The following is a 72,089-nucleotide window of genomic DNA, read 5'->3' as shown; positions in this document are numbered from 1 at the left end:
AATATTTCATAATTGATACATGTCAGTTAAACATAACTAATATCTGAGGGGGAGGTTATTGTAACTGATTGTTGATACCATCTCTAAAACAGTGCACTTTTTATGAAAAATATATGAAAAAAAGATCATGTAACAAATTAAAAATACCTAATTGAAATCATTAACTGTGTCAGTCATACTGACCCAAAATTTATATACGTTTGGGTCAATTTATACAATTGTAGAAAACATTGAATTTGTTTTCAATTCCGAATACAAAGAACACTGTTCCTTTGAATTGTGCCTACCAGAATGAGGAGATGCACATGGACTTGTATATTTACTTATGGTTCCCAAATACAGGACTGAAGCTTGATTAGCTAGTTCAAAAGTGTGCCTAAGATCAAGATGGTGCTTGAGGCCCCATGGGACACTTTCACAAGAGCTTGCACCAACACAAGTGGTCTATTAATCATCTCTTCACAGATAGCCCACTTTTCTGTGTATCCTGACATCCTCTAAATTTTTACATTTTCATTAATTTTTTTCCCTTTAACAAAAGTGGAAGTAACTAAGAAAATATCTTCAGGTGCCTCAATACCAATCTATCTATTCCCAAGAGAGCCTCTCAGAATACATTTCCTACAAATGATAACTTAGTGCTTTCATTACTGTTTCCTAACAAATGGGAACACATTTTCAGGAATAGAAATGGGAAGGAAATATAACTAACAGATTTTGCAGAGCAGTCACGTGTGATAAAAACACCGCTGCTGGGCTGACTCATGTTGAGACTTCGACCCACACCTCTCCTTTCTATGGGGATCTTCTCACTGCCCTTGTGGACTGTTTCCTTCTTTCTTTTTCCTTGCATAGGACAGATACACATCGTTAGGAAGAAATGTGTTATAGTAATTGAAATGCAAACTTTGGGGGGCTCCTAGGTGGCTTAGTTGGTTAAGCTTCCAACTCTGGTTCAGGTCATGATCTCATGGTTTGTGAGTTCAAGCCCCACGTCCAGTTCTGTGATGACAGCTAAGACCTTGGAGTCTGCCCTGGATTTTGAGTCACCCTCTCTCTTTCTGCTCCTCCCTCACTCATTTTCTCTCTCTCTCTCTTTCTCTCATTCTCAAAAATAAAAATTAAGAAAAAAACATTAATTAAAAAGAAAAAAAAAGAATTACCAACTTCAGATTTACTCCAGATTCCAATTATGTCTCTGCTATTTGGTGCTGTGTGATTTGGGGCAACGTAATTACCTTCCCTGAGCTTTGGTTTACTTGTCTGTAGAAATACCTGTGTCATGGATCTGTTGAGTTAATAATACATTTGTATGTCACCCAGGTCTGTGTCTAGAACATGATAGAGACTTAATATGCAGTAGCTGTAATGTGATAATTACCTATTTTACCTTTGGAATTGTGTAGTCTGACTTATTAGAGTATGGGACAGAGATTTAAAAACAGGTTTCATTTTGTTTGTGTAAATTTTCCTTCCACCAATTGCACATTAATGACATAGATCTCCAAGTCATTTATTTATCTGAAGGACAGTTACATTTATCTTAACTCACCTAAACTGATTTTCATGTTAAAATCAGTTCCACCAGGCAACTCAGTTGCATTTCCAAGGTGACTTTAAATATTTTACATAGTTTGCTGTAAACATACTTCTTTCATTTATGAAAAAATTTGGGATGGTGTTCATAGTAATATGAAAAACTTTTAAATTATTAACTGTGTTGTGATCATCAAAAGAAAACTATGGAAAATACTAATGCCAAATTATAATTGCAAGACTGGTGGCTAACAGATGGGTGTGCACAACATTTGCTACCTTATAAAGCCTGAGTTATCACTCTTTTATGAAAGGACAAGACTGATTTCTGGAATGCACTTTGGCATTTATTACATCTAAAGTCAATTTTAAATCCAACTTCTGAATTTCCCTCCTCTGCCCCTCATAGTTTGTGAAGCCATCTTACCTGCCCACGTGACACGCTAGCCACAACTCTTAAAAGCCAAACAAACACCCACTGCTATTCATAGAATTGCCCAGAACGTACAGCTTTTTTGTGTGGGAAATTTCTACTTGCTGTGCCACATTACTCCATTTTAGACCTTTGGCCCTGTCACTATGACTTTCAACTTACTTCTAGCCCTTTGGATATGTTGCTTGTATTTGCAGTGCCCAGCATTGGAACCTTATGCCTGCCAATAGCTTTTGGCTTTCTGTTCCACTTTGGCTCAGGGCACCCAGAATGTATCAGTTCTGATGTACCCAGCATTCTGTAGTGTATCATACACAAGTTATCTGTGTCTGTATTAGTGTAGCTGGGATGAATAATAAGCAGGCCTACAGCTTTAAAAACAAGCAATTGCTGGGCGCTTAGGTGGCTCAGTTGGTTAGGGATCCAACTCTTGATTTCAGCTCAGGGCCTGATCTCATAGTTAGTGAGTTCAAGCCCCATGTCAGGCTCTGCGCTGGCAGTGTGATGCTTGCTTGGGATTCTCTCTCTCTCTGCACCTAACCTGCTCACTAGCTCACTCGCTCTCTCTCTCTCTGTCTCAAAATAATGTTTAAAAAACATTTTAAGTAAATAAAATAAAAATAAGCAATTGCAATATGGCAGTCATAGACACCCTTTCTGTCACCTAGACCACCAGACAGTGCCTTTGTGGTATCTCATTTTAACCTTTATGGTTTCTTTTTTTTTTTAATGTTTATTTAGTTTTAAGAGATGGATAGCGGAGGGGCAGAAAGAGAGAGAGACACAGAATCTGAAAGAGGTTGTCAGCACAGAGCCCAATGTAGGGCTTGAACCCACAAACCATGAGATCATGACCTGAGCCAAAGTCAGATGCTTAACTGACTGAGCCACCCAGGTACCCCTAACCTTTACAGTTTCTTAACAAGGTTGCTTTTATTGTCATTCTGGCCTACATGGTATTATGTAAGGCATTTCTTATTTAAAAGGCAAATGTGTATCTAAAACTCTATGGTTAAATTCTTTATACTTTTAGATTTGTTAGTCTTCAACACAGATTGCCAATTCAAACTGCTCAAAACAGGTTAGTCTTTTATATTATTGACAATGAAAACTGATGAATCTCCAAAGCCACTTCTACCTGGCTTCAGAAGGCATTTTAAACTTTCATATAATTCACTTTAAGCACAATAGTTAGATGGGAAGTAATCTTTTAATGTCTCATGAAAGCCTAGGAAGTTCTTTCCAGGACAGTCTCCCCAAAACTGTCTCCTTTGGAGATTGACGTGCAGTAGGAGTATTATTTATGTGTACAGCTCTCATATGATCTGTGCTGGGGATGTAATTCACATGCAAAGTAGGTGTAAAGAGGAACATTTTAACTAAGGGAGCAAGCAACAAGATGCCATAAAGTAATGCAAAAGCAAGACATCTGCCTTGACAACAGATCTGTGGAAGAGATTCTGAAGTTTCTATGGTCTATGAGCTTATGTAACATGATTACTTAAAAAAAATTTTGGTATGCATTAGACCAGAAGAGTTTAAAGAGTGTATTTTCAATTAACTACTTTGGCCATGTAAACAAACTACTAAAGTAATTAGTAACTTTAATTTGTTTATTCCCCCATTTCATCTATAATGAATTAAGATAGCTTACAAAGATCTATATACAATTAAGTCAATTTTGAAAAAAAATATAAAAATTACCCTAAATGCATACTTAGACATCTATATAATTTCAATACATAATTTATATATTCCTAGAATTAAATCATCAACTTGTCTCTAAGGGAGCTAGGTGTTAGAAAACGTAATTCATTATAAGATCCACAATGGTCATGAATAAAAGCAAACTGGTAGCTCAGGAGGCACTAAATGCTAACAGTTTTCCTTTATGAGTACATGGAGGGAACATAGAATGATGTAATGGACAAGATCAGCATCATCAAGGATCACAAAGCTCTTACTTAATATTTCCCTTTATGTAGTGCAGTGGAATGATACAAAAGAGCTGGGTAAAAGCTCTTATCTACAGGATGTATATCACAAAGTCCAGGTATTAACAGTTTTCTATTGGTTTGACTTATTTCAGGAGTATATTTAAGCATATCTAGGAGAATATATGCACTGTGTATCTTTCCAGTAATCCTTTACAAATATTATTTTCTTGGCTGAGCTTTTGAAATGTATTGAACAGCCTTAAGTCGAAGATCATCCACTCTGACGTTTACCTGAGTTACTGGTGCCCTATTGCCAGTCAAATGGAGCATTAAAAGCTTTATCAGCTGAGTGGAAGATAGGATTGATTCTCTTATAAGGACTGAGATGCCAGAAGACAGCTGCCTGAACAAAAGGTCAACCATGTCCTTTTCTGTGGGATGTCAAAAGTAAAACTCTAGAGAAAGCAATAGCAAGATTCCCATCAGAAAATGATTTTCATTTCATGGTAAAAACACACAAATGGGCCCTTATTAAAGGATTCAGTGTCCAAACTGGCATCATTGTGTATAGATTTATTATACCCAGTTTCATAGGCCATAAGAAATTTATAGTAAGGTTTACATTTGGTAAAATTCTAAGTAGTCTTTTTCATTTTACATGTCACCTTCATAACAAGACATCAGCACTGTTCAACCCTGACTACCAGGAACATACCTATAGTTGATCAAAGGTTGGTTTGCTGCCTCTTTGCAGTCAGGAAAAGCTCACACCATGGGGGACTGTGTGATATCTCAGTAGGAAGATTTAGGATTTTGTCTTACAGGAGGTGATTTTGAGGAGGGCTCAAGGAAGTGAGACTTCTTTCTACATTGAATGCTGTGAAGGGCAAGGATGATTTTATGACTGGGTATCTGTGTAATTCTTATCTAGAAGGTGAAAGGAGGCTCATGCTGCAGTAGGAAAGATATAGCACAGGGTGGTCAGGTTTTTCTCTTGATCTATCATGAATCACAGACTTGACCTTCTCTGACATTGGTTAACTTAGGAATTGTTGGTGTTTGTGGACCCCAAGGCCTCACTGTGAGTGCCAGGCCAGCTCCTACCTGCAAGACCTGACAGTTCCAGGAGACTTTCATCTGTCATCATTTTCTCTCACAGTCCAGGAATTTTTGTTTACCAATAGACCCTGTCAAACTGGGCCTCTAAAAGGGGACTACTTTTGTAGGACAAGATGCTGATAAAATTTTAAAGTTGTTAGCAACCATTTACAGAAAATGAGGGGAGAAACATTTTCCTTGATTTACTTGATGCTTGAAAAGTCCATGCATAAAGGGGCACCTGCGTAGCTCAGTTGGTTAAGTGTTAGGCTTGATTTGGTTCAGTCATGATCTTGCAGTTTTGTGGGTTTGAGCCCCATGTCAGGCTCTGCACTGGCAGTGTGGGTCCTGCTTGGGATTTTGCCTCTCTCCCTCTTTCTTTGCCCCTCCCTAACTTCCACTATCTCTGTCTCTCTAGTAAACTTGGGGGGGGGGGGAATCCATGGATAGTAGGGCATGTAAATTTTGAAACCCATCATACTTTTCTCAGCCATCTTGTCTTATAAGTTGGATCAAAGGTGAATTATTTTTATCCAGCCCAAGATAGCCATTCAGTTTTTATTTAATATTTGGATAATATCTAAATCAGAGAAGAAAGTAATAGTCCTCTTTTCATTACTGATAAAACAATATCTCCAGCACCATGTTCAGTTCCTTATGACACTGTATTTTAGGAATAAAATAAGACAGCAATTTTGAAATAACCAGTGTTCCATCATTTTGAAAAGACTTGAGACGTATTCTATTCTTTTCCAAAAGCCAGAATCAGTATCATTAGTTTTATGTAATAGGGAACAAAGATTTCTGTTCAGCAGTAGTAAGAAGTGCCTCTTAATTAAGAGCTATCCAGACATGGAATGGGTTGCTTAATTATAAGTGAAATTTCCAACTTTGGAAGTGTTAGAAACAGAAGCTGATGAGCACTGCATAAGCAGACATAACTGAAACTTCTGACATGAGAGTTTGGACTACATGGTTGGTCAAGACCCTGTCTAATTCTGAAGGCGAAAGCAATGAACTTGAGAATGGAGTTAGAAAGTCAGTAGGTTACCATAATCTAGGGCAAGTTAAAGGGCATAATATTAGCCAGATTCTCCAAAGAACCTAATCCTAGTGGTGGGAAAAAAGAAAGGCTAAGAGTTGGAGGAAATTGTGGCTCCCTAGTTCCTAAAATTAGGCCATTGAGAGGTGTCCTCTACTGAGCACATAATTAAGTGAGCATGACCACTGGGCAGGAACTCTGCCCACCCTCAGTCTTTTAATATTTCAGATGTAGGCAATAAAAGTAACATTTATCAGTTACCTAACCATGGCCATTGCGCAATGTGGAACACTATGCAAAGAAAACATAGAAATGTTCATTTAATATCCCCACAGTTCTATGTGGAAGTTGCTATTATTATCTCTATGCTTTATAAATGGTATAACATGCTCACAGTTGCACAGCTGCTATGTGGCAGAGCCCAGTTTTTAACCCTGGTTGTCTGAGTCCATGGGTCATTCTCATGCTCTTCATCCTAGGTCATACTGCTCCTAGGTAGAGGAAAGATGAGGTTCTCACAACTCACATAAAAAAAATCATTATTTTCCATAAAGAGAAAGGGTGTAGGGGCCACAGCTGTTGACAGTATCCTTATCAGCACCATTAAATGGTTAATTTTCCAAGCCTAAAGAAAGGCCACAATCAGATTAAGCCATAATTGAGAATCTTTAGCATTTCTAGAAAAGATAATTATACATGCAGACTTAAATATCTTTAAGTGTTTCTTTAATTTGGAGCATTATGTTTTGATGTTACCTGGTGAACTGTGTGGGAGTGGATTTTATATGTTCAATTGTCTAAAAACCCAATGATCTCAAAACAAATATTAAGGAAGTTGTAGTAGCAGCAGCAGTTGGAGGAGGAGGACAATGATGATGAGGAGTCATAGTAGTAAAAGCAGTAGTAGTAGTAGTAGTAGTAGTAGTAGTAGTAGTAGTAGTAGAAGTAGTAACAGAAATGAGTAGCAAACATCCCTGAAGTACTTATGTGCAAAAAAAACTTGTTCGTGTTATTTTCATTAAAAGCTCAGCATAGTTTCATAAAGTTGGTCTTACCATTTTCTTAAACAAATGTTGAAATATGGGCTCAGATAATTTAGGGGACTTGCCTGACTGACGTATCTACTGACTTGAGAGTCTCTCCTGAAACCTTTAGGTGTCCAAACATATGAACTTTTTATTTGGGCAATTTAAAAAGGGCCATAAAAGGTATACTGGAGAAAGTGCAATACAGTATTAAATTTGTTTGTTTATTTTTAGAATAGAAGCTTCAGATCCTAGGGAGTAGCTGAACTTCAGGCTTAATGATTTATTAGTAACCATAAAGTTAATGTGTATTAGATTTTCCTTTGGGAAATAGTGACTATAAACACTCATGCCAATAAAATAATAATCCAAATTTTAATATTTCCCAGTTAATCAGTCTCATGTTGGCTGAATTTAATGAAATGTATTAAATAGCAATATGTTCTACACAAAGCTATTTTAAAAATCGGTCTGTGTATTTAATTTGGTGGTTGCTACAAGTTTAGCAGAGTGGACAAAATATCTTACCATGTATTCAACAATCAGTGTCATTAAATAGTGGTTTAGCAATTTACTGCTGGTTAATGATCCTGGGCATTGTGATAGCTCTTCAGGTTTCTCAGGTAAACAGAATCTGTTTAAATTAGTGTTGCATGAGAATAGGGTTATTTAGCATGACTTAATTTAACGTAAGGTAATGAAGACCTGTAATTTCATTATTCACCTGATAAAACATAAATTGGAATAAAAATGAATGTCTGGTTGAATCCCTGCCTTCTAGGAGCTTAAAGTCTAATGGGGATGCTAAAACACTAAAGCAGGCAGTTTTACAAGAGGCAATATAAGTAATACAAACAGCAGAGGATACTAGATTTTGAAATTAACATTACAGAAACAGTATCCAGGTCTTTATTTTTGTCAACATACATGTACTGAGTGCACTTCCTGTTCAGGGAGCAGCTTCAAACTGTATTGTGCATCTGAATCACTTGAAGATCTTGTTAAAATGCAGATTCTGATTCGGTGTGTCTGGAGTGGGCTTGAAAGTTTGCAATTCTAATAAACTAGGTGATGCTGATGCTGCTGATCTGCAGATCACTCTTTGAGAGGCACGAGTATTAAATTGTTTTTAATAAAATCTTTGTTAGCATTTCCTACTAAAAACTGTGATATCCTGTTTAAACATAAACAAGGATATTTGGAGAGATTGCATTTCAGTGTATCTCTACCTTACAAATTAAAAACAAAAAACATCAAGTAACATTCTTGCCAGTCGCTCAAAAACGTTTGGCTATTCCCATCCAGAAAGACCACTTGTAAAGGCTAGAAGGCGGTGGAATATCTCCTTTCAGTCAATGTCTTGACTCCTGTCTAAAACCATCCACCTTAGGGCAGGAGGTAATCATGAGTTCCTGACATAGAAACCTGTCTTTTAGAAATTACGCTGAAACCACTGATTCATTTTGTAGCACTTGCTGAACACCTGTCTATCGATAATAACTTTTAGTCACTACCAGCTTAGGCCAAATTGGAGCCAATGACCTTTGGGTGAAAGTTTCATATTCTATTTCCAGTCTCTGGAGTCTTCAAAGACTCTTGTAGGAAGAGTTGTAATTCATGAATTTCAGCATGCTGCCTCCAGCCCAAAGCACAAAAATTGTTTCTTGAAACTCATAGTCACACATAAGCTGTTGGTTGCTCATGACGTGAATTAAGAGAGTAATGGGAAAATTTGATTTGGGTTACTTTTTTTTACTAAGTCACACTTTAATTAATTAAGACAAAACTCAAAACTTACATGGGTGATTATCTACTTTAGTTGGTGGCAATGGTTTCCTATTATTTCTAAATAAATATATAAACTAAAAAAGCCCATAGTCCATATTTTTCATAAACACTCATTTTTTAAAAGGGAACTTCCAAACATGAAATTAGCTTTCTTTTCTGAGGATAAGGAGGTTGTTGGGGAAGACTACTGGAGACCTGTATGTGAATCACTGTAGGAGACAAATTTTATTTTATTTTATTTTATGGGGTTTTTTTTGAGAGACAGAGAGTGACAGCATAAGTAGGGAGGGTGAGAGAGAGAGAGGGAGACACAGAATCCAAAGCAGGCTCCAGGCCCTGAGCTAACTGTCAGCACAGAGCCCAATGAGGGGCTCAAACCCTCGAACTGTGAAATCATGACCTGAGCCAAAGCCGGAAGCCGGATGCTTAACTAACTAAGCCACCCAGGCGCCGCTAGAAGACAAACTTTAAATGTTCTTATCTTGCCACTATAATTGTGACATGTAGTAATGAGGGAGAAATGGTAGGCTGGGCCTGTGATATTGTTTTCATTTAGTATTCATTCCTATGAGGTAATCAACTAAAGAAAGAAGGATTTGCCCTTTTATATGGGGGAAAGAGCCTGATCCAAATGGCCTCATAAAAATGAAATTGCGGAATGAAGTCATTACTCTAATTAGCATTAATGCCCCCAATGTTAACAGTATACCTTTTTTATTTTTTTTAATGACGTTCAGTACCTTCCAACCTACCGCACGGAGTAGTGGTTGTAGCCTGAGTGCCAGATTTGATTGTCTTTACAATATCAGTTTAGACAGATCTACTAATAGGGTTGTGTTATTAGATAAATGCCTCTGGTAATAGAAAAAGAATGACATTACTGAGCTGTATTGAACACCAGTAAACTATCAAGCTTATTCATTCATGAGGCTCACCTGACTATTTATTCAGAGTTCCTTTCTCATCTGCATTCATATAAACAATATCATTCTTTAGCTGTTGGAAAATGTCGAATGAAGGTTTCTATACTCTTTCTAGAAGATGTGGTTTTGTATTTAGATCAAATCCTATTTCATTGACCTCCAAAATACCGCCCAGATAGATTCTTTAGTATGGAATGTTTCGTTAAGTTCTGCAGTTTAGGCTTATTTTTGGGGGCTTGTGAAATCATTGTATTTCTGCTATTAGTATTACAGTTTTAATAATATCTGATGTGTATGTGTGTGTGTGTCTCTCTCTTACTTACATACACACACACACACACACACACTCACGCATATTCTGCCTCCCGTCTTCCAACCATCTCCAAGCTCTCTTATTCCGCTTCAAATCTATTTCCACACAGCACCAAGAATGAATAACCTTTCCTTAAGTAAAACATGATTCCCCTTTGGAAAATTTTCCCCAAATACTTTGACTTAGCTAACAAGGCCCTGTATGATTTGCTTCCTGCTTCTGTTTCCAGTTGAATCCAATGCTTCTCTTCCTTACCTATTATATTTCCAAGATGTTAACTCGATGTTAATTTATCAATCCAGACATACAGTAAGCTCTTCCTGTCCTAGTGCCCTGCTGTTCTTTGGCTTATAGTATCTGTTCCTGGCTTTTTATAAAATAAGCACATTTTCATTCTTCTGGTCTTAATTTAAACAGATACCTCCTCAAATAGACTTTTGTTTCTACCCTGCTAGAAGTAGGTTTCTCAATGACTATTTCTTACAACACTCTGTCAGTCAGGTCCTTTATTTATCTCTCTATTTGGTTAATTTTAATATCTTTTCTCCTCTGGACTCTTACATTCCCCATATATATGCACTTTATCTATATTGATTATTTGCTGGGCACATATTAAATGATCACTTAATGAGTCAAAATCTAGGCCTGGAAAGCTTTGCCAGTAAGTGATTATTTCGTAGACCATGGGGTGGCAATCCACATTCTGTGGGCCAGATCTACTCTAACACTTGTTTTTGTACTGCCCACAAGGTAAGAATGACTCCTGTATTTTAGGTACCATTAAAAAAATAAAAAAGAGCAGAGTATTTTTCACATGAAAATCTCACAAAATTCAAAGTTTTGTATCCATGAATACGGTTTTATTGGCACCCAGCCACACCCATTCATTTATTTGCTATCTGTGACTGCTTACACATGACAACAGCAAAACTAAGTAGTTATGACAGAGACCATATGCCTGAAAACCCTAGAATATTTACTCTCTCGCTCTTTACCTAGAGCAAGGAATTTGCTGACCCCTAACATAGGCAGGTTTGTATTTTAGATTTTTTAAAGATTATATTTCTTTAAATAATCTCCACACTCAATGTGGGACTCTAACTCACGACCCTGAGATCAAGAGTTGCATGCTTTCCCAACTGAGCCAGCCAGGTGCGCCAGAATTATAAACACAGAATTACCAAAATACACCTATATTGTCCTAAAACTTTTTAATAATGATTGTTTGGAAAAAAGAATGATGAGAGATCCTAAAATAGGCTACTTGAATCCTTCTTATGCTGGCTTGACTTTCAAAATAAACCCCATTTGATTGGTCTATCTTTCCTTGAAGTAAATGCAGTGGTTTTGAGGAAAAGCAGTTTCTCAGTTATTAAGGTGCCTCAGAATGAGCTGGAGTGAGCCAAGCCCAGAGATTCTGATTAGGAGGGAGGGGAGTGGGGCCTGAGAATTTGCAGTTCCTGCAAGATCCCAAATCAAGAAAGAACAAGGGTTTGCCTCTTGTTTACAGAATGTGGTGTTCTTTCAGTGTGTGAGTTCATTTACTCAGTGTTGACTAGTTGTCAGTGCTATTATAGATGCTGGGAAAACAAAGCCAAATGATAAATAGCTTCTCTTAAGAAGCCAAAATTTAGTGCTCTGCAGACATTAAATAAATACCATAAGTGTAACAGCTATAACCAGAGGTACAACCAAATTCTGATAGGGACACCAATCAGTACATGAATGTCTATGAAGACTTCTAGAAAGGAAAATGAAAATGTATAGGATTCTTTAATGTTTTAAGAAAGAAAAAGTTTATATTGCACCTTGGTCATGCCAATTTACAGCATCTCTTAAAGGAACCCTGAGTATCAGGAGCAAACTTGGAAGTTCTGTCCCATATTTCTTATTTAGAAGAGAAAAGAAGGAAGGTCATCATGAAAAAACCTCAAACCTCCAAGCAGGTGGCTAATATTAGTTCCTACCCAAACATCATTCTGTTTTTTTTGTGTTCCTCCTCTGAAACCCGAGTCTCCTTGTCCCCATGTCCATCAGCTCCCATGGGCCCATTACCATCATTGAACCCCTGCAGTAGATCACTGATTAACTTTAAAACTTTCCCTCTTGCTGCTTCTAGTCCATTCTACTTGCTGTGTACTAGCAATCCATTTTAAAAACAAAACAAACTTGAATATCTGGTCAAATCTGCAACGCTTCTCTTTGCTTTTTGAAAATTAATTCAATTCCTTAACAAAGCTTTTTAGGCTCATATGATCTCTAACCACAGGGCTCACCCTCTTGTTGGCACCAGCCACATTGCTCCCCCTTTTTAATTCTAAGAACTGTTCTTCCTTTGGAGTCAAGGATTTGCAAATTTATTTCTTCAGCCTGGAATGCTCTTCCTTCCTGTACCCCTCCAGCCTTTATTTGATACTAGTTACCTTTCCAATCTCAGTATAGACTTCAGTGCCAGGACAAAGATGTCCTCTGACTGACTCCACCCTCATTCTCACTGTCAGGAGGAAGGAATGACCTGTCCCCACTGGTAATCAATCTAGAAACAAAGATCATATTTCTGTGGTACCAGTGCGGGAGACAGTCAGTCCTCATGTTGAACATGCCATCATCTTTATCTTCAGTGCATTTAACATCATTAAAAAGCAAGCTTTAGATTTCAAACCAGACAGTCTTTGATTTGTGGAGTATTAGAAGTATTTTACAACATGAATTGTTTTGAGTCAAACTAAAAAAGAGGGAACTTATATGGCTAAATTAGCTGAAATCTTGATATTAACTTTTATAAGCAACTTGGTTGATTCTGGGAGAAAACACATGTGCATTCACACACACACTCACAAACATACATTTATCTATAAATTACCTTCCATATAGTTCAGCCATTTGACCTTCAGAGAAGTCCTTGGGACAATTTTTGGGAATAATGGAGAAATTTTATTTCTTATTGTTTAGAGAAGCTGCTTACTCCTTACATTTTCGAAAGATCTGTACTGATTCAAAAATATTTTGGCCTATGTGGAGAAAGGGAACTGGGTGCTCAATCATAATTCCATTTTGTTTCTTTTTTTTAATGTTTTTTTTTATTTATTTTTGAGAGACAGAGAGAGACAACATGAGCAGGGGAGGGTCAGAGAGAGAGGGAGATACAGACTCCGAGGCAGGCTCCAGGCTCTGAGTTAGCTGTCGGCACAGAGCCCTACGCGGGGCTCGAATCCACAATCATGAGATCATGACTTGAGCTGAAGCCGACGCTTAACCGACCGAGCCACCCAGGCGCCCTCCATTTTGTTTCTTAACTATCCTAATTTAAACTCTTCTCAGAGTTCTTAAGAATACCACTACTTGACCTTTATAGCTCTTCTTTATAATTTTGTGTTTGTTTAATTAATTGATTAATGTCTATCCATAGAAGGTAAGCTTCAAAAGGAACTTGTTTTGTTCACTATTGTGCCTTGAGATAATCCATACCTGGCACATAGAACGCTCTCAGTAATATTTGCTGAGTGATGAAACAATCGGATATATGATAACCTCTCCCTCTATCCACCACTCAGCTGTCGTTGGCTTGGTTAGTTGATGAAAATCTCACCCTGTGGTGATCTTTAAACCCTCTCCCTGACTGAGCCTCTTGTCCAACAAGTGCCTGTTACTACCCTGGACCTTTAGATTGACTCTCACCCTCACCTTCACCCACCCTTATTAGTTACGGATTTCATTATCTGCTGCTATTAATTGACTACTTATTGTCTTGTTCTTTTCAGAACTAGGCTAGGAAGTGAAGCATTATACAATCTAAACATTATCATTTTGACAAATAATTAACATACAAATGATTACTGGTATTTTTTTTTGCACCCTTAGTCTTTAAATTTTAGTGTGGACTTTATACTATAACACATCTCAAAGTAAACAGCCACATTCCAAGTTCACAATGGTCAGATGTAAGTGGCTGCCATATTAGATAATGTTACTTAGCATATTATTAGCTATTAGGTGATGACGGATGACCACATATGCATGGCTTTGGGCCAGAATGTCACCTCAAGATTTATTTTAGAATTCTGCAACTTCATGGGCAGTCACATCACAATCTTCTACCTCTTCCTCCTAATTCTACTCCTCTTCATACTCTTTATTTTCTACTTCTCCCTCTTTCTCCCTCGTCTTCTTCCTTTCTTTCCACTTCTTTTCTGAACTATTTTTAACTTTTATTTATCTCTTTTTTTTTTTCCTTGTTCATTAATGCTATACTTTTTCTACAATAAACTCTTCTTTCTGGTACTTTCATAATTTACTACAAAATGAGAAAGATGATGAAACAGGGAAAACTTTAAATATAAAGCGCCAGTAGTTCTGGTACTTTTCTTTGTGATAAGATTGATTTTCATAGGTTGTGTGCATATGGATTTAGAGAAAAATATCTGTGTTTTTATTATACAGACAAAGACATGGTTAGATACTAAAGACTCTTATTCTCTAGAGCCTTTTGAATTATTCATTGTTCTGGCTGAGAAATTTGTTCTATTTATATCTAGATTACATCTGCTAACTTTAACCATATTCTAACACTTTGGATTTATGTTTGTAAATGTCTCACACAAGATGACCACAATAAAAATGCTGACTCTTTAAAAAAATTTTGAAAAATTTAAAGCATTACATGGGCTAAAATATAAAGTTGAAGTGCTTCATCTAAGGCCTTCAACAAAGTAATCATAGTTCACATCCTGTGGGTATATACTTAAGGACTATTTAACTTACCAAATAGGGATGGATGTAAATGAAAGGCTTAGAACAAAAATAGAAATACTCTGAAACCACAGCCACCTTCCCAAAAGGGAATGCACAAAGAAATATAAAGAGAGACGAAAATGACAGTTCTCCACATTTATGTCAAGAAATCAAATGAGTCCAGGCTCTCAAGTAACTTAAACTATTGGCTACGTTTTATTATCATTCTGTTTTTAATTTAGGACTTTCTAATACAATGGCAAAGATATACAACTTGTCATTAAATCCTTTAAAAGTTTCATTGCAGAATTTTGGAGATTAGTACTTCAGAACTATGACCCAATTCTGTCACTTTACAAGTGAGAAAACTAAGGTTCAGAAGAATTTAATGCCTAATCCAAGGTCTTGTAGGGGTTTAGTCGTAGGACCTCAATTAGAACCCAGATGCTCTACTGTGTGCAGATTTCTTCCATGATGCAGAATTTGGAAAAATCCAGCAGACAAATTCTCCAAGTAGAAGTATAATTCTTTCATATTGCTTTTCTGACTTTTATTAGCAACTGAGGATTAGAAATTAGATATTTGGCTAATTTCTTCAGCCATTAACCAACAATCAAATTAAAATTAATCAGAATTTCCCTGGATATTGTATTTGTAAGACAGTGACAAAAGAAAATCTCGGAAGTCACTTATTTTCTTAGTAATCTTTATACTATCATAGTTAATAGCACCACTGAGAAAAGGAAGTTATATGACAAGCCATACATGTTGTCTGAGAAAAATAATATTGTCCTTGAAAGTTTCACTTTTCTTGCTCCATTTTTGAAAGAGTAAATTTAATCAAGATGTCTATCTCAGGAATCCACTGAGCTTTGTACAGATGCCCATTTAAAAATGCATCAATTTTTTACTGCTGCTTTTTTTTGTTAGTTTAAGAAATTTTTTTATGTTTATTTTTTGAGAGAGAGAGACACCAAGTGTGGGATCACAGTGGATTACGGTTCTAGGCTCAATCCTAGGGTTTTGGCAAACCATCCGGATCTCCTGTCAATTCTTTTTTTCTTTTTCTCTTTTTTACTTTTTTAAATAATAGTTTATTGTCAAATAAATATATTCCATATAACACCCAGTGCTTCTCCCCACAAGTGCCCCCACTCCATGACCATCACCCCCTTCCTCCGACCCCCTCCCCCTTCGACCCTCAGTTTGTTTTCAGTATTCAATAGTCTCTCATGGTTTGCGTCCCTCTCTCTCCCCAACTCTCTTTCCCCCTTCCCCTCCCTATGGTCCTCTGTTAGATTTCTCCTGTTAGACCTATGAGTGCAAACATATGGTATCTGTCCTTCGTCTAACTTATTTCGCTTAGCATGATACCCTTGAGGTCCATCCACTTTGCTACAAATGGCCAGATTTCATTCTCTCTCATTGCCATGTACACACTCCATTGTATATATATACCACATCTTCTTAATCCATTCATCAGGTGATGGACATTTAGGTAATTGTAGAAAGTGCTGCTATGAACATTGGAGTACAGGTGCTCCTATGCATCAGCACTTCTGTATCCTTTGGGCAAATCCCAGCAGTGCTATTGATGGGTCAGAGGGGAGTTTTATCACTATTTTTTTGAGGAACCTCCATACTATTTTCCAGAGCAGCTGCACCAGTTTACATTCCCACCAACAGTGTAGGAGGGTGCCCGTTTCTCCACATCCTCACCAACATCTATAGTCTCTTGATTTGTCCATTTTAGCCACTCTGACTGGTGTGAGGTGGTATCTCACTGTGGTTTTGATTTGTATTTCCCTGATGATGAGTGATGCTGAGCATTGTGTCATGTGCCTGTTGGCCATCTGGATGTCCTCTTTTGAGAAGTGTCTGTTCAAATCTTCTGCCCATTTCTTCACTGGATTATTCATATTTCAGGTATGGAGTTTGGTGAGTTCCTTGTAGATTTTGTATACTAGCCCTTTATCTGATATGCCATTTGCCACTATCTTTTCCCATTCTATCCGTTGCCTATTAGTTTTTCTGATTGTTTCCTTTGTAGTGGAAAAGCTTTTTATCTTGATGAGGTCCCAATAGTTCATTTTTGTTCTTAATTCCCCTGCCTTTGGGGATGTGTCGAGGAGGAAATTGCTGCGATTGAGGTCAAGGAGGCTGTTTCCTGCTTTCTTCTCCAGGGTTTTTATGGTTTCCTGTCTCAAATTCAGGTCCTTTATCCATTTTGAGTTTATTTTTGTGAATGATGTAAGAATGTGGTTTAATTTCATTCTTCTACATGTTGCTGTTCAGCTCTCCCAACACCACCTGTTGAAGACACTGTCGTTTTTCCATTGCATATTCAAAGATTAATTAGCCATATACTTGTGGGTCCAGTTCTGGGCTCTCTATTCTATTCCATTGGTCCATGTGTCTGTTTTTGTGCAAATACCATACTGTCTTGATGATGACAGCCCATATGATACTGTCAATGGATGCAGAAAAAGCATTTGACAAAATACAACATCTCTTCTTAATAAAAACTCTCGAGAAAGTCGGGATAGAAGGAACTTACTTAAACATCATAAAAGCCATTTATGAAAAGCCCAGAGCTAATGTTATCCTCAATGGGGAAAAACTGACAGCTTTCCCCCTGAAATCAGGGATATGACAGGGATGTCCATGCTCACCACTGCTGTTTAACATAGTGTTGGAAGTCCTAGCATCAGCAATAAGACAACAAAAGGAAATAAAAGGCATCAGAATTGATGAAGAAGAAGTCAAACTTTCACTTTTTGCAGATGACATGATACTCTATGTGGAAAACCCAATCAACTCCACCAGAAGCCTTCTAGAACTGATCAATAAATTCAGTAAAGTTGCAGGATACAAAATCAATGTACAGAAATTGGTTGCATTCTTATACACCAAAAATGAAGTAACAGAAAGAGAAATCAAGAAACTGATCCCATTCAAAATTGCACAAAAAACCATAAAATACCTAGGAGTAAACCTAACCAAGGATGTAAAAGACCTGTATGCTGAAAACTATAGAAGACTTATAAAGGAAATTGAAGAAGACACAAAGAAATGGAAAAACATTCTGTGCTCATGGATCTGAAGAATAAACATTGTGAAAATGTCATTACTACCCAAAGCAATCTACACATTCAATGCAATCCCCATCAAAGTTGCGCCAGCATTCTTCTCAAAGCTAGAACAAACTATCTTAAAATTCGTATGGAACTCCAAAAATCCCGAATAGCCAAAGTAATATTGATGAAGAAAACCAAAACGGGAGGCATTACAATCCCAGACTTTAGCCTCTACTACTGCTGTTTTTTTTTATTTACTAAGCCTTGAAGGAACTATCTCTTAAGCACTGAGCTTGCTAGACACTCTAAAAACTTCAACAATTAATTTTAATTAATAACACAATTGAAAATGATTTACACTGAGAAAGGTAGACATGTAAAATTATTACTAACTAAAAGTATGATATGTCTATTTTCTCAGTGTTGTTTTCCAAAAATCTTTGCTTTGAGATTTTGCTTATGTTCTCAAAAAGTCATCACATTTACCACATTGAGTGTTTTGACTACCTAGGAAAACACTTATATTCTTCTTTAACTTTTTTAAAATTTCACGGGGCGGGGGGGGCGCGCTGACATGAGTGGAGGGGAGAGACCAAGGGGGGGAGAGAGAAAATTCTAAGCAGTCTCCCTGTTCAGCACAGAGCCTGAGATAAGGCACACTACCCCCACACAGGGATCATGACCTGAGCTGAAATCAAGAGTCAGACGTTCAACTGACTGACCAACCCAGGTGCCCAGGAAAACACTTCTTTTGTGGTTTGATAGCATATATGGCACTTCTGAAAAATATGTTGCACGATTAAATTGACCAGGTATAGCCCAAATTTCATAATTAACCTTATAGATTGGAGTTTTAAATACTGGTAACATGTGAATATTATATGGGTTATAGTAAGCCAATTTTAGTTATCAGCATCTTAGTTTAGTTTATTAGAGTGGGGACACCTGAGTGGTTTAGTCAGCTAAGCATCCAATTTCAGCTCAGGTTATGATCTCATGGCTGGTGGGTTCAAACCCCCCACTTAGATCTTCTCTGATAGCATAGAGTCTGCTTTGGATCCTGAGTCTCCTGTCTCTCCCCCTCCCCTGCTTAGTCTCTCTCAAAAGAAAAAGAAAAATTTAATTTTAAAATTAGTTTTTTAGCATGTTAAAACCCAGTCACTTAGCAAGACCCAAAGGGAAACTGGAAATGGGACACAGCTATTGTAAAGAGGAAAAAGAAAATTGGAATTTTTATGAGCAAGAGGTGTGAAAGTAGGAGCCTAACGACAGCAAAGTGAGGCTCTGGGTAGTAAGGACTATGGATCCTCGGAGAGAAGGAGAGTGTGCTACCAAAGAGATTAACGAGAGAGGAGGACAACGAATATGAATAACGTATCTTTTTTTAGATCGTTACCAGTAGTCCACAATTCCTCTCTTTTTGAGTTGAGGCTGATTGTAAAGCGCGCTTTTCAGTCTTACATTTGAACATAAGAACAATATCGTCACATAAGTTCACCTTTTGATTATTTACATGAAACATTTGTTCTTCTTTTCCTTTTAACCTGTTACTTGGTAATAAAGTAAAACATGGATTTTTCAAGGTAGGACAAGATAAAGTGAAGATTGAGAAGCAGGATGAAAGCGTGCTGCTAGAAAATGTACATATTTGGTGGTTAATAATATTTTACATGTACTCCATCCACATGTGCAGCAAAGCAATGGAACAAGAGAAATATCATTGACCCAGGGTCACCTGAAATTGTTATTATGTCTTGGTGTTTATTCAGGTTTCTTATTCATTTAAAGCAGGGGTTTTCACTTTATTACATATGAGAAAATGAGTGAGGTGATAATATGGTAATCTAAAATGTCATTTGATAAAATGGATTGTCTAAGGCTATGCTGTCCAGTACAGTAGCCACTATTCAGATATGGCTATTGAGCACTTGAAACAAGATTTGTCCAAAGCAAGAGATGCTGTAAGTGTAAACTGTACACTGGGTTTTGAAGACTTAGTAAGAAATAAAGTAAAATATTACATTTATAACTCTTTATATTGATCATATGCTGAAATGGAAATATTTTTGATATATTGGACAAAACACAATATATTATTACAACTTTCATCTTTCTTTTTTTTCATTTTTTCATAAAGTGTGGATAACTAGAAAGATTTAAATTGCATGTGTAGCTTGTATTTGTGGTTCACATTACATTTTACAAGGCAGTGCTGCTCTAAGGGGTTTAATATTATTTAAATATAATATGCTTGTGAATAGGGCTTGCACATTTTTTGATGTTGCTAGAATTATAAATGTTCAAATACTTTACTTTGAAAGTAGATGTATATTTGACATTGAGCTATTGTGTGTAACTTCCTTCTGTTCTCTTGAGGCTTTCCTTGAATAATTTGTATGTTATTTGGCACAGGAGGGAAATGTTCTGAACTCTTCCGAATAATGCCTGAAGGGAGGAGTTACTAAAGAGAAAGGTTTCTGACTCCCTTTAAAAAAGTGAACTGCCTACCCTACCCAGTGTGTGGACATTTACATTTAGCAAAGATTTGGCTTGTGCCTGTCCACACTGGCTAACATGAATAAATGAAAATTTGGTCAGAATGGCCAGAAGGAACCTACTGAAAATTTGCAAACACATTTCAGGAAATGTTAGATTAAATCATTGGCATGATTTATGACTTCTGGAAAGAAATGGACAATTGAAGACAGTTAAAATCCAGAGTGTTTGTTATTAGGGGTTGTAATGTAAAAACCAAAGTTTATGTAATTTAAAATAAACCTGAAATTCTTAGGTGGACTCTGTTGCAAAATAATTCATTTTGGCATATGAAAACACAGAAACTTTCACATTGTTTACACCACTGTGCACATTTTGAAAGTAACATTTAACATTGAATTTTCACAAAATTCAGCAATTACTGTTCAGTGCAGGTATAGTGCCAAAATATCATTTTGGATGGTGTTTCTATCTCTGGCACATGTGAGCTTAATACTTTCCTCAGTGAGAGGAAAAGACACTATCTTTTGGGGCCAGAGAGTTTTTGCGTCTTGGTTTGAGGCTACTAACTACAGGTTACATGATGAGGAAATGATACCTTTTTGCGGGAGACTTAATTTAAGTATCAGAACTGCTTACAAAAATAACTTCAAAAACCAGTTGGAAAAAAGCACTCTAAAGTCAGACACTGAGTTTTGTTTTCTGATATGAAGTGTGATTTAAAAAAATAGAATATTGTCAAAAAAATAGAATATTGTCTATATTGAATTTGCTAACTTTGTTTTTTTATTTATAGGATTTCTACAAGACTAAGTGTAGCCATATGACTGTAATTCTTGCCATGGCTGACAAGTTATGATGGCTTTTATACTAATTTTAACTTACTAATATCCCTTGTGTAAGAAGTTAATCATGTCTTAAAACTTGAATTTAGAATCCTTTCATGATCTGTTTCTATTAATAAAAATGTAAATCTCTTATGTGGATAAAAATGATTGTTTACTTATGATCTGGCAGGTTTTCTAACATAATTAATTACAAGTAGATCTGGAACTCTAAATTTCTTATTTCTGTTAATGTCAAGAGTCAGATTTCACAAGTGCCATTAAAGAGGCCAGGTATCACCCTATTTGCTCTGTTTATAAAACTGTAAGACACAAGTGATGAGATTCCCAACCTCTTAAATTTTGTTACACATTGTTTCCACCACAAGGACAGACTCTCGGGCTCTCTGGGGATCTCAGTGATGGACTGTGTTGTATGCATGCCCCAGACTCCCTGTAGGCAATCATCTCTTCTCTACTAAACCATTATCTGAAATTGATTCTTTCTGGTTACCAAAATGGGAATAAAAGCACTGAGAATATTGGGGGGGGGGGGGAATGAGAGTCAAGACTTTAATCTTTGAGGTATCTTGAAAAGAATATTATCTTTCTAAAACTCAGCTCCACTTGGGTGCCATATGGAATGAACTATGACCATTTGATGTAATGCCTACACATGCTATCATTATACACCCAAAGGACTGACATGACAGAATTAGCCTCTGAGTAGACTACTTAAAAAGCCAAATGGACTACATAACAAGTTACATGTTTTCATTAAGAAAATTGATCTTATTTAAAAGGAGAACATGTTGGAAATAAGCAAAAGTATTTCAAAGTATTCCAGTTTGGATTATTACATTTCCTCATACATAAAATTAGTTCTTAGTACCATGCCTACTTTTTATCACAATATCAGAACTTAAAGGCATAAAGGATATAGTACATCTTAGAAAATACTATTTTGGTGTCTCTTCTTCAATAAAGACTAGGGTACAGAAAAGAGAACAATTTATAATGCATTGAAATAATCTCTATTTCTTTTGATCCCTTGATTTCACCACTAAAATCAATGTGGAAAAGACAAATAAACAAACACCTGGGAAGGGTCAGAAAAAAGACAAAAACATTATTTTTAAAAGACTTTGAAAAGATGATTTGGTCTAACAAGAAGAGAAATAATTCCATTATAGTCTTCAAGTGTACTGTATGAAAAGTTATTTAGAAAGCTATTTTTGTCTCTTCTGGATGACTTTGGAATGGGTCTGCATAAAAGTGGGTAATGGGGAGCATTTGGGTAATTCAGTAGGTTGAACATCCGATCCTCGACTTTGGTTCTGGTCTTGGTCCCAGGGTTGTGAAGCCAAGCACCACTTAGGGCTCCTTGTTGAGCGTAGAGCCTGGTTAGGATTCGCTCTGTTACTCTGCCCTCTCCCACAGTCATGCTCTCTCTCTTTCTAAAATAATAATTAAAAATATGTGTATAATGGATTAGATTTTTCAGAGGAGTCTCTAGGAAAGTTTAATTCATAGCAATGTAATCTGTTTTGGTCCCTCTTCCTTTACAAGAAATGTGTAAAGTTTCCATTGTAAATGGGCATTTATTAATTTTTTTTGTTATGAAACTAATTAGTGACATTTTATAGACTATTTTTTATTCATATTTCTAGAAAGCTTTCTATATTTATTGTGTAAGAAATAGGTACATTCACCCTGTTTCACTCTTTTAAACTATAACTGTGTTGGAAAAAATCATTATTTTAAGTCCTTAAAAAGCTGAGGAATAAATCAAAGTCAAATAATTGTCTTTTTTGCCCCATAAGACTATGTAATGTATAGATGATCATCATTATAACAGAACTAAGTGAGCAATTTTATATATCATTTGATTTTGTCATCATATTCAATAAGAAAGTACAATCATATTAAATTTACATGAAACTGCTAATACATACATCATTCTTTACAAGTACAGATGTATTCAGTGAAAAGTGGACTAGAAAAGCTCATATCTCGCCTCATTCCCCAAAATACACACCTGCATGCACACCTGCATGCACACACCTGCATGCACACCTGCATGCACACACATGCACAGTTTTGTAAGCAAGGAGAGAAAAATAAATCACCTAAACTGTCCCCGCTTTATTATTTGATAGCAATTATCACTTTCCCTTTTGAAAGTCATATATTTGTGCCTATTGGTTGTGGCTTTGAATGAAGTCTCTTGCTGTCAGTTCAGGGCAGAATGCAAATTTTATTACACTTTTTTTTTCTTCTTGAGAGGCAACATAGTATTTTGAAGAGATGAGGTTCTTAAGAAGAACAGATAATAGATTTCCCACTCGCTTCACGTACAATATTGGTAAACCGTTTAATTTCTGGGGCCTCCATTTTCTTTTAACTTTAGAGACAGAATGATTTCATACTGTTTTGTGATGAATAAATGCCTAAAGTAGCCACCATATATGGAGACCTGTTCTGGTCCAGTCACTTTATACATCCCTTTATTATCATTAATCTTTATGACAAGACCATGCAGTAAGAGTTATTCTAGTCCCTATTTGATCCAAGAGTGCATAGGTAAAATGTCCATTACAGTATCTAGCTCAGACAATTCTGGTGTGGTGATAGAGATGGTAACAATTATCATTGTAGTGGCTGTCGTGACTATAGACATCTTACAGTCCCATGATCCTACTTTAAAGAAATTTAAGGATGTAAGGACGTAACCAGTTTAGGGGACAAAGAATTCAAAGACAGGTTTATTTCAGCGTGATCTGTACCATTTAATATTACACCATATTGTTACTATAATTTGAGACTTTTAGATTTGCTAAATGCTGGCACTGTTCATAGAGGCATTCCATTCTTAATGGGGCACTATTTCCAAAGTCTATGTAAAAACAGTTTTGGTTTTTATTTTCTTCTGAAAACATGTTGGTATTTTACCTAAAAGGCACAATTTACCCTTAGTATATGGATTACTATAGCGTTCTATCACAATATTATTTTCAATGACTTAGCTACCTGACTACCTGGCTAATTGTTCAACTTAGCTTAGGTATTTCTCATTGCCTTGTTCTATGCATTGGATTTGGTATAATAGCATATCCTCTGTAATATGTAACTATATGGATTATTTCTGTGCCTCTTCTAACTTGTTTATATTATTGCTAATGAAGACCATCTTAACATTTTAACTACTGATTCATGTAGTTTTACATCTAAAATTTAATCTGTAGTCTTATTTTCATAAATCAAATTGTAGAAATAAAATATTACTGTATAATTTATAATCACATCATATGCCAATAGGTATAATTATTTAGCAATATAAATTCAACAGGACCTGTTACTTAATATTTATTTTTAGCCTGAGCTATGAATTTATTTCTAATTAATAAAAGGTTATGCTTCTACCTCAGGGAGATTTAAACCATAAAAGACAACTTGGAAGAAAAATAACACTGAAATGTGATCCATTTTCCTTAATACTGTATATATTTGAAGGCATTAAAGTTCTCAGAATACTACTTAAAAGTATATTATTTATTGGGACATGCAGGGTTATTTATTAGTTTTACTTTATGTTTATTAGATAAGCAGTTAAGTACTGAGATTCCATAGAAAGCATAGCAGTGCACTAAGAATGGTGCCAGCCCTTAGGGATGCTGAAATAGAATTATAATTCATAGACTTCGAAGAAGTAACTAGCAGTCTTTGTTTGCTCAGAAGTCAGCAAGTCCATTTAAAGGTCTGATTCATTTAAAATGCTCTAAATTAAATTAGAAAGTAACCTTTAGCAAAATGTCTATCATCCACTTTACAGACTTCTGTATAACAGTTTTACATGTATAAGAACCACTTTACATGATAATATTTTCCCTTGTATTTCTCTTACAACTGTGAATATCCATGAAAATGAGCAACAATATTAGTGTTCCAGCTGGCCTTTGGAATGTTCACTTAGTGCCAGCAGGAAGTTTACACTGCCTTTAAAACCATTGCGATGACACACTTCTTCATACATCCTTCAACTTCACAGCAACTCAGTGATGCAGGCAAGTGTAGTAGACATTGGTCATTTCTGCTGGCCCAGCACCCCGAGACCATTCCTTCCTGGGGAGCACCCTGCAATGAGAGGGGTGGTAGGTGGGGCTCCACCTCCCTGTCCCCAAAATCAAAGGAGAGCAGCCATTCTCCTGCCCTAATTTGTCCTCTCAAGGACTCTCCTATGGCTGAGGCTTAGCCAATGAGACAACCCTGCCTGAGAGTTTTACTGGAAATGAGCGAATCAGAGCTCCTGAGCAGAGATTGGGATTCATTCCAGCTGAGAGAGTGGCAGCAAGGGGCTGTGGGCTTTCAGAGTTCGGGACCAATAGAGGCAACTTGGGTGTTTTGATGGAATTCCTTTGCTTCTGCTCATTATTCCCAAGACTTTTCAGCCTCTTCCTTCAACTTAGCATCCCATATCTTCTAAGCACATCCCTGTCATGTTCGATCTTACTAGGATTGGTTTTTGGTTATTTTCAGCCCAGAACTTAGGCATAACAAGTATTGCTATTTCCAATGTATAGATGAAGAAATTGAGCCTTAGTGAGGTTAAGTAACCTCCTTGAATTGTAGTCATGTAGAAAAGCCATGACTTCTAGTGAAAGTGTGTTTCTTTCACAACACAGTGTTTTCCCAGTTGACTTCAGTGGCCTCCGCATTTTGAGACATGCTTCTTCCTCTCTGCCTCCTTGATTGCATGACTCAGTCCTATTTCCTGCTATAATACTCATCTGCTTGAGGTCAAATGCGCCTATCTTCCACACTACACTGCTGAACATCTGGAAGACAAGGATTGTTTGATATTCATCATTTTCTCTCAAACATATATTGGAGTGTCTGGGTGCAGAGTCAGTACTAAATAAAGATTTTAATGAATGAGTAGCAAATGTGTGCATAAATTATTCAATTAACTGAAAACACCAATGTGGGTTTAAAGACGATGCTAAAAGCATAACACTGATTTTATAAGACACCACTATGTTTTTTACCAATCAACATTTTAGACTATAAATATTTTTTTAATATATAAAGATGCTCACTTAGTAAGTATTTTTTCCATGCCTACTATGTGTCAGGCTGTTATTACAGAGAGAAATAAGAATTAGTCCCCTTCTTTGAGACTGATGGAAGAAACAAATACTCCATCGCTTTGATCATGGACCTATGGGAAGAAGAGCTATAGTAATCTGAAGAATGATTAATTAGGCCCACCTTCAGCAGCCTGGGAACCATTAAACTGGCATGGAGCTACCACTTTGGACAGGATGCTGTGTGCATCAAGGACAACAGCCAGAGCCCTCTGAAAGCTGGAAAAAAGCACAATGTGCTTTGCTTTCCAGAATGTTGTAAGATTTGCTTTAAAAAAGTCACCTGTACCCTTATTCAGAAATTATTTTTTAGAAAGTTATCAAATTTTAAAAATAATTTAGAAATTGCTGTGTACTATATGAGACTATACATCCAACTGCATTTTGGTTTGGCAAAAGGTGAGAATGAAGATAAATCTATATCCTTATTTAAGCGTTAAAGCCCAATTTAGGAAAAGCAATAAAGGTATATGTAAAAATGTGAAAGGATACAAAATCACACATATGTATGCATGTAAAATACATATATATGTAAGAAGCAGAATACATATTTGTCAATATATACTTTCTATTCTTTCCTAATCATTTATATAGTAGGAGAAATAGTTAACTCCATAATGTTTTGGTATCGTTTGCAGACAATTACTACGGCACTCCGAAGCCTCCAGCAGAACCAGCACCATTACTATTAAATGTGACAGACCAGATACTCCCGGGAGCCACTCCAAGCGCTGAAGGAAAACGGAAGAGGAATAAATCAGTGAGCAACATGGAGAAAGCAAGTGTAGAGCCTCCTGAGGAGGAAGAGGAAGAGAGGCCTGTGGTCAATGGAAATGGAGTCGTAACACCAGGTTAGTCGTTTACATGTATGTACATGATATTATAGTTACCTTCAGAGTGAAAATTATGGTATCAAATGGAAAGGACATAATTCTGGTATCAATTTTATTGTTTTAATTTTGACATACCAAGCAATTCAGTCGAGTTCCTCTGTTTTTGTTTTCAATTACACAATATTAATGGCATATAATGAATGGTTTCTACATCTTAGAAAATGTTACAAGTCATGAATATGATTGTGGAAACTTCTGGGGTTTTTGTTAATTAATATTAGATAAAAAAATCTATCCTTAGGAATCTTACTAGACTCACAGTTCTTTAAAAAGAGGTTGTGTCATATGATTCAGTTAACAACTTCATTGAACACAGTCCTCAATATGACCACGGCTATAGCATGTGCATATATTTTTCCCTCTGTCCTTACTCTCTAATCTGACAATGTGGAGAAATCATCTTTATACATTGACTCTGCGGAGACACTTACCCTTGAACAAAGAAAACTTGTTATCCCTTTCATATATGATCTATCATATCACATATATAATGAATATCAGGCAGATATAAAATTTGTTTGTTCAAGGTGTCGCTTTGCTGTTTTCTTGTGCTTATTATTAACAGAGTGGTAAATAGTTTATTTACAAAAATGGATTTTTTCATTATGTTATTCATAATTAAATGTTACCAAAAGTATGGCATTCTTGTAGCCTCTAAGCTTAGAGTAAGTTTCCAAAGTTTTGTTTTGGTTATTTATGTTTAATAAAAGCATATCAGTAAGCATTGAAAATTTAACAAATATGTTAAAGCTCTTAAAAAATATTAATATGTGCACCTCGCATACATACTATCCATATATTTCCTACAACTATGGTACTTTGATGTCTGTACTTTTAATTATCACTGTACTGTTTCTATAGTGACAGCATAGTATTTAAATTTCCATGCTCAATTATTTTTATCAAAGTTTTATAAGCTTGTTTTTTAACTTCCTTGTTCATAATACCTGTAAAAATATTATTTCTTGCACATAAGGAGATCTGTACTAATCAAGGTGTGAAACCTTAAAAAGTGGTTTCATCTTGATTACTCAGAGAACGACCTTCTCCATTAATATAATGGTGAAAAACGTGCTCTACCAATAACTCATTTCCGGATACAAATGATAAAAATCACTATTGTTACATAATGTAATTTGTTTACTATGGAATGATTAGGTAATTTTCAAGCAATTAGATATCTTTTCTTTTTTAATTCTGAAATATCTTTGTCAAAATATCTACTTCGCATTATGTAATAGATTTAAATTAATAGTACATAGTTTTCTTAGTTGATCTTTGATATGAGAAGTGAAATGATTTAGTCGAATGGAAGTAATAATCACAAAAGAAGCAGAAGTTGGGATCAAAGTGCAGTTAGAGTTTCTTACTGGTTAACACCTTATAGCTAAAAATATAAAATTTTTGTTCTTGTTTGGGCCTGAATCGTTCATTGGTTTCTAATGCATTTCTCCTCTGTATAGGACAAATCAAATGAAGCATTCTTGACCCACAGATTTGTAAATTCAAAACTAATTGGGGGTCATAGTGAATCTAAAACGCACCATTTCCTTCCATTTATACTCTAAACATGAGACTTTATTTTTGTTTTGTTTAGGGCCAGGCAATCTTTAAAGACCTCAAGGAAAGTGGTTTTAACTCTCTTAACCAGTTATAACCATGTGTCTGCCTGAGGACGGTAGAAAACAATTGCCCAGGCCAACTCTGGGATTTCTGGAGAGTCAGTAGACATCACAAATGCTTAAAGATGCTTACAGCGGCTCTGTAAGCCTGGCTGGGCAAGTGGCTCTTACACTGTCTTTTTCTTTCCCTTTATGGAAGTTGAGACATATGCAAATCAGGTGGCTCTTCATCCAGTGTTCAAAGATGAAGGAAACAGCCTCAAACCAGAGAATTGGTCCGCCATCCCATATTAGAAACACTTGTTTTTCTTTGTTTCTTGAATAGAAATTTTAGGGCTCCTTTTGCCTCCCTCTCATATACATTTACTCAGCTTTTCACCTTTTGAAGCTTGTCACATTTTTTTCCAGCACAGGCTCTTGATCCTTTGTTTTCTTTCCATACACATTCACCAGATACAAAGCACTTCAAACAATACTGAGAAAATTATTGCTTAAATTTTAGTTGACACCGCCTTATATCGACTGAGAGCTTTTAATACTAATTAATTTCAGATGTCAATTCAGAGCATAAATAGTATAGTTTATGAGGCACATTTGGAGAGGAAGAAAAGCTTACTGAGGTGATTCTGTTCCATTACAAAAATGACTGATAATAAATAATGTAAAATTTAACTTCTTTTGGATGCTTACCATGTGCTGGGAACTCCCTAACTTTATTCTGTGCACTAGTTCACTTAATTCTCCTTACAGATCATACAGATTGGATACTGTTTTACAGATTAAGACCCTAAGATACACTACATTTAAGTAATTTGCCCAGTAACTGGAATTTACATATAGGAAATATATATGTATATAAAAGATGTATTTATATATAAGTATAAATTATAAAACAAAAAAATATATATTATATATGTGTATATATTATATATTATATGTATGTATATATAAAGAACCCATGATCTTAGCTGCTATGCTATCTTGAATCTTATAGCACCAAATAGAGGCATAAATATGTTTCCCAGCAATATGTAGGCACATGACCACTATTTTACTTGTACCTCTTTAGAAGTGGCATTATAAGTTTCTACCTACCAAAGGATTCCTACTTCTTTCATTTTTTGAAGTTATCTATAACTGAGGTAGCTTATTGAGCTCTGTGGATATAAAAAATTCTATTTCTTATAAAACTATGTATGATTTTAAGCATCAAACTTACCAATTTTAACTCCTTATATACTTTACCAAAATGAATCATTTTGTCTATGTAAATAAAGGTTTTGGAGGAGTCCTTGATTTACTTTATTACTCATTTTCTTCATTTTTTCTCCTTTGAACTTATACTTAGAACTATACATTCAACGTATTTTCAGACCATATTTATGTAAACTTGGTGACCACATCTAAATGTAATAATTTACATGGAACTCTAACATTATCAATGAATATTTATATATTTTATGTGAACTACCTTATGCTAGGTTTCCTTTTTGGTCAAAATTACATCAGACAGATATCTGTGGCCCATATCACCTAGAAAAGCCATAGAATGATCTTTCCATGCCTCAGATCAGAAATGTTTTTCTCTCTGACATATGTCACTTTGGTGATAGAAATCAATATAGTTCTATCCTTAGAAATGTAGTTCTATGCTTGCTAATACTGAAAGTTACAGAAATGCAAATGAAATAAATAGTGGTAACTCTTCTTTAATGAATGTATAACATGGTGTAGACATGTAATATGTATATTGTCTCATCTCCTAATCATAGTATTCTTTGTTTTGTTTTTTATGTTTATTTATTATTGAGACAATTAGAAACAGAGCATGAATAGGGGAGGAGCAGACAGAGAGGAAAACACAGAATCGGAAGCAGGGTCCAGGCTCTGAGCTGTCAGCACAGAACCCGACATGGGGCTCAAACCCATGAACCATGAGATCATGACCTGAGCCAAAGTCGAACACTCAACCAACTGAGCCACCCAGGTGCCCCCATAATCATAGCATTCTTAATGAAGAATATGCAGAAATTTAGTTAAAGGTGCTTAACTAAGGTAATAGTTAATTTAGTAACAGAGTTGAGATATGGACCCAGGAACACCTGAACTTATCCTGTCTTCAACCACATTTCTCTGAACTATTAACTATGCTGACGACAAAATGACTACTGACCTCCATCAGGTAGAATCAGTCTTTCATCTCAGTGTATTTCATTACATTGTATTCTGTTATATTTGTCCTTCACGGAATTTGTGTCTGTGGTGTTAGATCTAATGCTTGCAAGGATGATATATCTTTACATCATCTTTGAGAATCTGTCTTTAAACTGATATTTAAAATTCATATCCCCAGGAAACCTTTCTTGACATTAACCTCATCTATATTTAGACATTTCTATCTTGTTAGAATTGACTTCCAGTCACATGGCTTCAAATGTAGATTTATTTACCTGCAGCGTTTGCTTTTCCGGGATGTTCCAAGGCCATAGTTCTAACTATTGCCTCTGGACTGACCCTCCAAAGAATTTATGTGGCAATTTAAATGCAACATACCACCTAAATTCTTCTCCCATAATAGAAACAAGCAAATCAACTCAGAAAGGCTTGATTTTTCAAATTCTTCTTTTCACCCAGATAACTCTGGGTTTTTTTGATGCTTCTTTTCCCCGGGCTTGCTACTTATTATTGGACATAAAATATCCTGGGCCTGTAGTTTAATCTCTTGTTTTCAAAAATCACCATCCTAAATTACTGCCATGCCACCTCATTTGTAGACCATAGTCCCCTAACTGATCCACATTCCTCCAGGCTCCATCCTTCTCACATTGCTTTTATTCCTCTATCAATGAAAGATTCTTGAACCAGCACTTGATTATGGAACTATCCTTCCCAAAACTTGGATGAGCTTCCATTTCTACTGCTCTAGACTCCCTGGACAGCCCCTCAGGCCCTTCCACATTTTACTGAAACATCTTTGTTAGCTTTGGCCCCTACTCCACCTCTTCCTCTTCTCTGATCTATAAACCACACTCATAAAACACCTTCACATGTTTAGAAGGCTTTCTCCATAGTGTAACCTCCTATTCTTTTAGTCAAAATGTAATAATAAGTTTTGATATTCCTGAGAAATCACTTGTTGACTCCCATGATGAAAAAATTGAGTCTGTCTATCTCTGAATTATCCAAGTACAATTTACACACTTCAGTCATTTGAAAGCTACTGATTAGCCTGGCATTTGTAGGTCACTCTTCATAATGTGTGTGTCTGGCATCGCCATATATATTGTAGGCATTTCAAGAACAAGGACGATTTTCGTTTTTGTTTACCTGTGTCAGTGATTGGTGTATATATATCTTTAAATATCTCAAGATCTTGTAACGCCTTATTTTTAGTCAACCAAACCTCTAGAGAATGTCAAAGCTTTACTATATCAACATGATTAGTTGTATTCCATGCTCAGTTTACACTGCTGTGTCTTCAACATGCATTTCTTCTAAGTTTGAAAGATATGACATTTTTTTAAGTTTAGTTTTGAGAGAGAGAGAGAAAGCATGAGTAGGGGAGGGGCAGAGAGGGAGGCAGAGAGAGAATCCCAAGCAGGCTCCATGCTATCAGCACAGAGCCCCACGTGAGGCTTCATTTCGAACCAGGAGATCATGACCTGAGCTGAAACCAAGGGTTGGTTGCTTAACTGACTGAGTCACCCAGGCACCCCAAATGATAGAACATTCTTGATCTTCCGCTCCCTCAAAAGTTATTTGATAACTAAAGAAAATTATGTAAAAGTATTTTAAAATATATATTCTTAGATATAAGAATTTTTCATTTTCTCTCTGAAAATACCAAAAATAGGTGGATGATGAATCAATTGTTTACCTGAAACTAATATAACACTGTATGTTAACTAAACTGGAATTAAAATGAAACAAAACAAAATAAAATAAAATAAAGTAGGTAGATAAAAAGTAGATAGTTTTGTTCAAGATTGAGCTTTTGTGAAAAAAAGAAAATCCTATAAACCACAGTAATTGGGTTAAGCTTTCTTGGATTTCTTTTATTTCATGAATTATATGCTAAACTTTTCTGGAAAGTAATTCACCATTATATTATAGCTTCCCCTCACCAGCTATTTGTAAGTCTAGTGTAAAGAATTAGAAATGCACATATATTTTAAAGGCAACTAAATCTCTCTGTTAATACACACACACACACACACACACACACACACACACACACAATGCTAGGAGGAACAGGGCCCGTGAGAGCTACCTTCACCAACAAAGGGAATACAGTATGTGTACACAGAGCCGCCTTTTCCAGGCCCCCAAGTCCACAATTAGTGCAAATGAACTGCATCTCCCAGAGAGCAAACAGAGTGTCCCTTATGTGATCACCGAGTATCCTCAGCAATGATCTCAGTTCACCATTAGGGACGCGCATCCAGGTCCTGTGCTGCTTGGCACGCTGACTGTGCATGCACCATCAGTCCTGGTTCTGTGAATGAGGTCCTGTCACTGTCAAAAGAATTATGTCCTCCGTAGTGAATCTCGCTGTTTTCCTGTGAATAATAGCCCACTCTGAAACCACCCCAACGCCGCCTATCCCCTGCTTACTTTTGTGTGGGTTCACGGAGACTGTGATGTGTGTGCCCACTCAGGTCTTTATCTTTTTTTTTCTTTTTCTTTTTGAGGAGGCTTAATTTTATGATCTTGTTCTCAAACACAGTAGTAGGGTTTATCTTCGCATTGGAGGGGCAAATTTCTGGGACTATTTTAAATTAACCTCCTAAAATTAGCTATCCCCTTTATAAATGGGGAGCATCTTTTCTTACAAGGATTATTTGAAAGTTAAAACTGCCCTAATTGTAAAATGCTCTGAGTATCTAGGTGTGATTATAAAGTAATGAGTTAATCACTTGAGAGCTCATGGTTATGAACTACAGTAGTAATTGTAACTACAGCACTGGGGGGAAACTGAAATCATGAGTGGTTTCAGGAATGTCACGTCAAGTCACGGCCAGCTCACTCTGCTGTTAAACTAAAAGCAATGCATTATTTGAACCTCTTCATGCCCTTACCCTCAAACTGATTCAGCATATTTCGGATCTCACACTCAACCTTTGTGGAGAGCAGTTTTCTACTTCTCTGAGCTGTGTAGGATGTGACGAGTAAGAGAGAGATTTGATAGACGAACAGGGAGTGCAGAGCGAGAGCAACCAGGGTAACTCCCAGGTTTGTGTGGCACTTGCAGAAGCCCGGGGCTGGGGGGGGGGTGTGCAACGTGTAAGTGCCCTCATGTGCTCCAGGCATCTCTCAGGCTTAATCGTATTTCTAATCATAGCCATCCATTCTCTCTAGGTCTGATTTTCTCTGTGTTCCATTTTCTTGTCTCCTGTTTCTCCTCATAAGAACTGATGATAATTTCAGTGTGAAATCGCAGTTCATTTATTGTCAGACAAAGAGTTCTCTATTTCTGGGTGAGGCCTGGACCTTGTTCTTGAAGAGGGAAAGTCTCTGTGTGCGCACTCATTCCTTCTGCACAGCGCCTTTGCTGGGAATAGCGCCCTCCTGTTTTTCCTCCTACTTGACTCCTTGCTCTCATCAAACAATACCTTTACTCCAATTTGGCCCCAAAGAACAGCACTTGAATTATCAAGATCAAAAGGAAGTAAAGTCTTTTTCTCTTTCAGATCCTTTGATGTTCCTAAAACTTAAGGGGATATTATGTTTTATATAGTACTAGTCTCGTGGAGTATTTTCAGAATTTTGAAAGCAAGATCTAAAAGATACACATTTATATCCTACATGTTATTTGTATCTTGCTTTGGTCTTTGAATATTTTCAATACTTATATCAGTTTCTCTTACCCCAAAGTTAGTGGAGGGCTTGGAGGACTTGGTTCTATATGATAAACATCTTTCAAATTCATTACATTTATCAAAATCAAACAACATATAGTGTCAAAGTCATGGGAATTCATTTTGTTGCCATTATTCTAGTCTACTTTTACTAAAATGTTAAAAATGAATTATTGCAGAAAGAAGAAAATATACTCATTAAGGCAGTTCTCCCTTAGAAATGGGAAATAATTCCCTCTACTAATCTTTTAATGAATCTTTACAATTTACGTTTTAAATCTTGGAATTTTTTTTTCTTGTGATCTTCTCATAGATAGACCGTGAGTTTTCTATTTTCCTAATTTCACATATTGTTCTTTTAGTGCTTCAGAGAAACTATAACCAACTGAGGGTTTTAGATATAGATGAAAAATAATTTTGAGGCATTGAACATGTTTTCTTAGTAGTTTGCATTTTCCTGAGTCACCTCCTGAATAGATGAGATGCAATTTTGTTACAAATTTTACAGATAAAAAGTCATTTCTTGACATGACTGGGAAATTTTGTTTTCTCAGTTGATCATAAGCATAGTTAATCATTATCTTAACTTTCCCTAATTCTAATATTTTTCTAGGCTTATTTTTATGCAATATTTAATTTTACATAAATATATATATAAATTACCACTGTGGCTAAGAACCCCCTTTTCTCATTTGCCTCATCTCATTCACATACCTTATATGAAAAGAACTTACATGAACTGTTAGTAGGAATGGAAACCCTTGCAGCCACTGTGGAAAACAGTAAAGAGTTTCCTCAAAAAGTTAAAAATATAACTCTCCTATGATCCATCAATTGCACTACTAGTTATTTACCCAAGGGATACAGCATTAATTCAAAAGAATACATGCGCCTGTATTTACTGCAGCACTATTTACGTAGCCAGATTATGGAAACAGCCCAAGGGTTCATCAATTGATGAACTACCAAAAACATGGAATCTTGTCGTTTGCAACCTCATGAATGGAATTAGAAAGTGTTATGCTAAGCCAAGTAAGTCAGTCAGAGAAAAACAAATACCATATGATTGCACTCCAATATGGAATTTAAGAAAGAAAACAAACAAGCAGAAGTTGGGGAGAAGAGAAAGGCAAACCAAGAAACATACTTTTAACAGAGAACAAACTGATGGTTACTAAATGGGAGGCGAGTAGCGGGGGAAGGGGGGAGTTAAAGAAGTGATGGGGATTAAGGCGTGCACTTGTGATGAGCGCCAGGTGTTGTATGAAAGCGTTGAGTCGCTACACTGTACACTTGAAACTAATATTACACTGTATGTTAACTGAAATTTAACTAAAAACTTCTAAAAAGAACTTATATAATGCATTTTTTAGGACTTAGAAACACTTTAGGAGAACTAAGCGGTTAAAAAAAACACTGAAAGTCAGTAATCAGTGTATATAGAAATATCTTTGAAAAAGCAGGAAAGTAATCTTATTTGCTAAGTGGCTGGCTACAGTACAGGGAGTAGAAACAGGAAGGAAGCCTACTTTGCATTGTATTTTCCCTTTGTACTTTCGAATTTCATCCATGTGCATATTTCACTATATCATTTTAGCAAAAATTCACTAATTATTTAAAGTACAAACAGTTTAGCACCCATAGTATAATCCTTCTTTTTATTTTAGAAGGTTTAGGACAATTGGTAAGAGCACTCTGTGAGCAAGAAGCTATAACTTTGACTTGTTTTAATCAACTGGCTACACAGAACACAGGTCGCCACTGCATGAATTCCTTCCTTTATGAAGTCAGAATGTTCTCATTTTTCACTATAGAAATAATATATTGTATGGACATAGTAGAAAATCAATTGAAATGATATTTGTCTCTTATCTAAGAGTCAACCCTTGAAAGTTCATTCATTTACAAAACCCTGTGGTTCAAATTTTAACTAATAGCTTCAGCTTCTGGAAATGAGGTGAGGACCATGCTCTGACAGCCTCCTCCCTGACTAAAATGCAATAAATCCTTGGATCAGTATAACAAATATACTTTTTGATGAGATTAATGAGTTTACAAGAAAGCATGATAAATCATTAAGCTCCACTACTTCTACTACCACAAATGAGCAGAAATTAAAGTGAGAAGCAATCTGTTATAAACAGACTTGAAAACCAAGGTTTCCCTAGCAATATGTGAGGAGACTAAGCCTTGGGCTAATATAAAATTGGGGAGCTAAGCCTCTGATTCTGCTTTAAGTCTATATCCTCAGTGGTGCCAAAGTGCTGCCAAGATCATAGCTCATAGCAGCGCCTCGTGCCCAGCAAAATCAAATGCAGAGCTCTACAGGAATAATACAGAACTTGAAAATAAAAGTGTGGATTCTATGAATTCTTTTTCCTCCTTTAAATCACTTAACCATACAACATCTCTCAACTAAGGAAGAAAAACCCAATTTATGTAACCACCTTTTAGAAAGGAAATGTTAGCTTTGTGTGTATCTCTTTTTTTTAGAAATTTCATTTTTAAAGTTTGAGAGAAGAAAGAGAGTGTGAGCAGGGGAGGAGCAGAAAGACAGGGGGAGAGAGAGAGAGAGAGAGAGAGAGAGAGAGAATATGAATACCAAGCAGGCTCTGCCCTGTCAGCACACAGGGTTCATACCTATGAAACTGCGAGATCATGACTTGAGCCAAAACCAAGAGTCAGATGCCCAACTGACTGAGCCACTCAGGTGCCCCAGAAATTGCATATTTTTTTTAAAAATCTAATATCTTTAAAATTAAACAGACTTGACCACACTTGTTTCTGTAGGGAGAAACGATTTAGGCTGCGTTACTGATTTCACTATGCAATTTATTTAGTGTTTTTGAACTAGTAGAATTCACCGATAATAATATATAACATTTACTGAACACCTGCTCTCCTAAGCTATTTATATACATGTCACATCTAGTGCTTATAGGAAGGTAATGTTATTATCCCTATTGTATGGCTAAGGAAAGTGAGACATGCCCAGAGTGATTAAATAATTTGCTCAACATCACACTGTAAAGACCAGATTCAAGCTCAGGCAGTCTGAAACCAGCCTTAACAATTACGTTCTTCTGTTTCATGTGGAGTGTGTTTGTTGTAACCTTAGAATCGCTAAACAAAAAGCAAAAGAAAAAATGATCTCAGATTGTTCCTATTCTCTTTTCTTATCACTACAAATATGTTTCTCACAGTCTTTTTTCTCTCTCAAATGCTCTCTAGCCATGCTCATTTCCAAAGAAATAATATGAATACGGGAGGGAAACAAATGATTAAATTCATTAAAATTTGTCACATAGCCATTAGAAATATAAATCACAGAGCTCTCACAGTAAAACAAACTTTGGAAATTCAAATTTTATGACAGTTCAAGAAATAAAATCAACATTTCCTGTCTAGCTTAAAAACATTGTTTTTCCTCATTTCAAAGGATGGCAATTATATAAAACTCAACATTAACTATATTCATAGACCATGTCAAGTGAAAATATGGATAGTGTATAAAACAGGGATTCTTCTTGAAATGGTTTTATCTTGGTTTCTGATTATTCTTTAATAAAACTGAGACATTCAAAACCATGGCATTCTGATTTATTCTTAGTCTTGTGTGCATAAGGCATTGTGTTAGATATTTGTAGGGCAATAAACACGTAAGCAAATGGAATGGTTACTATACATACTGTTGTATATCAACAATTTAGACTAGACTGAACTATAGAATTTATGTGAGCTGGACTGAATTATGCAAAAATGCATACATTTAATTCTCTTCCAATTAAATGGCTTGCACTTCCTCTACAATATACAGATATTTGAGTTTTTCTTATTTTCTTATGCGAAGAAGAAAAGCATTTGCTAAATCTGACAAAACATCATTTGGATAGGAAAGAGGAAAGAAATTATATTTCTTAAATCTTCGCAACAGAAAAAGTGTACATAAAATATGGTTTTTTTATAAGACTGTACGTTGTCAATGTCTGTTTTGTGCCTCAAGGTCTCTGTAGAGTTTCTAGGAAATTCAACAGTTCTGGTCAAGGGGAATTTTTTTTTATCATTAACATTCTTTCAAAAGAGATGTTTCTTCTTTATTGAAATAGTCTTTGGTTCTACTGTTAGTGAAACAAAACAAAACATGCCCTGCTCTGGTTTGCAAGGCATCTAAGTGACCTAGAAATGCAAAACGGAATGCTCAAAAAAATGGCAGTGTTCGATAAAGTCTGTTCACTTCTGCAGCAAGCATCTTAGGAAAAAAATTACATTCACATATCCAAAAATTCATGTTTAGACTTAACAATAAGACCAGGCTGAGAAATATGTCTTAGAAATCAAAAAGGACAATTCTACATGACTATTTCTAATCAAGAAATAGCTTCAAAACACTATAAAAGTAAAACATATGCCTGGATTATTTGGCTCCTTCTTAGTCATAATGTAAATAGTCCAGGGCTTCTTAAATTGTAGATCTCGCATCTGTGAGGTCTGTGCGCAGGCGCATTTACACCCATGCTTATCCAAGCTGAACTCTGTGAGAGGAGTGGCTATATGTGCACCGTTGGTTGTCTTGTAAGATCTGTTCTTTCCCATCCTTTTATTAGTACAAATCAGTTTGGGTGGTACATCTAGATAATGGAATGTTTTCACTGCTAAGGAGAAATGAGCTATAAGCCATTAAAATACATTGAATAGACTTGAATACATAGTACTAAGTGCATCTCATTACTAAGTACAAGAAGCCAATCTGAAAAGGCTCTATACTGTATGACATTCTGGATAAGGCAAAACTAAGAAGACAGTAAAAGCATCAGTGTGGTTGCCAGGAGTTAGAGGGGGAGGACTGGATGAATAGGCAGAGCAGAGGATTTTTAGGGCAGTGAAACTTGTTATGATATTATAATGGCAGATACATAGCATTATATATTTGTCCAAGCCCATAAGATGTATCAGTGACCCTAACTTAATCTATGGTCTTTGAGTGATAATGTGGCAGTGTAGGTTCACCAGTTATAACAAATATTTGTAATGGCGAGGCTATGCATAGAGCGTGGGCAGGGAGTAAATGTGAAATCTCTATACCTTTCTCTTAATTTTGTTGTAAACTTACAATTGCTCTAAAAATAGTCTATTTTCTTTTAAATCCATTATGTTCTTAATGGGTACATTCTCGGTTACTTATACATCACTCAACATACCTGATTAAAACTAATAATAATAAGCCTCATACAGAAGAAAGACTTAATCATATTATCCCAAATGCAGTAAAGTTATCTTCCATTTTTCTTACTAAGCAGGGAAACTATTATGATGTAGCATGAATATTCAGTGAACTGTAAGCTTAACTCACCTAATATATTATGTGAGTACTTAAATTGTGCTTTTCCCCCCAATTTCTTTTTTTTTAATCTTATTTTATTTTTTAAATTTTTTTAATGTTTTATTTATTTTTGAGACAGAGAGAGACAGAGCATGAGAGGGGGAGGGGCAGAGAGAGAAGGAGACACAGAACCAGAAGCAGGCTCCAGGCTCTGAGCTAGCTGTCTGCACAGAGCCTGACACGGAGCTCGAACTCACAATAGTGAGATCTGACCTGAGCCGAAGTCGGAGGCTTAACCGACTGAGCCACCCAGGCGCCCCATCCCCCAATTTCTATCCTGAAGTCCAAGCCACCAAAATCTTAGAATGCAAATTTATTTGGAACTAGGGTCATTGTAGATGCAATTAGTTAAGATGAAGTCATACTGGAGTAGGCTGGGCCCTGATCCAATGACTGATGTCCTTATAAAAAGGGAAAATCAAGATACAGACATGTGCACAGTAAGAATGCATATGAAGATTGGAGTTCTGCTGCCATAAACCCAGTAACTACTAGAAGCTAGCAGAGAGGTCTGGAATAGATCCTTCTCGAATGACTCCAGAGGAATCATGGCTCTGCCAAGCCCTTAATTTAGGATGCCTGGTCTCAAGAACTGTAAGATAACACATTTCTATTGTTCCAGCCATCCAGTTTGTGGTATTTGTTACGGCAGCCCTAACTAACTAATAATGCATACTATTTGGGCCACATTCTCTTTGACTGCCCACTCCCTAACCTAGTGCCTGACGCTTTATAAGGTCTCAACAAATGTTGAATTAATTAGTTAACACACTCTCATAGTAATAAAGGAAATACAATGCCAATTCCTTCTCTTGCTGAATGCTAAATATTGGAATTCCTCAGACAAATTCCTAGAAATCTGTATATAACTCTTCAGTGTCATCAAATATCACTTAGTAAATCATCATGATAGTGTTGTATATAGTTTCCCAGAGTTGGGGGGAGGTACTTCCTCTTTACCCACCATGTTGTCTTACATTTCAAAGAAGGTACTTAATTTGCACTCTCCTGCTACCCAGATGGAATGGGAATGACTTATCTGAATGATGCAATTCCTCTTTTTCTTCCTTTTAATGTTCTATGTTCATCTTCTGAAAATAGATTCTGCCCCCGCATGGACAGCCTGCCCTGGTTCTGCGCTGCCTGCAGGTACATTTGCCTGATTCTTGGTTTCACCAGAAGCCCTTTACTCTCACCATAAAATCCATCCCTAGATTAGCCTTTATGAATAGTAAATGTGGGAATGTTACAGTTCTCCACTTGCCTTACTCATTTTTTCTCTTATTTTGTTCAGATAGAGAAAGCAGGTGATACTTATTACTTCCTATCAACCCAGTTCACAATAACCTGATAAAACTCTTTTTCTTTCCCCTTAAGTTCTTGTCAAGTATCTTGCATACTGTAGGTATTAAATTCATGTTTGCTAATGTAATGATTGATCCATTAGATAAGAATCAAGGGATGAATGAGTAAACAAATGTTAGACAAACTGAGATAAATTGTCACCATAATTTCTGGCACATCAATAAATATAATTGTAGACATCTCCAAAGACTCTAGAGAAACATATATTTATTCATGGCTAAGCTTCTTGAATGAATTTGCTGGCAGCATATTATATATTTTTATTCATATTTTAAGCCATTCCAACCTGGCTTCTGTGCCCACCCCCATTCCACTGTAACTCTACCATAACTGGTAGCTAATGTCCCCAGTGACCACCATATCATTGATTTTGATAGATTTTTATGCTATTATATTGGTGAACTATTTAGAAGTGTTGGCCACGGATAGTGTATCCTCATCATTGGACTTTGTCTGCTTCTGTGGCATGAAGATCAACTGGTTTTCCTATTACTTCCCTGGCTGTTTTTCCTGATCATTCTCTCATTGGCTCTTAAATATTGGAATTCCTTAGAGAGCTGCTCTAGGGATTCCAATTTCCACTTGCTGCACTGCCTCTCCTGGCAATTTCACTCACACCCCTGGCTTATATTATAATAGTCCAGCCGTATGCTGTTGTTTCTTGAATTGATTCTCTCCAGCCAAGCACTCTCTGACATGACATGTCCATTGTGAGTTTGGCATTGACCTCTGTCTCAGTGTGCCCAAAACAACACACATATTCCCCTGACTCCTCACACAGTCCTGTTCTTTCTCTCATATTTCCTATCTTAGTGAATAGCTTTGCCACCAGGTTTACCATGACATCTCATTTTTTCTTCTTTCTCTAGTTTTCTTTTTTAATCATACCAAATCTACCCTCTAAATATTTTTTCAGTCCACTCCTTCCATGTCCATGCCACTATTATTTCTCATCTGGAGCACAAAAATAACTCCCCACTGATCTGCAAATATCTACTCTTGCCATTCTCAAAACCCCAGAATAGTTAAGGGGATCCTTGTGGGGAATGAAAATCTAATTGTGTCATCACCTTGATTAAGACACATCGATGCATTCTCATTGCTTTTAGGATACAGTCCTACATTCTAAGCATGCTTTCTAAGGCTTTGCTTAATTAAGTCCTTGTTTATTGATTTTTTTCTACATTACGTTCCTCTGAAAAAAAAAGGCCTCTTGATTTCTTTTTCAAGTTTCAGGTTAGTAGCACATTGGGGAAAAAAGGCTTTCCTTGACTCTTTATATAAGATTAGGTGAATGCATATGCATAACATCCCGGCTTTCCCTGGGAAAACATTCATCCACTTAAAACTGTTTAAAGATTATAATCTTGACATATTTTGAGGTCCACAAGAGCAGGTATCATGCCTCTCTTGTTCATTCTTCTGTCCTCAGTCCCTGACAATAATCGTGTGTTTAATAGATATTGATTAAGTGAATATTGAATGAATGAATATTTCAGAACATGACTGCATTTTAACTTTTCAAATACAGCATGACATTTGGAAACACCTGAGAGCAGTATATTTCGTGTATTGGTAGTTACATGTAATAAGGTACAGCACTGAGCATCCAAAGAGAGCAATGGCACCTTTTCTTGCTGCTTCTTTCCCACAGATTTACAAAGAGCACCTCTTTATGAGAAATCAATAAGGGACCACATTGTTTTAATAAAGTCTTCTTTTTAAGGGTAAAACCATGCAAGCTGGTAACTTGTTCTTGTGCTTCCTAATTCCTATGGATATCTTAAAATGGCCCTCTGAGATTGATGCATATAGAGAAAACACTGATCTAGGCAATTTATTGAGACAAAGATAGCATTCTACTGTAATTAACTCCTTGTAAATTACCTTTATTAATTTTTAAAATTATAAAAATAATAGTCAATGAATGTAGAGATACACAAATACAACTTCTTCCACCCCATCTAAATTTACTATTCTTAAATAATCAAAGTTGGCAATCCACTGTACATCTTCCGTCCTGTTTTCATGTTCTTTTAATTATATGTGTATATCTAAGAGAACTTGCTATTTGCTTATTTTTAAAGATAGGATTAACAATATATGTTACTTTGCAACTTGGATTACTCTTTGAATAATAATGATGAATATCTTTTCCAGTTCAATATATACACATCTAATTCATTGTTTTTAAACTACGGTTTTCCATGGTAGTGATAACCACAATTTACTTAATCATATTTTCATTGTTAGGCATTGAAACCATTTTCAGGGCTTTATTATTACATATCCTACAGTATATATTGTTATATATGTATTCTTATACCATAAACCTTTATTTCTGGAGGATATATTCATATATACATATCTAGAGGATATATTCCCAATTACATGGGATTACTAAGCCAAAGAACATGCGCATTTGTATATGTATATTTTTAATGTTAACAATTATTGGTTATGTTATCAAATGGTTGTAGACTTTAATATTTTTAAGTTGACTGTCCTATTCTCACACTGGCATCTGTCAATAGGACTCTTCTTCCAGTGTTTGGGTTAAGCTGTCTCTACCACAGCTTACAGGTGAGGAAGCCATAGTGACCCACTGCAGACCTACGGGTCCTCTACTCTGAGTTACTTTCCAAATCTCCCACTGGGCTATACTTGGACATTTGGATGACATCCATGCAACAGGGAGTCAGGAGGTGGTATTTGCCGATTGTTTTAGTCACTATCTCTCTGTTCTGACCCACCAGTGGAGATTTGGAGCCACTCTACAGGAAATATCTCTCTCAAAGTGCTAAACTAAAGCAATTTATAGGCCTTCTTCTTTGGGCTCCCTTGACCTTTTCCATGGTTTCCTTTTTCTCACCACTACCGTATCATATCCAGACCAAACCTAAAGACAGTGGTGTGTTGGATTCCTAAATGAACCAGTGTCTTAAACCTGAACATTTCCCCCTTTGAATTTCTCTCCCAATCATGCGGTCTTACCTTGCAGGAACTTACTCTAAATTATACCTCTCTTTTTATTTACCTACAAATATTTCTTTTTCTAGATGGCCACAAATCTACTCTTCCTTGACAGTTAAGACTCACAGTCTCTCATTAGTGGCAGAAAAGCTAAATGGGAAGAAAAAGAAATTCTGAATAGCTCAGATAGAATATACATTAGGTGATATTTTAAAAATATCCCCATTATACAATTATGTCTACACCTTAACCACAACACTTGACCAATAATCTAATCCCATGAAAAGGTAGCCTTTAAAATTATCCTGTTTGTTTACACATTTTCTGGTGTGCCCCTATCAGACCTTTAAAATGTCTTTATTTCCCTACCTTTTCTCCATCCTCTAGAACCTGAACTTAACCAAGATACAATCTGGTATTAGATTTTCCATATAATATTTTCTTGACTTACAAGAATTTGTCTTTAGCACATATTACAAATTTCCAAAAATGTGATCATTGTCCATTTATATTTAGGTATATTATGCAGGATTTTCTTCTTAATTTTTATTTTCTCCTTCCCTCCCTATTTTGAGATATTTGCTCTGATTGAGTTCTCATGATCCTGTTAGAGTAATTCCTCAAATGTAGTCCTCAATAGGATGCAGGGATAGGACCTATTCAGAAATTCTGTATATTTAAAATGACTTTCTTTTGCCTAGATAGAGGAATAATATTTCAGTAGAGTTAAGTTCTTTAGTTGCTGTACTTTTTTCCTCAAATTACTACAGATGTTACCATATTTCTTTGAGATTAGAGTATCACAGATGAAAGATCTCATGTTCTTCTGTTCCTCTTTTCTTTGTAAGCAATCATGTTTCTTCAGTGCAGGAGCTACTAAAGTTGCTTTTAACATCGGAGTTTGGAAATTTCACCTAGATGTGTTTAGGAGTCTATGTGCTTCATTAATCTGGAGTCAGATTCAGTGAACCATTTCAGTCTGCAAACTCAAGTGTTTCTTCATCTTAGGTAAATTTTCTTCTATTTTTTTTTTGTTGTTGTTGAGTTATTATTTCTTCTCTATATGCTCCTTTTCCTCATTCTGGAGCTTGTGCTACTTACATGTTCAGACTCTTGGCTCTGTCCTCCATGCTTCTTACCATTATTCTTAATATATGTATCTCTTTTAGGTTTTACTCTGTTGTATTACTTTTCTATTGTTGCTATAATAAACTGCCAAAAACTTAATGGCTTAAAACAATGCAAATTTACTGTCTTACGCCTCTGTGGGTTAGAAATCTGACATGGCTCTTGCTGGGCTAAAATCAAAGTGTCAGTGGGACTGTGTTACTATCTAGGCTTTAGAAGAGAATCTATACCCATGGTTTGCCAGCTTCTAGAGGCCACTCACATTTCTTGGCTTCTGGTTGGTTGGTGCATTTTATCTTTAAAGCCAGCAACATTGTATCTCTTTGGCCATTCCTATCACATCTCCGGTTCATCCTCCTCTTCTGCCTTCCTATTACTCTTTTAGGGACCTTTGTCATTTCAATGAGCCCACCTGAATAATTGAAGATAACCTCCCAGTCTCAAGGCCCGTAATTTAATCATATCTGAGAATTCTCTTTTGCCACGTAAGGTAACATTCATTCACATGTTCCAGGAAGTAGGGTGTGAGCATCTTTAAAGAGTCACTATTCTGCCTATCGCACCTGTGTTGTGAAATGGTCCTCCAGTTCAGTAATCAGCAATAATTAGATGAAGGATAGATAAGAATGAGAAGTGAAAGGGGAACTCAGATAGACCTAGAGACCATTGTCAGAGATGTTTGCAATTATGCTTTTCCTATTAGCCTTCATAGAGCCCATTTACCCCGGTGTATCATACTCCACACTCACTGAGAAGTTACTCTAGCTAGAGTGACTAATCTCATGTTCTTGTTCTCTCGTAGAATCCAGTGAACATGAAGACAAGAGTGCAGGTGCCTCAGGGGAGACACCCTCCCAGCCTTATCCTGCACCAGTGTACAGTCAGCCCGAGGAGCTGAAGGAGCAGATGGATGATGCAAAACCAACTAAACCTGAAGAGAATGAGGAGTCAGACCCATTGCCTGATAACTGGGAAATGGCCTATACAGAGAAGGGTGAAGTCTACTTCATAGAGTGAGTTTCACACATTTCTTTCAATATTACCACAAAGATCATAGATGCATAGAAATGGTGTAGCAAATAGAGATGTGGTCAAAATAAAATATTAAATTTTATTGTTTCTGGTGTTAGCTTTCTTCTTTGTGAGAGAATAACGGACAATCCCTTAATCCATTAAGTATCCTAGATTACAGCTATAAATCACATGAAACAATTACACTGTAAAATTTGCTATAACCATGACCAAAAAAAGTTAAATCTCTATGTGATGTTATTATTGAGTTAGAAATATTTGGGGCGCCTGGGTGGCTCAGTCGGTTAAGCCTCCAGCTTCGGCTCAGGTCAGATCTCACGTTTGTGGGTTCGAGCCCCGCATCAGGCTCTGTGCTGACTCTAGCTCAGAGCCTGGAGCCTGCTTCAGATTCTGTGTCTCTTCTCTCTCTCCCCCTCCCCCTCTCATGCTCTGTCTCTCTCTGTATCAAAAATAAATAAAATATTAAAAAAAAGAAATATTCTACCTATTATGAGAGATGCTTACTCTACTCTTTTAAGACTACTATATAGTACAAATGAGGTAATCCCATTTTATAAGTCAGATTATTTGAAACATCCTCCATCATAGTTAGTGATGCAGCTATTTAGAGCAAAATACTTACTTGTCACAAAAGACAACATTGTAAGGACTTCACGCAGAGGTTGGATGTCAATAAAAATATTCGGTTTTGTATTGTATAGTTCATCACACTCATTTTTTATTAATTTTATTCTGTTTTTGCTTACTTTCTTTATGACTGGCCAAGGGAACCAAAATGCTAATCTTGAACTCCCTGGTGATACAGACTCAACCTAATCTTTTTTTTCCTTTTGGACTTTTTCCAAACTGATTTTTAAAATATTTTATTAGCAAGACTGGTAATAAAGCTTCCCTTTCTTTATCTTCTAGGAGTAAAACCACTTAAAAAAAAAAAAAAGAAACTCCTAATGTGAAGATCTCAGCACAAAATTAAATCATTGACGCACATAAGACAATCAAAATGTTAATTAGGAAAAATAAAAACTAAAAATATTGCAAACGAGCAACACATATTCCTTTAACACTTATTCCCTCAAACAAGGCTCAAACAGAAAAATTACTAGAATCTGAGGTTTTCAGGACTGACAGTAGATAAAAATATGTAAACTCTGATTATTGAAGAAAAAATATTAAAACTGGATTCCCTTCCCCAACCTGGAGTGATTTGTGACTTAGATCTCTGCAGGCAGAACTCAGTTGTGAAATTGAAATGTTACCACATGCCAATATTTAATTCTCATGTGAAGGTGGGAACTTTGATACATGTGGCCAAGGGAATATGTAATGAGGTAATTACTTGGTGCTCTGCTTGACTCCAGCATGGGATGAGAAACGCAGTGATTTGCAGAGAATGAATCCCTATCATTCACCTTTTGACAGATCTTGTAAATTAAAAAAAAAAGAATCTCTTGCATTATTTTTTTATTATAATCAATGACCCAAAGATAACTTTTTCAATTAATTAGGAAAGAGAAAGTCATATCGTTTTTTTAATGCTCAAAAGTATTTAAATCTAAAACATGATTTTGTTATTGATAAACAGCATGGGGTCATTCAGAGGATAAACCCTATACGTGAGTTCACACGTTGATGTTCAGGAAAATTGACATTCAGTAGAAGGAGATTGATAATATACACTTTTTATTATATATTACAGGGGAAGTAAGGGTTTGTGGCAGTAACAGGAAAGCCAGCATGATAGGCTGATTAAAGAACTGTTTCCTTATAGGCTTCCAATAATGCAATTATAAAAATCTTTGTGATACAGAATAATCTTTCCTTTTTCTAAATAATGTTATATTTTGTGATTATGAAGAATCGGAGCTTTGGAAGACAGAAGTTGTACTCAGATATAGTGTAAATGATGAGACTTTGTCAGGACTTGGGAGACTCTACCAAAATGATTCTGTTAATACTCTAGTGAGTCATTCAGTGTCAGAATCCAAAGATTCATGAGATTTTGTACCTGTTCTCAAATTTAGAAGTTGAGATCTATCATTCACGTTGGGGAAGAGAGACATAAACAATTAGCAAATAGCTAATTTCTGAATTTTATGATACTATGCAGAGAAGGATTTACTGAACAAAGACTTAAGTAATAAAAGGAGTCATCATAGGGAAGGCGAGGTCACACAGACTTGGTAATGTGTAGATAGAACATTCAAGGAATAAGAACTATTGTTACAAAGACCCAGCTCATGTGTTTATCAGGGATGGTGAGAAGAACCTACTAGAGAAGTATTTGTTAATGAATCCTGTGACATTATTACTCTGTTCCCATTTCCTATATCATTTGAAAGACAGGTGGGCAGGGGGGTTCTTTGTTTATCTTCTTCAGGGAAGAATGAATGAGCAAGAGGAATAGAGAAAGGTTGAAGTGGCAAATTTAGATATAAAACAGGAGACAATTTCATTTTGGCAAGAGAGCTGATCATGGGAAGACTCACCCAGAGTTTGGGAAAATGACGATGCCTTGAGTTAAGACTGAAATGGGAGTGTGACGGGAAGGAGGTTCCTACAGAAGGGAGGTGCAAATACCCTCCTTGAAGACTGAAGGCACACCCTCCCACCCCAGCCTCACTGTGGACCATTCCAAACCCACTCTTTTCATTTCTTGAAACACGAATCTTTGAGTCTCAAGACTCGGTGCAATGAGCTCAAAAATCTGACCAGCGAGGGATCAGTGTCTTCCTCATCTAGTGCCTCATCTCTATCCATTACCACTTGCACTGTGGTTTCCTTTCTCTCTGGCTGAGTGTCACTCTGCTTTATTTTCCCTCAGTTTTCCTTGATTCCCTCCTAATTGCTTTCACTCTTTGCTCTGGAATGCCCTTTTTCATCCTAACTATGTTTGACAAAATCAGCATTTCACCGCACTGTCATCGATCTGTGAGTACCTTGCTACTAATACCACAATGAATTCTTCTGTGAATATAAAAACTCCTTGGAAGCAGTCTGATAGAGCAGGAGACAGTGACAAGAGACAAAGCATGGGAGGGCAATAAGGACTTTTTAGAGACTAAGCCATGGTGGGCCCCAGAATTTCCAGCCAAGAAACTTAGAAAACAGATTGTATTTGTAATATAAATGTTTTCAGTCCTGGAGCAAAGTTGAGGCAAATAAAGAAGACCAAAAGGCAAGCAGAGTAAGTTAAGAGAAAGCTAAAACAGAAAGAAGGGAAGATAGATTTGGGAGATACAAAGAGCTGGCATCAGTGAAAACTTCCCTTTGGTACAAACATTGTGAGAGTCATTCACATTAATGGAGGTCTTTCTTGGTAGACAACACCCCTCATTACACTTGACTGAATTCTGTCTCCTGTGAAACAGAGATTATGATAAAACAGAAAATAAGGAAAAGAAAGGAGAAGGAGCCTGTGGTTCTGTGTATAAAATTTAAATATATAAATATAAATATCTACATATATATTTCTGAATAGGAGAGGAGAAATCTACCTTACTGAAATATTAGTTTAAATATATAATTTAAAAATATATACATATATACAGCATAGAGTACTGTATATATAATATATAGTACATAATATTTATACTTATATACTGTGTGTACATATACTATATACAGTGTATAGTATTTATATAAATATACATATTTATAGCATGTATTATATACATATTATATTATATGCATATAATATAAATACTATGGGTTTTGAATTAAGATAGCAAGCAATTTCTTTCTTTTTGGTCTTCTATACAGTAATATTCTAAAATAGTTATTGAGCACGTGGGTGGCTCAGTCAGTTAAGCCTCCGACTTCAGCTCAGGTCAGATCTCATGTTCATGGGTTCGAGTCCCGCGTCAGGCTCTGTGCTGACAGCTAGCTCAAAGCCTGGAGCCTGCTTCCGGTTCTGTGTCTCCTTCTCTCTCTGCCCCTCCCCCTTTCATGCTCTGTCTGTCTCTGTATCAAAAATAAATAAAACATTTAAAAAATTAAAAATAAATAAATAAATAAAATAGTTATTGATTTATGCAGTATTGCAAAATATATGTCTCCATACATAACAAGTTTTACACTTAGAAGATGAGGATTTCTTTTTTGTTGTTTTTGGTACTGAACACATGGGTCAACTATATTTCCCACACTTTTCAGAACTGCTTCCTTTGATGAATGTATCAAAGTAGATTCCTTTTGTTATTTACAGTGTTATTTAACGAGAAAGAGTGAATATCTGAGAAAGCATTTGTAAACAATGGAATTTTAAATTGTGAGTGAACGCTCCCATCTAAACATGCTTGAAAGCATCCATAGGGTCTTATGTTTAGCAATTTTCAAAAGATTTTGAAGCGCATAATAATGTTTAAAACCAGCAGGTTTCATAATTCATAATATCACTCTCATTAATAATGTCTTTTAAATTAGATAGTATATCAATCATAAATTGAAATTAGTAATAATAATTACCACATACTGAGTGCCAGCTTTCTTCAGGCTGAGTTCAGGTTACCCGAACAATAATAGCTAATATATGAAGCATTTACACTGTGCTCATTTAATTCTAACTTTAGGAAACTGAGGCTTGCAAAGGTAAATAATCTGCCTGTGGTTATGTATTCAAGAATTCACAAAGCCAGAATGCTTTGATTCCATTTACTCAGCACATCTTTGTCAGGTGCATACCATGTGCTAGGCATGGGAATACAGAGGCTCCTGGGTGGGCCAGTTGGTTAAGCATCTGACTCTTGGTTTCACCTCAGATCATGATCTCATAGTTTGTGAATTTGAGCCCCACCTTGGGCTCTGCATTGACAGAGCAGAACCTGCTTGGGAATCTCTATTTCCCTCTCTCTTTGCCCCTGCCCATCTCTCTGTCTCTCTCTCTGTCTCTGTCTCTCTTTCTGTCTGCCTGTCTCTCTCTCTCTCCCTCCCTCCCTCTCTCCCTCTCTTCCTTCCTCCCTCCCTCCTTCCCTCAAAATAAATAAATAAATAAAACTTTTAAAAATAGTAAACCCTGGAATACAGTAATCAACAAAACTCACAGGACTTATACTTTCATGAGGCACAAGTCTTTGTCCAGAGTCCTTGCTCTTAATCATTTTGCCATAGTCCCTACATTATGCATGTCCTAGCCACCTGTGAGCATTTGACACCACCCATTTCACAGAGATTCTGAGGCACCTTGGACAAATAAACATTCTAAAGGTCACATAGTCCCGTCACCTTGTACATCTATTGTCATTATCCCATACTGCCTCCACTGTATAAACAAACATTGGCTGAAATGAAAGTAAACTTTCAAATTGCAAATAGTATTTGTTTATAGGTTTCTCGGCCAGAAGTTCACTATTCTAGAAGCTAAATGTTTCATAAAGCAGAGCCGCCATAGGGTTAATCTGTATTGACATGCTTTGGGAATCCCATTAAATTCCTTCTTTGTTTGGGAGTCAGTTTAGTTAGTGACATAAAAGAGACTGCTATTCCTTTGGCAAAAAACAAAATGACAACAAGACATGTTTACTACCATGTCCCTGAATGGCAGTGAACGCTATGTCATCTTAAGTAATAGATTTTTAAAAGCAGGCTTTTGAAACTGAAAATCACATCTGTGAAAAATGTCATAGCCGCGCATGGTTTCCTAAATCACTGTCCGGGATGAATTTGCTTTTCAGTTCTCAGAAAGACACACATATAATGTTTCCTCCTGTGTTGCTCTTTCTGTATCCCCTTAAGTGTTCAGTAAATCACCGACTGCCATTTTAAACAAATTAAAAACTTTTATTTATGAAATAGTGGACAGAATACTTGGGAAATTTAATGGAAAGAAAAGTGAAATCCATTTGTAAGCTGCAGCAATTCCAGCTTTTACATCCTCAACTCGGCATATTCCCACCAGTCACAAAATGTGGTCTGTGCTTCCTTTCTGTAATTTGTATTAGACAATAGATATATTCATTTTGTTTCATATTATTTTTCTTGTGCCACACAAGAATCTAGTACAATCCCCAGACAGAAAATAATATGTTTTAGACAAAACCATGTACAGTGCACAGTCACAATATCCAAAACTATATTTATAATAAAACCTCTCAAAAATGTCTTCTAAACGTATGAAAGATAATACAATGGCAAACTTGTACATTCACATGATCAATAAAATATTGAGGAATATTATTTAAAAAACAACCATTATATAGACCATTGACAATAACGTTTTATGTAGATTACCAGTGTGTGAAGGGGAAAAATAGGACTATGAAAAAATGGATCCTTCAGTGAAAAAGTTCCTACTGTTCAGTGTCGATTAGATACATCCAGTCATTGCCTCTGATCCTCTTTTTGGAAAGATGATATAAAGGGGAAAGACAGTCTTTTAGAAAATGACATAACCATCCTGAGCATTTTATTGGCTATGATATAAAGTGTAATCAGTTTATATGCTTTTAAGAACCAACATTTAGAGGCACCTGGCTGGCTCAGTTGGTAGAACATGTGACTCTTGTTCTTGGCTTGGGGTCATGAGTCTGAGATCCACACTGGGTGGAAAGATTACTCAAAAAAAAAAAAAGAACTAACATTTATTTTCAAAATTATGTAAAATGCACTCAGTACTCTCTGTGATTATTGTCTCTGAACCTGTGTGATAACTGCTTTTGAAACTTCAATAGCCAAACACATTTTGAATTGCCCAATAGATGGTAAAATATTTATCTGACCTTGTTTAAATGTTGTTCAAAAGATTATGTTTCATGGAGTCAAATATCATTGACTTCAATCTCTGATTATTCTTCTGAAATAGTATTTCCCAGGTGAAAATACATTTTAGCTATCAGTTAAAGACTATGATTCAGAATTAGCTTTGTAGGACTTTTTACTTATTTTTTCTCATGTTTATTTATTTATTTTGAGTGAAAGAGAGGGAGAAGGCATGAGTAGGGGAGGGGCAGAGAGAGAGTGAGAGAGAGAATCCCAAGCAGGCTCTGAGCTCTGTCCCACAAAACTTGAGATCGTGACTTGTGCCAAAACCAAGAGTCAGATGCTTAACCAAGTGAGCCATCCAGGCACCGCTGTAGGATTTTTTTTAATTCATTATATTTGTAACTGTTTTGAGTCTGTTAATATTTTTAGAGAAAATCCAACAAAGGAATATGTTTGATAATAGAAGTTTCATATTCGAATAAAATTTCATTTGATAGAACATCATCTAGTAATTGTGCAGTGGGAAGCATTATTTTAGAGGTACCTGGGTGGTTTAGTCAGTTGAGTTTCCAGCTCTTGATTTTGACTCAGATCATGATCTCACATTGGTGAGATAAAGCCCTGCATCAGGCACTATGCTGATAATGGAGCCTGCTTGAGATTCTCTCTCTCTCTCTCTCTCTCTCTCTCTCTCTCTGCCCCTTCCCCGCTCATGCTATCTTGTGCACACTCTCTCTCTTACTCAAAAGAAAGAAAGAAAGAGAGAGAGAGAGAGAGAGAGAGGAGGGGAGGGGAGGGGAGGGGAGGGGAGGGGGAGAAGGGACAGGAAAGGAAAGGAAAGGGGAGGAAGAGGAGGAGGAGGGGAGAGGGAGGGCAAGGGAAGGGAAGGGAACATTGTTTTGATATAGATGACAATATACAAGTAGAACAGAGGAGAGGAAAAGGAAACAGAAGAAAAGATGAATGGAAGAAGAGTATGTCTTATAGTCAAGTTTAGATTGGATCACCCTTGAGATAGGTTAAGAAATTCATAAGGGGCTTATACCCTGACCGGAAAGACATAATGAGAGAACGGAATGGATGACAGAGGGTGGCATGATCTATATGAAAATGTTCCACACACTTGATAGCAATTTTATTAACCTGATTCTTTACTATAGCTCCCAAGGCCTAATATATATATATGTAGATTATATAAATCAGGAATTTTAAGACTTTTGGGAAAATATTCATGTTGATTTCTGGGGTATTTAGGATTATTTGATAGTTATCTAGTTGCATTTGAGGGATAGATGAGCCTAGGGTCCTTTTATTATGGCATCAGGTGAGTTCCCCTTGGAAAAATACCTAGATTTGAAGGCGGACCATTTGACATGAAAGTGATTTGAATGGGAAATTCAAGTTTATAGAGAAAAAATGTTTTCAGTGATATTATCTGTGCCTTCTTAGTCACAATGTTCTCTCTTTCATCTCTATGCATCTGCAATTTAATATAATATCTACTAAGTACAAGGCATTCGACACAAAGGTTCTGAGGTTGTGATTACTATCCTGAAACAGGAGATAAATGTCTCTATTTCCAAACTATTGGCAAAGGCTCTGAGAGAAAAAAAAAAGGGGGGGGGCTTTGATTATTCTCCAAGAGAGTGAAATAAACCAATTCAGTATAAAAAGCAAGAATGTTAGGTTTAGTATGCCTCTGGTTTTAGGGCATAAGAAACTTGGACTTTGGCAGTGGAGCAGGGAGGACACCTAGGCTGCTCAGTCCGTTAAGCATCTGACTCTTAATTTCAGCTCCGGTCATGATCTCACAGTTTGTGAGATAGAGCCCCACATCGGGCTCTGTGCTGATAATGTTAGAGCCTGTTTGGGATTCTCTCTCTCCCTGTCTCTCTGCCCCTCCCCTGCTCATGTTCCCTCCTTCTCTCTCAAAAATAAATAGGGATGCTTGGGTGGCTCAGCAGTTCAGCGTCAGACTTTAGCTCAGGTCAATGATCTCACGGTTCATGGGTTTAAGCCCTGTGTCAGCCTCTGTGCTGACAACTCAGAGCCTGGAGCCTGTTTCAGATTCTGTGTCTCCTTCTCTCTTTGCCCTCCCCTACTTGCAGTGTGTCTCTCTTTCCAATAATAAATAAACATTGAAATAAATTTTAAATAAATAAATACAGTAAAAAAAGAAACTTGGACTTGAGAGTCAGCGATTTCTATCTGGGCTTAATGCTAGCTCCTTCACTTTGACACACTAACTTCATAACGTTGGGCAAGTTACTCACCTTCTCTGAACTTTTGTTTATCTATAAAAATGGAATTAAAGTTAGCCACAAAGGCTCATTAGCATTAAATAAGATAATGAGTATGAAAGTTCTAGTACAGTCCCTGCCAAGTAGACACTCAGGAAATGTTACAAGATAATGAGAATAACTTTGCAAGATGTACATACCAGAATGTCAGCAGCGTTTCCTGTCGAAGTGAAGCATTTTCTGTGTGAGAATGTGTCCCCAGAAAGGCACGATGTTATTACTTAACCTGCTGCTTTTGTCAGTTTGTCAAAGGTTACACTTACCAAAAATACAGAAATTTCTGTTCATTATAAGTCAGCCTATCGCATCTTTAAGGCTATTCTGTTGTGAACTTAAACTTGAATTTCAGAGTTGATGAAATTTCACTTCTGGCTTTTTCCAGTCCTCCAGATAGACTCATTCTATAGTTTAATATCAGGGAAAAGTTTGATAAGCCATTTATTAAGCTTTTTATCCAAATTTTTAAATATGACATTGATTGAATGTATAAATAGCTACTGACTTTAATTCACTTAATCTCTCGATTTTCATGATTATTACATTAACTATATCTAGAAAAATACATACAGTAGTATGGTATTATGATTCAACATTCCTAGAAAATATTTGTTTCATTCCACAGCTAGGGGAAAAAATTCTTTGCAAATGTAGCATATATGTGTGTATGTGTCTCTGTTAAAGAAACTAGTATTAGATAGGGCTCCTGGGTGGCTCAGTTGGTTAAGCTTCCAGCTTCGGCTCAGGTCATGATCTCACAGTTCGTGGGTTCGAGCCCCACGTCTGGCTCTGTGCTAACAGCTAGTTCAGAGCCTGGAGCCTGCTTCGGATTCTGTGTCTCCCTCTCTCTCTGACCCTCCCCTACTCGCACTGTCTCTGTCTCTCAAAAATAAATAAAAACCATAAAAAAATTAAAAAAAGAAACTAGTATTGGAATATACGATTGTGTAAGATTGGCCTCTTACCTTCTTGTCATTTTGTGCTCCACACAATTTGATAAGTACAGAAAACTGATGTCCTGTTTGTATCTACTTTAGCAGGGGAAGTGAAAGGAAATCACATCCTCACATTTGAGGAAAAGTGGTATGTAGATTGTGAAAAATCCCTCAATGATCCCATTTGGTACAGAGTTTCCTGTCCAGTGTTTAATCCTATCTTCCAAGGTAATTGTCAAGGTTAAAAATATATAATTTAAGGGAAGTAGAAAAGCCACTTGCTCTGTTGTCTCCCAAATGCATTAAAAATACCCCCTTTGTAAGGCATCTTGAGGAAGCACACAAATTACAAGGCTGAGGAGAGTCACTATTGAAAAACACTGCACTGTATCTTCACATGATGTTTAAGACTAACTGCTACCCACGTTTCTTTCAGAATCATCTCAGGCCATCAGCTAAAAATCCCGTTAACTATAAGAGACTCCATCTGCCAAAATGTATTACAGTGATATACCATTAATGCTAGTTCAACCTTAAAAAAAATCATCCTGTAATGAAATGCTTTATACAAACCCAGGAAAGCTAGGAAACTCACAATTCTCTCCTAAAAATTAGCCAGCATTTGAGACCAATAGTGGTGTGATATCGAAATAGTAACTTGGCTCCTTGTAATGGCCTAGTAATGGGCCCTTAATACTTCACCATAGATGTGTCTGCTTTTGTGAATTTGTCTTACAGACCTAGAAATAAATGAATTTTCTCCATAATGGAGGAAGTATTTTGAAAAGCAAATGTGCTGAAAAAGAAGGGAAATTTATTTTCCTTGCCCACTTCCCAATATTTCTCCCTAACACAGAAAGACACAAACATGAGCACACCTTACACATTAATGCACGCACGTGCACACACACACCCACACACACTGAACTGAAGGCATGTCTATAAGAATATTTTTTAAAGTGAGTTTGTCTTTTTCAAAATTGGAGCAGCAAACACTGAACTCAGTCCATTATCATATTTGGGGTAGTCATAGTCTTCCATGGGTGTCTTTAGTTCAAAGGAAAAGGCTAGATGATGTTGACATGACTACAGATAAAGAACAGAATGAAATAAAAGTGTCTGCAATACTTTTCTTGCTTCTGACACTCTGTAATAAAGCACCACCAGACTTTACAGAGGTCAAATTGGGAGAAAATAAAAGCTAGCACACTCTCCTGATGATTTATAATTTGACCAAATTCACAGCCTTTATCTGATCAAATTATTAGAACCCTGCTTAGAGGGATTAATCATGGTGGAGTTCCTAAATGTGAAGAAAGTGAGGGAGAGTACTTTCTCTTTACGACACATGAAAGTCAGAAATGAAAGGAATCTTCAAGAGCAGAGACCTCATGACCCGAGGATCTTAATGTCTCAGTTTTGAAATCAGACGATGGTTCTGTGCATAGACAGGATGATCATCCAAAAAAACACAACCTGCAGAAACACCTTTGACTTGCTTCCCCACTGCCCCACTTGCCTCCTCCTTTTCCTCCTTTTCGCTTTGAAATTGTCTTCATGAGATAGGCACCTGGGGCCTAGAAGTTTCCTATTAAATATACTGCCTGGGAGAATTTTCTGACCTTTGCTCTAAGTGGAGATTTGTTCATCAGGTTATCTAGCTAACACTTCTGGCTCTGATACAATGAAACATAGTTAAATTTCTTTTTTCTTCTTTTTTTTTTAGTGTTTATTTTGGGAGAGAGAGAGAGAAAGAGACAGAGCTTGAGAAGGGTGGGGCAGAGAGAGAGGGAGTCACAGAACTCAAGGCAGGCTCCAGGCTTTGGGCTATCAGCACAGAGCCTGACTCGGGGCTCGAACTCACAGACTGTGAAATCATGACCTGAAGCAAAGTCGGACGACTAACCGACTGAACCACCCAGGCACCCCAACATAGTTAACTTTCAGTGAAGAGAGAGAAAATATATGTGAAGCTGTTATCATTTGATATTTATCATTATCTCTTGACTTTCTTACAGTTGTGTTCAAATATTCCTATTATCTGGCTTTAATTTGTATTTTTAAATGGTTTTTTTCTTTTCTCTTTCACAGTCCATTTATTGGCCCTTTGACTCTTCCTTGTATAAACCTCACACTTTTCCACACCTGTGACTGTTCATTCTCTTCCTGAAGCCCTCACAAATGTGACATCGTTGATAATTTACCCATCTGTAGATGAGATCATTTGAGACAGCTCTACCCAATCAAGATTTTAGCTCTAAAGAACAGTTTTGAGCTTTTGAAAGGATCTCGAATTTTAATATGCATAAAAATCACGTGGAGCACTTGCCAATAATGGTGATTTTTGTGGCTTAACCTCGAAAATTCTGATTTAATAGTTCTATGAAGAGCCCGGATATGTGTTGTTAATCACCAGGTGATTCCAAAGCAAGTGACGCCAGGATCTCTTTAAGAAGCACTGCTCCAAAAACATCTCTGTTTTTAAAACTTCTGACAGAAGTCGTCCCAGCAAGCTGTTTTTCAAGGCAAAAATGTCATTGAAATGGTCATTAATTACCAAAAATTCCATTCCAGAAATGTTAGAATACAGGCATTTTTTATCCTCTACCTTCCTCGCTGGGTCGAAAGAATTTAGACGGAAGACAGCTAAATATGGGTTAATGCAATTGCTATTAATCACTTTTTGAGAAAATGTAGGCATCCCAAGAACATGCTGTAATTTTCATCACTTTTATACTGCCTCTGCCCGCTTGGTGGTTAAAGAGTAACAAAACAACTCTTTATGAAAAGAGCAGGTTTAGGATGAAAATAATTATTTTGCAAAAGTGAGGAAACAGTATCAGAGCCTGTGAACCGTGCTCTTCCAACTGGAGAATCCTGTATTTGTAATAAATTCCTTTTGCTCTGGATGAGTTCTGCATTTTCAATGAGGTTAACTTGGCAACATTCTAGTTGATTTTAATAAAAATAGCTGCTTTGAGGACAGGGAGCTGAGGTTGCCAAATTTACAGCTGCCTTGCACAATTACTCTTACACCTCCTCCAGGGCTACTTAGAACCAGTAAGCAAATTAAGTGTATCGATTGCAATTTTGTTGGACTAACACCCCCCCTTCTTTTTGAGGAATAAACTTGGTTCCTTTCAGTATGTGTCTGTTCAGAGTGATCTCTCTTCTTTTCAGCCATAATACAAAGACAACCTCATGGCTGGATCCGCGACTCGCGAAAAAGGCTAAACCTCCAGAAGAGTGCAAAGAAAATGGTAGGTTATTAAGTTTTTATGATGTTTCGGTGTTACACTTTGAGAATGTTTGTGTTTCTTAGAGGAGGGACTCACCTAAAGAAGCAATAATCTAGTTGAACCAATTTTAAAGATGTAATTTTTGACGCTCAGATAGGAGAGAGAAATAACGCAGCATTTCAACAGTGCCATGTGGTTTTCCTTTTTCTCTCTGAGGAGACTGTGCCGGATATCACATTTCTGTCATCTCTGTTGGTTCTATTTGACTCCTGCCCTGACTTTCCACCACCTTCTAAGGATGTTTTGCTTGCAACATGTCTCTCTGAGGACCCTGATCTTTTTGCCGGAATCAAACATGATGTATAGAGAAACACTATTGTGGAACTATAAATGATACGAATTTTTGTGTTCAGAGGCATAGCATTCTGCAGGTTATTAAGATCTATACATATGGCTACTTTATTTTAATCAAACATTTGAATAAAATAGCCAATTGCATGAATGTCCTGGGTTATCCTTAGTATTTTCTAGTTTCCAATGGAATAATATTGACTTGCTTAGGAATTGACTGTTTCATGTATGTGAAGAATGTTTTTCAACAATTTTGAGGACTCCATGAGTGTAACCCTTGTTTTAAAATTAATAAATTAGATGAAGTCTATTATAGATAATACTTACAATTTTTAAAGATACTGAGTTTAATGTTAAAGAATTCAAATTTAGGTAAAATGATAAATAGCAGACTCTCCTGATGATTTATTATTTGACCACAATCAAGCCTTTATCCCATCAAGCCATCAGAGCCCTGCTCAGAGACATCTATCATTGAGGAGTTCTTAAAGGTGGAGAAAGTGTTGAGGAGAATGTAAACTTTCAAAAAAGTTTTTAAAAAATCAACTTTTTAAAAAGTCTCTAATTCTAAAAGTCCTTTCCTTTTAATGTTAATTAAGTTAATTTAACTTAATTCTGGTGCTCTCAGGTAATATTTTCCTGACATTATTCATTTCTATAAGATAACTCTTTACAAGCTCATTATACACTGAGTTACATTAAAAATTATAGTGTAAGATTTATATGTACATATTTGGATGCATAAATATCCAGTTTTTAATCACTATCTATATTATATTTTATATTATAGCTGTATCTGTGTGCCTTCTGTATAATAGTGTGACTACCTGTGTGGGGTTTTTTTGCGTGTGGTAGAATACCATAAAATTATTATTATGTGCCCTAGCCTTTTGAGCACCATTAGTTTGTATATTTCATTGATGCCTGTAAGGCATGTGCTGCAAATTGTGATAGGTGGTCATAAATTAAAATGACCTGACCTGTTATATATGGAAGTTACTATTTACTTTTGCCACAGATGTAAAACCTTAGTGTATCCTAATTTAAATGAATTTAGTGATGTGCAGTTCTATGACATATTGAACTTCTCAGCTGTCTTGTTCCTTTGAGTTACTCTTTTCATTAGAAAAAGCTATTAAAGTCAAATTTGAAAATTCTGGGAAAGACATAGACAGAAAGACATTGCATAATTAACATATTCCAGTGTTAGTTTTTCCCACATCTGCACTTGTCTGTCTTCTCAGGATGGTAGATACCTAAAATATGACGCCAATGTCTGTGGAGCACATGTCATTGAAAACCAAGCCCTAGAACACAGTCTTGGTGTTCAGAACAATTTATAACTGGTCAATTACTATTGTTTTCATTCTCTACAAAATGAATAACTTCCTGGATTTTATTACACACATTACTGGAATGATTTAAAATGGAAATTAACAGCTAATCAGTTAGAATACTATTATTCCACACACATATTTTACGTTTTCTTGCCAAGAAAAGTGCTTTTACGTAATATTATTACTTCTCTTTTCTTTTTCTTTTTTTTAAACATGGATTACAATTGCATGATTAAATGTTGGATGTTAATGGATTGGTGTTGAGCTCACCACTTAAGTCAGGCTTCTTACACGTATCACAGTTTTACTCAGACAAAACGAAGTAATTTTCTGAATGCTTAAATGTGTGTAAAACGTGTATAAAAAATTGTAGAGGCTCAAGGTGATAACATCTTTCTTCAGCAAAGATTTAGCCTTCTTATGCCAGTGAGATAGAGTGGAGGCTAATTACTTAATCCAGCCTGGAGTTGGGCCAGTAGGAGCTTGGGCTGAGTTTTGGTAAGAACCAGTTTATCTCTGGTTTGTTCCTGTTCTTTAGATGTTTGCCTAGGGTTTTCACCTAACAGCCAATTGCAGGTCAGCAAGCATTTTCTATAAAGGTTCAGGTTGCCTATATTTTAGGCTTTGCAGGTAATCCAGTCTGTGTAACTACTCATTGTGCAAAATCAGGCAAAATCAATATATAAATAAAAGGCATGGATATATTCTGATAAAGCTTTTTTCATGAACAGAGAATTTGAGTTTCTTATACTTTCAGAATTTGAGTTTCAAAATTCTGTTCTTTTGATATTTTGTTTTGCAAACATTTAAAAGTATATTAATACCATATCATTTAGGGGCGCCTGGGTAGCTCAATGGATTAAGTATCCGACTTCGGCTCAGGTCATGATCTCACAGTTCATGGGTTCAAGCCCAGCATCGGACTCTGTGCTGACAGTTCAGAGCCTGGAGCCTGTTTCAGAGTCTGTGTCTCCTTCTCTCTCTGCCCCTCCCTTGCTCATGCTCTGTTTCTCTGTGTCTCGCAAAAATAAATAAAAATGTTTAAAAAAATAAAAAATAAAAACAAATACTATGTCATTTAAAAGTATATAAATTGTTCTTCATTTATGGACCATACAGAAAATAAGGGCAGACTAAATTTGATCCCAGACCTAGTGTGTTCATATTGGAACCTTCCTCTTGGCAGGTCTTCAATTCCAATATATTTTTAAAAAATTTTTTGATGTTTGTTTATTTTTGAAAGAGAGAGAAAGAAACAGAGCATGAGTGGGGGAGGGGCAGAGAGAGAGAGAGACATAGAATCTAAAGTAGCTCCAGGCTCTGAGCTGTCAGCACAGAGCCAGATGTGGGGCTCGAACTCACCAGCTGTGAGATCGTGACTGAGATGAAGTTGGACGCTCAATTGACTGAGCCATCCAGGCGACCCTTGAATTCCAATATTTTTAAAATATTTCTTTTCAGGCCCCTGCGTAGCTCAAGGATCAATTCTTTATTTTGGCTCAAGTCATGATCTCATAGCTTGTGAGTTCAAGCCCTGTGTTGGGCCCTCCCTCTTTCAAAATAAATACGCTTTAGAAAAAGTCAAACATTTTTTTTTCTCCTTAGTTATTGAAAGACTGCCAAAAAAAAAACTGTGGTGCATCTCAGAAGTTTTTGCTTAGCTTTTTGCCCCTAGACCTTGAAGTGTCTTATCTGACAGCTGTTATCATGGGATAAACGGTTGTGTGTTTAAGATCTCTCAAGTCTAAATGTTGTCACTCCAGTGCCTCAAGACTTCAGTGCTCTGCTGGCTTCCCTAACCTTCAGCCTTGGCCTTCTACCTAGACCAAGTCTAGATTCTTCCCACAGCCCAGAATCAATAAAATCGCCTCTCCAATTTTCTCTTCTTTGAAAACTTAGACCTGTTGTTTCCCTTTAAACTGTTTAGTTCTTACATTTTGTATAGATTTTCTATGTGCTCCCATGGCTTATAAGCATCTCATTCCATCTACCTAGAAGCAAAAGTTTTAGTGCAGTAATTTTTAAAGTGAACATTTTAGGGCCGCCTGGGTGGTTCAATCGGTTAATCCAACTTCGACTCAGGTCATGTTTTCACCATTCGTAGGTTCAAGCCTCGCATTGGGCTCTGTGCTGACAGCTCGGAGTCTGGAGCTGCTTCAGATTCTGTATCTCCCTCTCTCTCTGCCCCTCTCCTGCTCATGTTCTGTCTCTCTCTGTCTGGGTATGCTGGGTTGCATACCGTAAACTCTTTATTATTATCATAATTAGCCCTTTAATCTCTCAAAATTGAATTTCATGATGTTGTATATGTGTGCATACTATTAGGACTGTATATATGTGTATGTGTACGTGGATAGGGACCTATGAATGTTGGCATTTTTAGGTTTGTTGACATCAGTGTGTAAAGTTAATTCCTTGGCCAACTATTAAAAGAAGAAGCTGAGTGAAAGAGAGATGGAAGGGAGGTATCAATTGATTTAAATTATTCTTGAGCTAGAGAAAAAAACCTAGAAAATATTCTCGTATTGTTATCAAGGGGGAGAGGGAAACATAGATGGCTCTGTACAACCACTTATTTTATTGACACCAAAGCAATCATTTTGATTATTATTTGAAAGATAATACTGTTACTGAACATGAAGGCATGCCTTCTTCTCTCACAGTACAGTTGAAAATAATGAAGTCACTCCATTCTGTGTATTTGTCATCACTCTGCACTTTTAGAGTTTTAGCATCAGTCTACATAGCAGAAAAACATCTCTACCTACTACTGCATTCTAATATTAGTATTTGGGAGGGTGTCGTTTAGCAAGCCAATATAGTCTTTTATAAGACCACAGAAATAGCAGTTAACTATGAAATAACTAGGATGCAAGATCCGTGAACTGTATATAAAACATCATCATATTTGTCCTCAGCCATCAGAATCAGTTCCATGGGGTTTCTCCTGAAACATTTCCAATCACAAATATCCCAGTGGTGACATGTTCCCCATGTATCACTGAGCTCGGGGAAATATCAAAAGTGATTCAATTCCTGTAGGGCCATTCTTTCCTTAAAGCTGAAATGTAATTAAACTATCACATTCAGGAGAGGAAATTGTGTGAAATTTGGTGTCTTGGAAAGCTCTATTCCAAACACAAATCTGTGGGTTCTTGGGCAAGATATTTAATTTCTGAGACCCTAGGCTTTCTTGCCTGTAAAATGGGAAGGATATCTGTTTTCATGCTGATTTAGTTTTGCATATAAGAGGGATAGTGTTTATGGAACCACAGGCTCTCAGTAACTGTTCCTTTCTTTTCCTTCCAATGTGTTCTGAGCCTAAGAACTAGCCTCTTAGAAGACACAGGGAAGAATTCAGAATAGTTGTTCTACCTTAGGAGTCTTCAAGTACTCTAGTGTCCTGGAGAGATGGAAATAAACAAACCCATATAGGCTAAAATTACCCACCTAGCTAATTCCAGCCTAATATCAGTAGACTGGAGCTTGTCCCCCTCCATTCTGTTACAATGGCTTTGAATGCTCCCAAAGTTGTAATCACAACCCGATGAACTGGGTGGCTTCATTCCTATGTTCTATGTCTATGAATTATAATGGAGTTTTCTTATGTTACTGTAAAAAAATCAAATAATCTTCATCTGTTTACATATATGAGAATTGCATTTCCCTTGGCATTAAGTAAAGTTTTGAGCTATTACTTACTCTTTTAAAAAATCGGTGTTCAAAATGCACATAAATGAAAATAACATAAGCTATGTGTTGTAATATTTATCAAGTGATTTTTTTTCAAGAGAAGGAGGTTGCCTTTCTAAAATAGAAAACAGTAATTAGTTTTAGGTCATTATCTTTTTCCTTTTTTTTTTATTTTTTATTTAAAGTCCAGTTAGTTAACATACAATGTAACGTTAGTTCCAGGTATAAAGTTTACTGATTCATTACTTACATGCATTAAATTTGTATTGATAAATAGTAAGCTTAATTTCTCAAGAATAAATAGGACCAAATCAATTTCATCTTTGAATATTTGTTTTTCTAATCTGATAAACCTGCCAAGATTATGTTTATAAAGCACCTTGAAATTTTTCTACTAGGAAAAGTTCAGAAAAACAGACTCCAAAAACATTAACTATCCAGATACAAAAACTTTAAAATTGAAAAGTCATTTATATATTGAACTCCTATCTTTAAATATTATGAGAAAACTAATTTCAATGTTATTTTGTTTTTATACTTATATATAGGGTGCTTTGTAAAAAAAATTGAGGAAATTTCAAATATCTTAATACAAGTAGTTATTTTGATAACTGATAACTATTCATATTTGTCAAGATATTTTATAGCATCACTTTGAGGGATGCTTCATCCAATGATATAGTACCCTTTCCAGTGTAAGAAATCCCAACATTTTACAACTATGAATCTTTTGTGGAGGAGATAATAAAACCAAACCAAAATAAATCATATAGGCTGGATATTCCACTGCTTTGAGCCAATACCATAATCTGCTGTTTATGTCTGGTATCTTTTCTAGTTGATCCTAGTCTACTCTGATTGGTTAGTGTCAAGACCATAAAATTTGTTAAATATTTTGATATCTTTTTTGCACTAATTATTTATGTATTTCTCCCTTCTCCCTGCAATCTTTATCATGGCTACAATGTACTACTATGGAAGGATTATAAAATTATGTCCTCTGTTCTTGATTTCTCAAGTTACTTTTATGTTTAGGAATGAGTTATATCTTCTCTTTAGTGCTTAATGAATACAAGTTTGAAAATAACACTGACATCAAATCTGTACATCTTGTTCTGTACAGTAGCAAAATACTTTAACATATTTTAAATATGACTTTCAAAATCTTTTTTATTTGAAGTGTTTGTAAATTAACAGTAAGTTACAAAGGAATGTACAGGGAGGCCCCTGTGTACAAACACCCCTAGCAAAGACCCCTGATGTTAACATCTTACATAAATAGAATACTATATCAAAATCAGGAAGCTGACATTGGTAAAATTCACAGAACATATTCAGATTTCACCAGTTTTACAAGTACGTGTATGTGTGTGTGTGTGTGTGTGTGTGTGTGTGTGTGTGTGTGTTTTCATGCACTTATATCACATATGTAGTTACATGTGACTATGGCCATAATCAAGATTCAGAACTCTTCCATCCCACAAGACTCCTTCATGCTATCACTTTATATCCATACCCATTTCTTCCTACTGGACCATCCCTAACCCTTAACAACCACTAATCTGTTCTCTATGTCAGCTTCTTTGTTGTTTCAAAAATGTTATGTAGAGGCAGTTGGGTGGCTCAGTCAGTTAGTGTTCAATTCTTGGTTTAGGCTCAGGTCATGATCTCATGGTTCATGACTTTGAGCCCTGCATTGGGCTCTCTGTGCTGACAGATGTGAGCATGCTTGAGATTCTGTCTCTCCTTCTATCTCTGCCTCTTCCCTGCTTCTGTGTTCTCCCTCTTTCTCTGTCTGTCTCTTTCTCTCTCTCTCTCTCTCAAAATAAATCAATAAAGTTTAAAATACATTATATAAATGGAGTCATACAGTGTATAAAGTTTTGAGTTTTCCCTCTCAATTTAAATACTTATAAACTCATTCAAGTAAGTGTGTCAATAATTTGCTACTTTTTATTTACCAGTGTTTGTTTAAGCATTTAGCTGTTGAGGGACATTTGGGTTGATTACAGTTCTTTGCTAGTATGAATAAAGCTGCTACAAACATTTGTACATCAGTTTTTGCATGAACTGAGGTATCTTCTTTGGGATAAAAGCTCAAGAATGCAGTTACTAGAATTTTTGGAAAGTACATTTTTGTTTTAGAATAAACACCCAAACTGTTTTCCAGAGTGGCCATACCCTTTAAATTCCGATCAATAATGAACCAGTTTCTCTGTATTCTTGCCAGCATTTGGTGTTAGGACTAATTTTTATTTAAGCATTCTGATAGGTATGTCATGATATTTCATTATGGTTTTCATTTGCATTTCCCTAATGGCTAATGATTTTGAACATCTTTTCATGTGATTGTCATCGGTGTATCTTGCTTGGTGGCCTGTCTGATAATGTCTTTTGCCTAATTTTTAATTCGATTATTTTCTAAATTCAGTTTTAAGAGTTATTTACTCTTAGTAGATGTAATAAGTCCCTTTATCAGATAAGTCATTTATAAACATTATCTCCCAGTCAATCATTTTTGTTTGTTTGTTTAGAGGGAGAGAGATCACATACAAGTAGGAGGGGGGGAGAATCAGAGAGAGAGAGAGAGAGAGAGAGAGAGAGAGAGAGAGAGAGAGAGAGAATCTCAAGAAGGGTCCATGCTCCACTGGAGCCCTGGGATCATGACCTGAGCCAAAATCAAGTGAGCCACCCAGGTGCCCCCTCCCCTAGTCTATAATTTTTATTTTTATCCCCTTAACAAGGTCTTTTGCAGAGAAAATGTTTTTAATTTTGATAAAGAAAAAATTATCATTTTTTATTAATTTTTATAATTTAACAGTTTTCCCTTTTGCGAATCATGCTTCCAGTATCAAGTCTAAGAACTCTTCACCAATCTCTGGATGCTTAAGATTTTCTCATGTTTTATTCCTAAATTATATACTTTAACATTTTAAGTCTGTGATCTATTTTGAAATAATTTTTGTGTAAGGTATAAGACCTAGATTGAGGTTTTCTAATTATCATCATCATTATTAGTATTGTCTATGGAGATCCACTTCCTCTAGTGCCATTTAGTGGAAAGGCTATCCTTCCTCCACTGAGTTGTGTGCAGCTTTTTCATAAATCATTTGGGTTCCATTGATCTATCAAGACATAACCATCTTAACTTATTTACTATACTATATATTAATCCTTAATATTAAGTAGATTAGTATCCCCTATCTTATATATATATATATATATATAATATGTATATATTATGTAAGTAATATAAATCATTAGTGAATAGAAGCTTTCACTAATCAGGAAGTTACATAACAATTCTAAGTTTATATGCATTTGATAACATACCTTCAAATTATATATATAAAGGGAAATACATATCTGAAAAATGAGTTAGGAAAATTCATTATATTACTTCATGTACCTCTCTTATTACTCAATGTATTAAACAGAAAAGCATAAGAAGAAAGATTTGAATAACAGAAATAGTCATCTTGAATAAAAAGCCACATATAAACAGTGCACTTAGATGGAAAATACACTTCTCAAGCAAACCGAATGCTTTATAAACATTGAGTACGTGGTAATCTGTAGAGCAAACCTCAGCAAATTTCAAACTTGACATTCCTATACTACCAAAAATTTCAACTATATATCAATAAAAAGATAACTAAAATACTCTCAATGCTTGGAAACATAAAAACACATTTTATATGTGTTTTTCCTCAAATTTATTGAGATATAATTGACATATTAAATTGTATAAGTTCAAGATATATAGCATGGTCATTTGATGCACATATATATATTGTGAAATGATAAATACAGTAAGTTCAGTTAACACATCCAACAACTCATATAATTACCTTGTGTGGGGGATATGGGGGTGAGAATATTTAAGATTTACTCTTTTAGCAACTTTCAAGTATAACATATAATACTATTAACTATAATCACCATGCTGTACATTATATCTCCAGAGCTAATTCATCTTATTTTTTTACTTAAATTCAAGTTAGTTAACATACAATGTAGTCTTGGTTTCAGGAGTAGAACCTAAATCCATCTATTACGTATGACACAGCACTCATCCTCCAAAGTGCTTTCCTTAATGCCCATCACCCATTTAACCTATATTCACACCAAACTCCCCTCCAACAACTCTCAATCTGTTCTCTAAATTTGAGTCTCTTATGATTTGCCTCCCTCTATCTTATTTTTTCCCTTTCTCTATGTACATCTGTTTTGTTTCTTAAATTCCACATGAGTGAAATCATATGATATTTTTCTTTGACTGACTTATTTTGCTTAACATTGTATACTCTAGTTCCATCCACGTTGTTGCAAATGGCAAGATTTCATTCTTTTTCATCACTGAGTAGTATTTCATTGTGTGTGTGTGTGTGTGTATACATATATATATATAGCACATATATATACATATATATATAGCACATATATATATACCACATCTTCTTTATCCATGTTATCTTCTTATATCCATCTTCTGTATCCACATATATCCATATGTGTGTGTGTGTGTGTGTGTGTGTGTGTGTGTGTATACACACACCATATCTTCTTTATCCATTCATCAGTTGAGGGACATTTGGGCTCTTTTCATAATTTGGTTATTGTTGATGGCACTGCTATAAACATTGGTATACATGTGCCCCTTCAAATAAGCATTTTTGTATCCTTTGGTTAAATATCTAGTAGTGCAATTTCTGGATCATTGGGTAGTTCTATTTTTAATTTTTTTGAGGAACCTCCATACTGTTTTCCAAAGTAGCTGCAGCAGTTTGCATTCCTACCAACAGTGCAAAAGGGTTCCCCTTTTTCCACATCCTTGCCAACATCTGATTCCTGAGTTGTTAATTTTAGACATTCTGACAGGTGTGCAGTGTATCTCATTGTGGTTTAGATTTGTATTTCCCTGATGATGAGTGCTGTTGAGCATCTTTTCATCTCTCTATTAGCCATCTGGAAGTCTTCTTTGAAAAAGTGTCTATTCATGTCTTCTGCCCATTTCTTCACTGGATTATTATTTTTTAGGCAGTTAAGTTTGGCACATATTTATAGATGTCAGATACTAACCCTTTATCCCATATGTCCTTTGCAAATATCTTCTCCCATTCCATCAGTTCCCTTTAGATTTGTGGATTGTTTTCTTCACTATGCAGAAGATTTTTTTTATCTTGATGAGGTCCCAATAGTTTATTTTTTCATTTTATTTCCTTTGCCTCTGGAGACATGTCAAGTAAGAAGTTGCTGCAGCCAAGGTAAAATAGGTTGCTGTCTATTTCTCCTGTAGGATTTTGATGGTTTCCTGTCTTACATATAGGTTGTTCATCCATTTTGGATTTATTTTTCTGTGTGATATGAGAAAGTGGTCTAGGTTCATTCTTCTACATGTTGCTATTCAGTTTTCTTAGCAACATTGCTGAAGATAACCTTTTTTCCCCCCATTGGATTCTCTTTCCTGTTTTGTTGAAGACTAGTTGACCATATATTTGTGGGCCCGTTTCTAGGTTGTCTGTTCTTTTCCATTGTTCTTTGTGTCTGTTTTTGTGCTAGTACCTTACTGTCTTGATGATTACAGCTTTGCAATAATAGCTCGAAGACCAGAATTGTGATACCGCATGCTTTGTTTTTTTTTTGTTTTTTTTTCAGGATTTCTTTGGCTATTCAGGGTCTTTTCGAATTTCATACAACTTTTGGGATTGTTTGTTCTAGCTCTGTGCAGAATACTGGTGTTATTTTGGTAGGGGTCACATTGAATGTGTAGATTGCTTTGAGTAGTATTGATATTTTGACAATATTTCTTTTTCCAATCCATGAGCCTGGAATGTTTTCCATATCTGTGTATCTTCTTCAATTCCTTTCATAAGCTTTCTATAATTTTTAGCATACAGATATTTAACCTCTATGGTTAGGTTTATTCCTAAGTATCTTATGGGTTTTGGTGCAATTGTAAATCCCATTTACAATTGTTAATTCATCTTATAACTGGAAATTTGTTCCTTTTGACCAACATCTCCCCATTTCCTCCATTTCCTAGCCTTCCATTCTACTCTGTTTCTATGAGTTTGGGGGAAGAGAGGGTTTTAGATTTCATATATGATATCATACACTATTTGTCTCTCTGTATCTAACTTATACATAATGCCTTCAAGGTCCATCCAGGTTATCACAAATAGCAGAATATCCTTATAGCTGGAAAAATATGCCATTATATATGTACTCTACATTTTCTTTATCCCTTCACCCATTGATGGACATTTACATGGGCATATTGTTTCCATTTTCTTGATGATTGTGAATAAAGCTGCATAGAACATGGGAGTGTGGATACCTCTTTCAGTAGTGATTCATTTTCCTTTAGATATATATCCAAAAATGGAATCGCAAGATCATATGTTAGTTCTTTTTTAAAATTTTTGAGAAGCCTCCATATGTTTTCCGTAGTGGCTGTACCATTTTATATCCCTAGCAACAGTGCCCAAAGGTTCTCTTTTCTCTACATCTTTGCCAATACTTGATATACTTTATATTTTTGATAATAAACATTCTGACAGGTATGAGATGACATATTTTTGTGGCTCTGATTCATGTCCTTATGGTTAGTGATGTAAAGTATCTCTTCATGTACCTGTTAGCCATTTGTATGTCATCGTTTGAAAAGTGTCTATTCAGAGCCTTTTCCAGTTTATTAACTGAATTTTTTTCTTATCTTCTGCTTTTTTTTTTTACTATTGAGTTATATGAATTCCTTATACATTTTGAATGTTAACTTCTTTTCAGATAAATGGCTTGCAAATATTTTCTGCCATTCTGTAAATTGACTTTTTAATTTTATTTATTGTTTCTTTTGCTATGTAGAAACTTTTCAGTTTGATATAGTCCCCTCAGTTCATATTTTATTTTCTTGCATGTGT

The sequence above is a fragment of the Suricata suricatta genome, chromosome 2, assembly GCF_006229205.1.
Source record: "Suricata suricatta isolate VVHF042 chromosome 2, meerkat_22Aug2017_6uvM2_HiC, whole genome shotgun sequence".
NCBI classification, from domain to species: Eukaryota; Metazoa; Chordata; class Mammalia; order Carnivora; family Herpestidae; genus Suricata; species Suricata suricatta.
The sequence above is the reverse complement of the archived record's forward strand: the minus strand, read 5'-3'. Positions refer to the sequence as shown.